This window comes from Dreissena polymorpha, chromosome 7 (assembly GCF_020536995.1).
Source record: "Dreissena polymorpha isolate Duluth1 chromosome 7, UMN_Dpol_1.0, whole genome shotgun sequence".
Taxonomy (NCBI): Eukaryota; Metazoa; Mollusca; class Bivalvia; order Myida; family Dreissenidae; genus Dreissena; species Dreissena polymorpha.
The window spans coordinates 89,863,512-89,935,600 of record NC_068361.1 but is presented as its reverse complement, the minus strand read 5'-3'; the positions used below and the strand labels follow the sequence as shown (position 1 = coordinate 89,935,600).

The window sequence follows — 72,089 nt, the reverse complement described above, 5'->3', positions numbered from 1 at the left end:
AGTGACACAATGTTCATCTTTTTTTATTGCTGTATTATTATTGTGATTGTTTAGCTCAGTGCGGGAGTGTCTAAGATAACTTTTTGTCCGTCAACTGTTCAATGGTAGTGGGTTTAATATTTGGTGTGTATTACTGTAAAGAAGTCCTATAAAAAGTTTAAGTTAAAAACCAGAATGTCCACAGCTTGTATATATGAGACATGCATTAGTGGTCCTTCGGTCGCGTGTAATATTGTGAATGTAATCCCATACAGATTTCCTTGAGTGGTCCCCTACTTAGTTTGTTTAAATCATTCCCCTGAGGTCTAATTTGCCCTGTCTGGGGCATGGGAGGGACACATGATAAATATCATAGTGTAGCGTAGGGACTTAAAGAAATGAAAACACACAGAATGCAGCTTTAATTTTTCATGTGACATCAGCTTGTGGTCCTCTAAAATGATTGTTCAAATCATGCCACTGGGTTCAAAATATCCCCATGCTAGTGATCTAGTGCTATCTTTACCCTCGTGTTCTGTTGTAGCTGGGAGTAAACAACACTCAGGATTCAACCCGAGTCGGAGTGTATCTGTTTGCCGCCAATGTGAAAGCAACTTTCACACCTCGAGATCGGCTGAGTGCAAGTGAGATGATTGCCGCACTTAATAAAACATCTCTCCGTGACTCTCGAGTAGACACAGGTATATCTAGCAACCAACACAAACGCAAGGGACATACTGTTTACTTTACATATACAATGGCCAATTGTGATTAATTGTGTCACAATTGCTTCGTAGACAAACCCGATCGAACCACAACACCACATCAAGTAAGGTGTGAAAATGACTGGTCGTTTAGCGGGTGTCAGTTTAGAGCAATTTCGCTTATTGGTACTGATTTAATCGTTCGTTATAGCGGATTAGCGGTTTGGTCGGATTAGGGAGTGTAACGACCACTGAAATATAGAAGAAAAAATTGGGACTGAAAAATGGTGGTCGTCTTAGCGAGTGGGTCGTAATACCGAGGTTGTCGTAAAAGTTTTTACTGTAATATTCAGTTGAAGTATTTCGTAAAGACGTTTGTGCATGCTTAATTGCACCATTATTACGTGAGCCGAAGCTTATCAACAGCATGATTATCCTTGCCATCATCAAACCCATCATAATCATCTACTTATCTTTTGTCACAAACTTGTATCCACAATGAACTATTATATTCCATTTATTTTGCTTATCGATAACTTACCATACAGTATGAACATATAAATTGATGCTTTATATGGTATAATTATAAATTTCAGGTCTTGGAACGGATATAAGCAAGGCGTTGAACGATGTGCGCGCTGACATTATCGCGACAGGAACTTCCGGTATCCGCATATCCCGAGCTGCTATAATTATGCTTAGCGACGGTATAAATACACTTTGTTTACTAAACATTATGTAAAATATAAAACTGGTTCATATAAAATTATTTATTTCACTCACAATCGAAAAAAACGTTTTTTTTTCTTTGGTGTTGTATCATAACTGGGAAGAAGGCAATTAAGAAGTTTTCGTTGATTAGTTTGTTGTCTCTCTTAGGGATTCATATAATGGTATACTCGCAATTCATTTGCACACCAAAAACAAAAACAGACAAACATTTGTATTGAGCGTTAATTTTTGTCTGAACATTTTATATTGGGTGTCACAGAATAACAAACTATGATACAAACAGTGCTCATTTAAGAAAATATATGTTTACTGTATTGTTGATACGTGACTTGAGAATTATATTAGGTGTGTCACTTAAACATGATATAACAGTACATAAATCAGACAATTTATGTTTAATTTATGTTTTAAACCTACCTTTAACCTATATTTTACTACGCTACACTCAAGTACAGGAAAACGTTCCCATGTATTTCTTGGGTATTCAACAACGGTCAATTTGCTTAAAGAACTGGTTGTGTATTAAGTGGAATAAATTTGACACCACCTGCATACAAGAAACACAATGAGTGATTTTTATTTAATTAAATGCGTTCAGAAATGTTTCTAATATCTCAATAAAGTTTTCGCGTAACTTTTCAGTATTTTCCGGCTGGTCCTGCTGAAATGGATTATGTTTGCTTCCTTGTTTTTGTTTTAAAACAACATTGATTTTCAGAGATGTATTTATATGTATTATAATTACGCATCATATTAGTAACTCAAGCTCGCATTTTAGATACAGTACTATCAATCGAAAATAGTTGTTTTATAAAAAATCAGGCATGATTATACAGTTTAAACTGTAAAATTCCAGGCAAATTCACACAAGGCGGCAGCCCAGTGCCGATGGCAGAGCTATTGAAGAAACAGTTTGGAGTCCTGTTGTTCTCCATCGCATTCGGCTCTCACGATGACACTTCTGGCCTCCGAGTGATGGAAGAGATGTCAAGCAAAGTCGAGGGCGAACAGTTTTACTTTTCAATGAAAAGCAAGAATGGCATGACCGCAGGCGGATAATAGATTATATTACCTTAGCCCGCACAAAATGAACAAACAATGTGCAGTATAGACTGGAAATATAGTAGATTCTGCAGAAAGCTTTATGACAATTGCTTATTGCTATTTCACAATTGCAAAACTCGTACCTTTTCTTACCAATTATCAGTAACAATAAGCATAAAGGTGGTAAACACATTGTAGCCATTAACTAAAACAATTCAATTTGCATATATTAATTTCCTATTAGCATTTATCAAGTGGTAAATATCATTTAGCAATTATCATACTTAGAAAAACGTTGATTTCTGTTGATTTAGCAGCACTCATTCCACAACTTTTAAAAGGCATAATACGTAGACCAAAAGTCATATAACACAACATTTACAATAATAAAAAAATTAACCCCCGCGAATTTCAATATAAGTATACTTGATCTAAATTTGTGTAAACTTCAGCAGGTCACTTGCCTAAATAAGCCATTCAATCAGAAACAAATAATAAAATCCACACACACAATGTATAATCAGACCAGAGGCAATGCTGTCTTGTAGGTATAGTTCAAGGTCTTCACCAAATGAAGAAAACAAAATCGGCGACATTACTTCACCTGGTTTCGGTTCAACAGCATTACTAAAATATCTGAATAAGATGAATATGATTCAACACGGAGATTACATTTGCATACTTATCAATCACTATTAACAATTTGCCTTGTATACCTTGCTTAAACATTTTTAATCATAATGAATTGCGGTATATACTATCTTTTGATAGAATTTTAACATTTTAACATATCGGCGTTTATAAGATACAATTATTTATTTTCATTGACATAATTTCAAAGAACTGACATCTGTATAAAAAAGCATCAAGAGTTTGAATATCCTTTACGAAATCCGAAATGCGCATCCGAAATAATAGTATACTTTTTTTTCTTCAAAAAGGGCTTATTTAAAATCTTGGTCAATTATTTTGAAAACAATGTACTCGAGTAATCCCTTAAGATGCATTTACATAATAAACAGTAATTTATTCATGCAAAGGGATTTTAACCCCATTCTGTCCACTTATCCGGAAAGAAGCCCGATACGATGATACCGTTAAATAAGTCACACAATTTGGGTGAGAAAATATCACTAAATTCAATAATATATTTATTCAAAATAGAATCACGTCCAGATGATTTATTTATTTTTGCACATTGCACAATTTTTCAGGTTAAAATAGTTTTTAAAACGAAAATATACTGCTACAAAAATCAGACAGATTAGGTTTACAAAAAACTTTGTAAATTCTTCTAAAATAGTTTATGTTTAATGACGCTATTTTCTATTTAAAAAAAAGCACCAAAAGTCCCTTGGTTTGTTCGTCCGTAATAACACCGGCATTGAATCGAAGTGATGTGCGAGAATGCTTTTATATGCACTAAATTGGATACCGACAGGGTATGTAAGGGTTGTTACAAGCATGGCATTTCACCTTGAACAGTTAGTTCGCCAATGCAAGCCAAGCATTGCTTTATTTAAATGACTGAAAACTCGAGAATATTTCCTGGAAGTTAGTTGATTTAAACTAATAAACCACATCCATCCTCGTATTGATTAAGCCCTTACCATTTGACAGTATATATCGAGAGCAACATGCGCAGAGTTGGTAAGGATTTGTATTACGAATTGCAAAACATATATTTTAATGTGTAGAAAAACTATGCCCTGGCAATAAATGCAAGAGCGTAAACAGTGTTTCAAATGAGTGTCATATGCATGTTTTATAAAGCTTAAAGTCGAGCCACGTGCAGTGTCACAACCTATAAACATCGTTAAGTTAGTATACTTATTCACATTTCCTGCTTCTCAAGTGTTGCTGTTTTATGATAAAATCTAAATACTCATAATTGGGAACTCTGCGGCCTTTAAAAGAACACACTCGTGCATGAATATGTCAAGTTTAAAAATTGGTACTTTCCGAAATACTTGCTACCAAAGTCGGTTTAAACGCTATAAGTGGGTCGATCTATATTGGCCATTTCGCAAACGACCAAGCGAGTATTCGAATTAGTATCGTGATAAACTGAATTCAATGCTTCCATGTACTACTTTAATTGATCGTTAAAGAATTTTCGAAGAAGTTTGCGTACAAATGGGCATTTCTACGTGTTTGTAATCGTGTGCGAGACATTTGCGGAATACGCAGTCCCTCACAGTTTGTTTGAAATATATAGTTTACGTTCTTCATTTGTTCTTTTTTCAAATTTTAATGAATATTAGTTTTCGTATTATTAGAAGTGGTAGTAGTAGTAGTAGTGGTAGTGGTAGTTAGACTAGTAATGGGAATAGTAAAGTGGGTTTTATATTTTTATATTCGTTGTTATTGTTGCTTTTTGTCTGTTCTGTTGTTTGTAGGTTTATGTTGGCGGTACATGTTAATGGTGCTTATAATTATAGAAACAGAAGCTTTGGTAGTAAATTGTCTTTCTACTGAACTATTTTACTAAAAAGTTACATAGTACAATACTATACAGAACAGAAAGATCTTCTCCTGAAGAACGACTTGCTAAAACATATAATGATAAATCATCGCAACATAGGCAACACTAAAGTGAGGTTTGATGAGCAACTTGATGATTACATATTTATTAAATAACCTATGAAGACACGTCTGAACATTAAGTGGTATGACGACCTCGTCAAGAGCTTTAAGAACCTGCCTTCAGATTTATTGAAAATAAAGAGTGTTTTGAGAGTTTGCACTTGATACTGTGAGCCGCTAAGCAGTGTTCTTCTGATTATTGGTCAATATCGTTGGTCTTGCTTTCAGCGGTCACTAATAATCGCTTAAATTGCGAAGCCGCTATGGGAATAGTTGCGTATGTGGAAAACTACTTTACAGAAAAAATTCATGGATATCGGAAAGCAATAGTTATTCACATCAAAAATAGTTTTTTTCGCGTAAAACAAAGTAATTGCTTTTTATGAAAATTGTTTATGATAAGCATTGTACTAAAAATATTTCCATTCACTATTTCAATATTATATAATATAATCATTACATTTTAACAATATGCAAAACTATAAAACAATATATGGTATTATATGTTATAATATCCTCCATATCATCATTATCATCGTCATCATCAACATCATCATCACCATCCTACTTATTAATAATATCATCGTCGTGTAAATCGTTATCACCATCACCATTATAATCATTACCGTTATCATCATCACCGATATCATAATCCCCATCACCATCATCATCATTGTCATCGTCGTCGTCGTCGTCATCATCATCATCATCATCATCATCATCATCATCATCATCATCATCATCATCATCATCATCATCATCATCATCATCATCATCAGCAGCAGCAGCAGCAGCAGCAGCAGCAGCATCAGCATCAGCATCAGCATCATCATCGTGACAATTTAAGATCTGTGTTGAGAAAATAAAGCGCGACCCAGATAACATTTTTAAGGATATTTGTTTAAAGGGATAAAGTAGACAGCCTGCTCAATCGTGAGAGTTTTCTAGGTATCATGCTTTTTTTAAACAAATAAGTATTTTTTTCCGTCAAGTGCAATCGCGCGTTTGAACGGTTAGGAAACTGTCGGATCAGTGTGGGGACCTCATATTACAAACATGTATAAACAGCCTCGTATTAAGCAAACGGATATAACTGACAAAACAATGGAAGTTAACACAGAACACGTTTCACCCTTTTCTGATATATTTCGCCTAAATCAATCCAGCCGTTGTATGCGTATATTTAAATATGAGATTGAATGGATTTGCGAATATTCGAATAAAAATATAGGTATTCGATGCTTTCCCTATTTTTTTAATCATATACATTTAAGTTGGATGTGACTAAATATCAATTTTTATATAAAAAAATGACGTTCAAACGATTGGTACGATACTAGCTGAATTAATTATATGATTGTGTTTTGAAATTCAATATAAAATGTTTTCAAATAAATATTTATCTTAATTACTTTATTTGGATAGGAAATTGCATCGGGACCATGGCGTTTTGGCGCATACCAACCCAATGACAAATACTCGCAACAATTGAAATAGTGATCGTTTAAACTTGTTCGTTACATTATGTGAATAATTTTTAAGTATGCCTTATGAGATTTATTTCAAACATATTGCCATAAAACGGCTAGATACTGTATTAGGAAAATTTCAATGCACTTAAAAAGAGCAAAAACAAAAAAAGAGCCTAATGAAAACAAAGAATCTAAACAAAACGCGTCAGCCGGATCCTGCACACGTAATTTAATAGTATCGTTAATGTCGGAAATCTATTGAAACAAGTAGGGTTTGTATTTAAACGTTGTTATTTTATAAAACAATATAATATTATGCACCTTTTTAAATACAATTATTAAAAATGGTATCATCTATTATTAAACTGTCAATGCAAGTATGTTGTTAGGCCAGCACGATGTATTAAAAATTATATTAACAATGCTAACTACATTTTACGCAGCAAATACTGACTATATTTTGTTTTGGTATGGCATTTACTATGCGTTAAATTTATTGCGCAATGTACACATGCGTCAATCCGGTGTTATTTTGAATGTGTTTTGTTTTTCCTTGTGAAGCTGTTTCGAAATGCTTATATATCATGACTTCGACAAAGTGTTAGGCCGAAGTCCTAAAATAAATGTAAAGAGAAAATTAATCAATTAAAAACACACAATATAAACTGTGTTATAACACTGCTTCTTTCAATAGGCACTTTTTGTTAAAGAGTTGGTCATTATTTGATTACTTTTTGTAATTGAACAATTAGCTGATTGCATAGAAACAGCTGGACATATATTATCTTTTCGGGAGTTTTATAAGATAGATGATATTTATAACAACACGCCCGTGTTTTGTTTTGTTTAAAGTGGCTAAGAAAAAAAGAAATGTTCTAACACTTTTAACACGTTTAAGCCAATACATATGGAACTCCTCGTCTGTCTCCTGTTGACTATTGATATATCGGATGTTTCATTGAAATGATCTGGGTTTAAATCATATGATATGTGTTTATAATAGTATGATGTGTGCTTTCCATAGTATGCTGTGTGTGTGTGTGATGATATGCTGTGTGTTTGCCATAGTCTGCTGTGTGTCTGTCATGGTATGTTGTGTGTTTGTGGTGGTACGCTGTGTTTTTGTGAAGGTATGCTGTGAGTTTCATTGAAATGATGTGGGTTTAAATAATATAATATGCGCTTATAATAGTATGCTGTATGCTTTCCATAGTATGGTGTGTGTATGTGATGGTATGCTGTGTGTTTGTGCTGGTATGCTGTGTGTTTGTCATGGTATGCTGTGTTTTGTTATGGTATGCTAGGATTTTGTCATGGTATGCTGTGTACTTGTCATGGTATGCTGTGTGTTTATCATGGTATGCTGTGTGTTTGTTGTACTATCCTGCGGGTTTATCTAAAATGATGTCCTTTTCATTCGCTGTGATGTAAGTTGGAGTTATTTTCATTCGGAACACTCTGTTCTTGTCAAAGATCTAATGATTACGTCATACGTATGTCCGTCGGTCCGTATGACCGTCAGTATTTCCGTCCGTCCGTGCGTCTGTCTGTTTGTCCGCATGTCTGTCTGTTTTTATGTCTGTCTATCCGTTTGTGTGTCTGTCCGTCCGTCCGTCTGTCTACATTTGTTTGTAAACACTATAGAAGCCACATTTATTGTCCGATCTTCATGAAACTTGGTCAGAAGCTTCGTCCCAATGAAATCTCGGTCGAGTTAAAAACTGAGTCGTGCCGGGTCAAAAACTAGGTCACTAGGTCAAAAAAAGGAAAAAAAAACTTGTAAACACTGTAGAAGTCACATTTCATGCCCAATCTTCATGTTACTTTGTCAAAATGTTTGTCATTATGATATGTTGGTTGAGTTCAAAAGTGGTTCCGGTCCGTTGAAAAACATGGCCGCCAGTGGGCGGGCAGTTTTCCTTATTTGGCTATAGAGAAACCTTATAAACACTCTAGAAGTCACAATTTTTGCCCAATCATCATGAAAGTTGGTCAAAACATTGGTTTTATTGATTTCTCGGACGAGTTCGAAAATGGTTCAGATCGTTGAAAAAACATGGCCGTCAGTGGGCGGGGCGTTTTTCTCTATATGTATATAATGAAAACATGTGAAAACTCTAGAAGTCACATTTTTGGCCCAATTTTCATGAAAAAAATATTACTCTATATTCATAAAAAGACGTTGAGTCTTCTAGTCTTGTCCGCTAAAATAGAAATCGCGAAGGCGGGTTCTTAGCTTTAGGATGAATGTTTCTATTTTTACTGCGTTCGGATATTACCATATTTCGTGTAACCCAGAGGATTGAAGTATAAAAGCGCACCTGTAAGACTCAGTTTGTACGAGAATTGTTAACATTTATGTTACTTAACTGTTCATTTAAAATGGTATTTAAAAAACCGAGTAAATCTTTAAAAAGTATTTAATCCTTCTGATGTATCCTTCAATATACAATGGAAATCTTTTAGCGGACAAGACTAGAAGACTCAACGTCTTTTTATGAATATAGAGAAATATTTTTTTTATTTCTTTAAACATAATAATAAAATAAACAAGTTGGATAATCCGAAATGCAGAATATATTGGCCAATTTACGTTTATCAACCCACATATTAAACATTGAAATCGGTCGTCATGTAATTGTGCCAAGACAAGTTAAAACATGTACCCTTTAAAATCATAATGAAATTGAAGATGAGTTTCATTTTCTTCTTACGTGCCGCATATATATCAATACTCGGAAATAATAGTTTACAGCATATTTCAATACACATTCGAGTATGTTAAAATATTTATAAAATATTACAAAGCGAAAATAAAACAAACTAAAACAATGGCAACATAAAGCCTCCGCGTTAGAGATGCGTTAATGTATTCAGCTTAAAGTTATCAATTCGGTCACTTATATAGTACCCCAATTGTTCACATACCTAAGTGTTGTAAAATGTTCACGTATGTGCTTTTTGTTGTTAGTGTTGTTGCTTTGTTTTTCATATGTTTAAGGTATTGTACAATTGTTGCTAAAGTAATTTTGTCGCATTTGTTGTCTAAATCGTACGATATTATTAATTTCCTACAAGAATATACATCCATATAGATCATCGATATTTTTCGCATAGATGGTCAACGTTGTGATATGATTAAATAAAACTGACAAGTGTATATAGGCGGGGATATTACTTGTTTACCTTATATATTGCTCTCTAAATAAAATAATAGTATTTACTATGCACTAACGAACCGTATCCATACTATATTTTCGTTTTCGTATACGTGGTCAACAAACGGACAATACTAAAACAATACTTCACTACAATTAAGTGTAACATAGATGGATAGTAATAAAAAGTTAGTATAATCGATTCAGTAAATAGTTTCGTAATCACCACTTAGCCGATAAATAACTATAACTAATCATGTATATCATGTATTTATAATTCATAATTTATATATATATATATATATATATATATATATATATATATATATATATATATATATATATATATATATATATATATATATATTAAATTGCTATCCGTATAATCTGTAACAAAAATCCACGTTTACAGTCATGCGATGTGCACATTAATTTGTTACAAAAACACTTATTTTTCACACGCTATAGATAATTTTATGTGTCAATATATTGTAGTTTTCTTTCAGGGCTCTCTGTAAAATAAAGCTATAGCTTTATACAGTTTATATATCAGATAAAAATAAGTGTGTTATCTTTTTTTGGAAAATAATTTATAAACAATAAAAGCTATATGCATAGATTTACGCTTATACACCAATTGAACCCGACTTCATTTAAAAACAAAGTACATTCAATAGGCATATCATGCGAAATAAAGTCTGTACTTGTAGGAAGATAAATTCCATATAATATATAGAATTTATATAATAATCATACAAATACCGGCTTTACTGGTTCAATTCCGGTATAGGTGGTGTGAAGCCTAAATGCGGTGTTCTGACTGGTCGTTCATATTCGCGGATATGAATTTGGAGTTTCTGAAATTTAAATGCCAATGAAAAACGCTTTAAAATTCATTCGATCGTAACATCACACATGAGCGACGTGTATTTTTGTCACTGAACGATTTTTATATAAATTTTTTAAAGGAAAATACATTTTTAAAAGCCGTTATCTGTTCATATCCGCAATTTTCAGTCATATCCGCGGATATGAGTCATATGCGCATTTTAGTCGGACCCACGGAAACCAGTGTTTGCAAATTGGAGTTCAGTCTTTTCGCGAAGTAAAGGTCACATAACCCCAAACCGGAACTCCTGATTTTAGGGTTACATGCAGTCAGTTTGATACTTAGCACACATTGTTGAGTGCATGCTGCCTAGGATTTGTAAAAAACATTGCAAATGGCTAGTTTTGGTATCAACTTGAAGGTATGTTTGTAAGCAATAAGAAAATAAGCCATTTTTGTGCTCTACTTTTTGTGTTGATGGTTCCAGGCTTTGAAAGTAGGTCATACTATTTGAGCCCAAAATGGTTGTCTGCACAGCTGTCAAAACCGGTTTGCCTATTCTAAGGTAAACATTTTGTGTTAGCACACATGAATTTAATGACATGCATTTTTTCAAAAGATTATGCATTTATCTTTCCAATGATGTATGATGATATAGTGGGTATGCGCTTGATCATGGTAAAAATTGATATCGAACCTCAACTATTTTATATGTTATATAGAAATTAGAAGGAAATTAATTGCGCATGCGTAACCTAAAACAATTTAGAAGAGTAGATATATCGTTTGAACATGGAAATAGACAAACATGATTTGATTTATATGTAAGTGAATCTGTGTATAATCAGATTCATATGCATATTTTGCTTTATTATGTTTGTCACGCTGTTCATTTAACTGGAATAGCATTGAACTAACGATGTGAAATGCAAGATATTGAAAGGTTAACAAATTAAATATATTAATTTAACTCAGTTTAATACATCATTAACACAAGGAGAACAATCAAGTGTGTTTATTTATATTGAGTCCATTTACTGAAAATCAATACATTGAAAAACTGCTGCTATTGATCACAATAAATACTGTTTACTTTGCACCCTCAGTATGTTAAATGTGAAGTTTAACAGGTTTATATAAAGAAATATTGTAATGAAGTTCAAGAAAATGTTTATTTTAAGGTTTGTCATTGCGTATGCGCCCCATTCGCATAGTCAAAATCAGGCGACCGAATTTTCCTCTCCTCTGACTTTGCCTCAATCACACCCGTGATAGTAGTGTATTACTTAAGACTATTTCGACACTTAGGAACATTTCTATAGAAATGGCTTTGGAAAGATTTTTGGACTATTCTTTTTACATTTTTGTTTGAACATATTATTTTGCACACTTCATATCTCCAACATTATTTAAAGGTACTATACAGAAAACTACCTTATATATATTCGTGTTTCCATATATATCATCATAAAACCTACTTAATTTACTTCTTTGAGAGTCATTCAGTATATTTTGTTACAATGAACTTTGCAAGGGTTGTTCAAAATGGACTGCTGATATTTTTTCCCTCATACCCTGTGATGGAGAAATGCCTCGAGCACTGGAAGGTACAGCAGTAACTGCCAGTTATCTGCCTTGACAGTTGTTTTATGTCCCTAGAAGGTAGTCGGTTGTGTTATCTCCTTTGAAAGTAGTCAGTTTTGTTTTCTCCATTCAAGGTGTTCAATTGTTTTATTTCCCTTGAAAGAAATCAGTTGTATTATCTCCCTTGAAAGTTGTAAGTTGTGTTATCTCCTTTGAAGGTAGTTAGTTGTGTTATCTCCCTTGAAAGTCATCAGTTATGTTAACCTCCTTGAAAGTAGTCTTTTAAATCTCCCTTGAAAGTAGTCAGTTATGTTACCTCCCTTGAAGGTTATAAGTCAGTTGTGTTAACTCCCTTTAAAGTAGTCAGATGTGTTATTTCCCTTGAATGTAGTCAATTGCATTATCTCCCTTGAAAATAGTCGTATTATCTCCATTGAAGGTAGTCTGTCGTATTATCTCTAATAGAAGAAGTCATTTTTGGAATTTTCAGGTGACTCATTTTTCAATAATTGTGCGTTACATATTTTTATGTAACCTGTCTGACCTGGTATTATTACCTGTTTTAACATATAACATTCAAACTCAATTACATCCAAAATGTTTAATGATTATATAACAGTACCATTGTTTATTTGGTGAAAGCAGATAGGTTAACTTGCATGAACTTGGAATAATAAGTCAGTTTCTGTATCTCTTTTTAGGATGTGAACATTTGGTCACGGATAGAACAGTACAAGCAGATATTTGTGGAATCCAAGTCAAAAGGAGCATTAAGCAATTTAAGTGACATATCTTTTTACTTAAAAATAATCTATCATCCTTCTGTGTTCCTTGACAACTTCTGGTTTTCTTATATGATGTTTTATTTAACTATTCAAATAAACCTCAAATTTTGTATGTTTTTTATCAGCTAATATGTTATTTGTTATATGCTCATATTGAAAGAGAGATTTATGACAAAATGCATATATACGAGTATATATATGTTATATATGTATAAATATAAACTGTCTTTCTTAAAATCTGTGGTAAACATTGAAATACTTTGTCTAGAAATTCAGGCTTTAGATTTTCTTAAATTAAATACTTGGAGATAATGTGTATAAAATCAAAATGTGACACATATTTCTGCGTGCTTTCACAGCTGATGAATGATTTCTTCAGCAAGATCAATGACCCATCTCTCAATGGGGCCATCTTTATAGCCGTCTGCCGGGGAAAGGTAAGGTTTGACAGAGCTTTACTGGACCAAGGATTGCCTGTTACATGAATGACACCATTCACCATTGTGACCTCTAACAGACATTGTTTGTCTTAGAAGGGCTGGATAATGCTGTTATTGCAATTGCCTAAATTCACGTGTTTTCTTATTTTATGTCTTACAATGAAGTCATACAGGATTCACCAGGGATGTTTGTCCATACTTTTGTTTGTTGTACATGTCTGTTGTCTACGTTTATCCTATGGATGTAAACTTGTTCATGTTTTATCTTAACAATTGTTGAAACTGTGACCCTTTTTTCAACTCTTAACGGCAAACAATCATCATTCTGTAGCATTTGCCTCCATTTAAAAAATGAGGGTTTTCTTTGAGTGAAAAATTAGTGTTTTCTCTGAGTTCTCATTTAATGAGTAATGAAGCAAATAGAGAAGCATTAGGACTGTAACGCTTGAAGTATGCCCCTTTGTTTTTTCACAGTATAATTTGTAGTATGAAGCTTGTGTCACAACTTCTCTTAAACTTATTTCTGGATCTGGCTCAAACTTTACAGTTGAATATCCTTAATTTGTAGTAAAACGCAAAGAATAAATTTTGCAGAAATATGGCCCTCCATGTTAAAGTAAATTTTGCAGTGAATGGGGGAGTTGCTTAAGAATGTTGCTGCAGTACTGAGACTTGGTTGCTTTACACCTCATCCAATGTGAATTTGGACAACTGCATGTGGTCATTCATCGCAGAATAGATGTGATTTTTAATTGCAAATGTTTTTTATTGGGGGTATATTGTTGTTGGCCTGTCTGCCTGTCATTGTATGTGTGTGTCTGTCTGTCCCTAAACATTAACCTTGGTCATAACTTTGCAATATTGAAGATAGCAACTTGATATTTGGCTTGCACGTGTATCTCATGGAGCTGCACATTTTGAGTGGTGAAAGGTCAAGGTCATCCTTCATATCTAAAATAGCTGCCTTGCTGCTTCAATGTGGCGCAGTAGGAGGCATTGCGTTTCACAAACACAGCTCTTGTTAATAGAAATTGCATCAGGGGAAATTAGTTACGTTTGTTTATTGCAGTTGGCCAATTAATGCAGATGGTTGCTACCACAGATGAGACTGTAATAAACTGCAACATAAATGTTGATAAAAAATGACAATTTAGATAACACATTTTTTAGAATTTAATAGACCTGCATAATATGTAATATACTTTGAATTATACTTATATATATTACTTAATTACCAAAATAACTAATACATTTATTATAAAACAATGTGTAAATATAATAATAATAGTAGAGCCCCTAATAATAATAATAATAATAACAATAATAATAATTCATGTTATCCGCAATCAACAAAAACTCCCTCGGCATCACACTTTTTTCCTCTTATAGGGCTGCTTTCCCCAGTCAAAAAACCCTTGAAACAACACAAGCTAATTTAAAATCTCCATTTCTATTAAAAATATAGTTTCTATTATTAAGATCAATTCATCATTAAGTTAATTAATGTTCATTAATGAAATATTGAATGATTTTTACAAATTATTTAACGAAACTAAAATGTTCAAAATTTCCCCCTGTGGAAATACTGTTTTGATATAATAGGCCACTTGGAAAATGACAATTATAGTTACATTCTATTATGATACTTACATAAATATAAACAAAACTTTACGCACTTACTCAAACAATATTTGTTAAAATATTTAAACAACAGGAATGAACATGCAATTATTAACAATTTTATAATACAATATTCATAAACAAAAATCAATCTTATTCTCTAAAACAAAACCATTATAATAGACAATCATTCCGTGTTAGTACAATCCTTTCAAATCTCTTTCAATTAATAACATTAGTTTTTTGTGTTTGCAAATAATGTGAGCATATTTAAATTTAATGATTTGTAATAGATTCATACAGGAAATATTGAATATTTCTTTTTCCAGCATATACAAAGGTGTAAAACTGTTTATAATGATCAGTGTTTATATCAATATTGGTCACAGTGTCTTTAACTTTGCTTTAAACACTATAATGTCTTTTATCCTCCACATTCCCACAATGAGTGTGCCTGTGCGCTTACTGTAGTAGACAGATGATGGGCAAGTCACACCATCCTCACCATCCTTGGCTGCGACCACCTCTGCCAGTGTCTGTCTCCCATCTTTGTCCACCTGGATGATTGTGTGGGAATTCTCTCCACATACCAGAACCTGTTTAGAGTCTGTTACATGGATACCAGGTGGATGATAGTTTTTAAAGTAGAGGACATGTCCCCAGTCCAGTGCAGGATCAGTGAGTGTGGAGATCACTTGGCCATCCCTGAACAATGTCAACAGCTGCTTACTGGCTGCATTGGCCACATATATCCTGGCTCCATCTGGACTCACTGCACAGTTGGTAACTGTGGTATGTGAGGCTCGATAAACTGTGATGTGAAAGACAGTGATGAGATGTTGTTTATGTATGGAAATAATGGTCATGATGTAACTATATAGTAAGTCTAATGTTCTTGTTATGTAATAAAGTATAACTTTCATGTAGTATTTAGTACTTACACAGAACATTTGATTAAATTAATGAACACGAATAATTAAACATACAAGAACTTTGTTGACATTGAAGTACAGTAATTGTCAAGTATAAAGACCAATTGTATTGTGAATGTGATACATTTTATTTGGATACACTGGTTAAGTGGTTAACATCAATATATAATTGTTAAATTATTATGATAATTTTTAGCTTGGCTGTTTTTGGAGAAAACCCGAGGTATTGTCATAGCCAGCTCGTCGTGTCGTGTCCATCGTCGTGTCGTCTGCCTTCTGCGTCGTGCTAAAACCTTAACATTTTGTCATGGTTTTGAACATTGGCTTTAAAATCAAAGTGCTTAAACCTACAAATTTGAAACTTCATATGTAGCTGCACCTTGATGAGTTCTACATGCCACACCCATTTATGGGTCACTAGGTCAAAGGTCCAGGTCACTGTGACCTCTTAAAAAAAATAATCTGACAAGCTTTCATCTATTCAAAACTGCACCCGCAGCCGAGCGTGGCTCTTATTTTTATTTATATGCATACAAAGCAACATTTTGTAATTCGTTTAAACATGTTTAGCTCATTATTTACATATCATACATTTGTTTGATAAGATTTCTGGTATATGAAAGTTGTTACTTATTGATTTCAATGACAGTAAAATCATGGGTCTTAACAGCTTGGAATTATGATAGTCATAATTAGTACCTGTAAATTTACTTGATGTATCCTCATACATCTTGCTCCCCAACCTTCCATCCAAAGAATAATGACACAGAGCTGTGCCTTCTGTAATGTACAGGTTACCCTGGTGATGGGCAATACCGAAGCAGCCATGATCGAGCATCAGTGTCCTGTCCATTATCAACTTACCATTTGTCACTCTAATGAAATAGACCCTACTGCTGTTATAAACGGTAACAGCCACCAGATTGGAATCAATACTGCACATAGCCAGTGGTCCTGTAGGCTACTTAAAGTGATTCACCACCTTGTAGGGGTCATTCAGCAGCTTCACTTTTAAGTTGTTTAAGTCTGTGATGATGAGTTCTTTAGTAACTGTCTCACATATACCTGATAAACAGCATTCATACAAATCATTTTCCTTTTTCACATCATACTTCTTACTACTCTTCACTTTGATGACTTGCTTTGGATCACGTGTCACTGATGGTTAGTTCACATCACTTGGATGATAAAGGTTGCTGAGTATTTGTCCCAACACAGAGAGGGTGGACAGGGTTTGTTTGATGGTTGTATCAGGATTAAAGGATAGTGTCATCTCATTCTTTGTTGTCATGGCTCGTAAAAATGCTTTTGTCTTGAGGGACTGGTCACAGCATTTTCTGTACTTAATAAATTTCAGTGATTTACTTTTTTCTTTTCTTCTCAGCCAATCTTCTTTTACGCATGTTATACTCTTGATAGACTGATTGCAGTTTTCGATATCAGTCTGGATAGATGTCCTCACGTTGGCCAGCAATGTGTTCAATGCCTGCTTAGTATTCATCTCTAGTTGATCCAAAGAATCATTAATTGTCTTACGTAAAGCTTTGATTTCTTCCAGAATTTTCTTGTAAGATTTCTCAATAGAAATCATATTTTCCTCTAAGTCATCTTTTTTTGCATCAACTGACGGTGTTGTGTATCTAAAGTTTCTGACAACTGCTTGAAGCCTATTTTTTGATTGCGGTCTTCAGCTTGTCAGCTAAGTACAACATGACTGCATTTCCTGCAAAACAAACCCACTTATCATCATGTATGAAGTTTTCCAAGCATTTTTAATATTTCTAGAGGTACAATTTATAACAGAAGAATGTGAATTAAACATCCAAATAAATATTTTAACACGTCATTGGGACCAGAAGGGCACACAGTACTTCATACTTTATTGCTAACTAACTATAATACACAGGTTAATTACTGGATTTGGTAGATATATGATTTTAAGGTTTTATACCTGTCTATAATTAACTTTGTGCTAAATTGCCTTATGTGATACATTTCCGTTACCTCGAATCATTTTATTAATATGTGCCTAAAACTAGGATATTCATTTAGTAAAAATGAAAACAAGATATTTGTATAAATATTCAACCATAGAGGTAAAGCGTACGCTTTTTCGCAAAGAAGTCCATAGCAGTAGGAAATATGTGAAGAAAGAAAAAGAAAATCAAAATGTCAGATATCAGGTCTAAAACCTTAAATCACACGTGGTCTTAAAGATGTGTTATGCCCATCTTCAAAGAAGCAAGGATATATTGCTTTTCACCTGTCTATAGGTCTGTATATAGGTCGGATGGTCAGTAGACCATTGGTTTCTGCGTTATATCTAGTGAAAGCTTTGACCTATTATCATGGTTACTTGGTTGGAAAGGTAGTCGTCAGGTCAAAAGTAATGGTCACATACTTTAATTTGATGTAATTTGTTTCCACACAATATCTACAGAACGCTTTGACATATGACCATCTAAATTGCTTTGCTGGTTACTTGCAATTATGCCTATGATTTTGAGGCTAATCGGTAAAAAATCAAGGTCACATGTATCTTTGAAATTGCTCATCTAGGTATTAATTGGTATGCTGGCTTGTCAGATGAAGGATAGTACGCAGAGTTATTTTAAACCAAGAGATCAAAGGTCAAGGTTTGTTATTTCAAACCAAGAGATCAAAGGTCAAGGTCACAGGGAGGACTTTTGCTGCATATATGTTCTCAAAAATAATTCTTGTTTCCTGAGTGATACTTCGAAAAAAAATCAGTAATGTGTCAAAACTAAAATATTTTCTTTATGCTTGTATGATTTGTATGCCCCCGGTAGGGTGGCATATAGCAGTTGAACTGTCCGTCCGTCAGTCCGTCCGTCCGTATATCTGTCCGCCCGTCCATTCGTCTGTCATTCTTTCTGTCTGCCTCTCTGTCCGTCCGTCCGCCCGTCCGTCCGTCCGCCCGTCCCACCGTCCGTCTGTTCCTCCTTCAGTCCGCGGGTCCTTATTTCCGTATGTAAGTGCGCATGTCCGTCCGTCCGTATATCCGTATATCCGACAAACAGACAGACGGTAAAAATGACAGACGGATTTACGGACGCAGGGAGAAACGGACGGACATGCAAACGGAAAAATAGATACACTGACAGTCGGAAATAAGGAAACACGGACGGACACTCGGAACAAATTGGCATACGGTCATACGGACCGACGGACACACAAGTAGATAGACAGAAATCACAAGCATTGTGCACTAAATATTTGTATTCATTAAACACTTGATGTAAGTGTGCATCGCCTCAAACATGATAATTACAGCCAGTCTGCCACTGACATTCCACTTTTACACCGAAAAAAAGTTATCTCAAGCAATTTATGACAAAACCCTTCACGGGAGATTTGCCTAAAATACGCGCATATTCAACGACTATGTATGATGGGTGTTGATCCGTATAACTGTGTGCTTTAATCTTTGAACAAGTCAAGTTTGTCTACATTAAATTAAACGCATGGTATTATTGTATAATAAAACATGCCGGTGCGATAATTGAAACCCGGTGCATTTAACTGGCAATACTGATAACAACTAAATAGCCGGTAAGTTTAGAAATGTATCAGCAACTGAATAAATGTGTGTGCTCCGTCGAGATTAAATCAAACATATTAAACGATGTTTTTTTATTGAGATTGTTATATTATGTTTAGTAATAGTAAACCAAGTTTACAATTATGTAGTTTGATACATCAAACTCTAACCACTGTTCATTAAAATGATCGATAAATCTTTATTCACGCTGTAATGGTATGAATCGACAGAGAAGTACGGCGTACCAGTAATGGGAACTGAGTTTTCTTTCATGTTTGTATAACTTAATTTCAGGTTTATTTTGCTTGAATGTCACCATTATGTCTATTAAACTACCAATAGCAGTTCAACCGTCTTGTCTGTAATTCCAAAATTAGGGCATTATCGATAAGTATTTGTTTTTGTTTTTTGTTGCTTAATTCTTGGTAAACTCGGCACGACCGAACTACTTTCTTTGCTGTACAACTTCATGGTAAACGCATAATTACAACACCAAAATGCAGATAAGTCAATAGGATGAAGTAAGCGATTCGTTAAGATGACCGCAACCACGATGTCGATCCGCGCATCCATTTATTAGAAATATACACAAATTAAACGACACACCAATCTTATGAGAAACTACACCGAGGAAAAAAGCAAAACCCATCATTAAAAAACAACTACAGATGTCCACTTATCCTAATACTATCCAATTGAGGATACACGTGTGACGCACGTGCTTGTAAAACTAAGTTATCATAACAAATATATTCAAACCGCTTATACACTTAAGAAGCTTCCTGTAGGACTTAATATCCATGAAACTTGTCAACATGACTATCTTGACAAAATATACGGAATTTAAATTCTGGGTCATGATTCGGTTTTCACATAAAATAATTTCGTCATTTTGAAGGCCTTTCAACAGCTCTAGATGCAACCATGTTTGCCGAATTAGAGTGTTTGCCTTGACATAATTTAGGGTTCCCAAAGTTGACCACATTACAATAGTTGTAAAAGAATTGTACCTTCACAAGAGGCCAAATGAATTGCTTGATATTTATGTATTTTGGTCAGTCAGAATGTTTATTTTCTTTTGTCTAGGCTAGGTTAACTAGTCTGTGAAAACGTAGCTCACCTGGAAACATCATTGAAAACCTGTGGTACCACTCCTCAAGCTAGATAGAACATACAGGCTTATATGTTACAGGCTTCTAAGTTGGATAAAGGAACCTCTGCGTCCATAATCATTTTGCCACAGAAGAGTAATATATTTATTATCCTTAAAGAAACTTGGTCAAATTATTTGCCCAGACACAATATAGGCTTTGTTTTCATATGGAGCAGTTAATGTCCAAAAACTAGTTCATCATTGACTATGTTTATTGCCACTCTTAAAGTGGCCTTTTCACAGATTTTGGCTTATTTTGAAGTTTGTCATTAAATGCTTTATATTGATAAATATAAACATTGGATCTTAAAAGCGCCAGTAAAAAATCAAGAATAAAGTTAAAAAAAGGAAAAAAAAGTAGCCGGTACCAGGGCTCGAACCAGTGACCCCCGGAGTCCTTGAGTTAGTCTGAAGTTAAAACGCATTAGCCCTCTCGGCTATTCCGGCGGGTATATGAGATCAAGAATGTTATACCTTATATTAGCAATCTTCGTAGTTTCGTAAATTTAAACGACAACAACAGAACTCTCCAAATTATTCAAACGTTTCGCGTTGCAACGCTTTATAATTTTTAGGTTTCAAAAATCGTCAAAAGATACATATAATGGATATATTGGACTATGTTAAATGTTCAGTAATACTGTTTCCTCACAAATATCATAACTTAAACGAAAGTTTGCGAATCTGAAACAACTTTTTCAATTGTGTCAATTTACCAAACCGTGAAATGATCCCTTTAAAGCTACATTGATTATTAAATCTTGATAAAGCATCATTGGAATGTTGTTCTTGATGAATAATCGGACATTGATCAATGTCAGGCCTGCATGACCCTCTTGTTTCTTGATATTATAATTATTAATGTTTACAAAACATGACATTTCACAAATCTGTTAACATATCTCTTAAACGAACAGCTTAAATAAAATGAAGCTATAAATATTTCAGCAAATGTTTCATTTATTAAACAGTCACCAACTCGGATAGTGTGTAATTGTCTTGCTCTCCAACGCTTAGCGAAGGCGCTTATGGTTTCCGGAATAGTAAAGCACTCTATAAACAGGATACAACGGAGCGCTTGGGAGTAGAGTCTGATTGAAAAATGCGGAATATACATGCATGCGTTATATTATGCTGCGTGGTAAGTATCTATATAGTTAATAAATGGTGATTCTTAACAACGTGAATTCATCTTTATCGCTTTTAGTTTGGTGTTAAATAATAATGGGATTGCTTAACGATGATCCTAGCTATCAAGTTTGTACAATGCATACAGAATATGTCGAATTGGGTCGAGGCGAAAATGTCTACTGGTACAAGTCACAACTATCAGACATTTGCGCCATTTAACGGCGTTCGAATGTAATTAACTATTTTTAGCATGTTAAACAGATTTAAGATAAGTGTTTAATACTGCGCTTTTGGATTTCACGACCGTCTTAAAAAACACACACAAATATTGAAATACGTTCTTTTTTCAGAACACTCTTTGATCGTACATGTTCGACCGTTAATATTTTAAGGAGCATATACCAGTTAATGATTATTGTTTACACATACGTGTTTTGATCTACCGTATTTTAACTCTAAATAATGTTGTCTTAGCCTACATAGCACAGTATGCGATATTTTGTCTTAAATATACTACGGTTAATATGAAGCAAATTGAACTACCTTAAGGATGTAACGGGTTTCGAAAATACCCGCATTTGCGGTTCCATTCAAATGTACACGAGTTCGTTAACGCTTACAAATTTCGGGTCAAGTCGGCTAAAACATTAAAATTGCTGTTTATTAAATTAATATTTACAATCTCTCATAACTGTCGTGTTGCTTTAGCGCAGTATATCCAAAGTATCAATTCGAGCATAAGTGAGATGTTTTTTTCCTATAATAAACACAATACTACGCTTTGCTTAATATCAAGTTCAGAAGCGAAAACACAAATGACATGACTGGGTTGGGGAAATACAGCATGATACCTATATGACTACGCAATAATTGATACACGACAAGTAATGTATGTATTCATATCGATGTTTAAAAAAAACAAACTTATTTCAGTAAATAAATTAAACTTATTATATGTTAATGTTTACAAAATAAAAAAGGATAACACTCGGTTAAAGCAAACAAAATGACAGGTGTATTGGCACGCTTTGAATATATTTCTTCAATATTACTATTCAATGTTTTTATTTAGGTAATTGGTAACACTTTTGGTCTTACTGTTGATGTAATTTTGGCATATATTAATGGACATGTCAGACCTATGTGTTTGCTTTAGACTAGTACTATGTTAATACAACATATATGTACCATTGTGAACTTATACTTATTTATAATTACACTCTATGTGTAGATCCTTATGTCAAATCTGGCGTAGTTGTGGACGTTGATTTTATTTAACAGCCTTGGTAAAATATTAATGGTTAAAATAAATTTGTTGTAGTAAGTTTCAATTAATACTCTGAAATTATCAAATATTTATTAGTTTTAGCAAGTTAATTTCCTTTTTCCATGCAAACGCATGTTTTTACATTTTGAATTCTGCAGAAAATATATACAAGATTTTGAAGTGAGGCAAAAACAGAAGATAAAACGCATCTCGTTTTTGCTGTAATTTTTTTTCTGCTTGAAATCGTTTAGTTACTATCTTAACGCTTAAGGTGATTTTAGAATGAAAGTCTACATACGTACTTGGCAATTCAGAGCATACCTTGCCCAAAACCTAAATTGTGAATCGCTTGAAATGTAATTGCTTTCTGGATGCAATAGTAAATGTATCACATTTGTTCATAATTTCGTTAATTCCTTTGGGAATAAATAAAACATGTACGGGTTTTACAGATACTGAACACCATATTTTCGTTATTATGTAATTAAATACGTATACCTACAAACTGTAAAAATTGATCTAAAAATTACAATAACCATAAAATGCATTAAAAGTGCAACCAAGGATCAACAGAAACAAATCTTAAGCATAACCACTCAACTTCGAATGCTTTTAAATTAGAAGGCAGATTCAACGCTACGTCGTTAATATACCTTTTTCAAAATACAGACAGACAGACAGAGAGACAGAGAGGCACACAGAGAGAAAGAGAGGCATAATGGCATACATATGTACATACATCCAAACGGTACGTACGTACGTACAGGCGGGCGGACGGGCGGGAGGTCGGGAGGTCGGGCGGGCGGACGGGCGGAAGGGAGGGCGGGCAGACGGGCGGGCGGGCGGGCGGGCTGTCGAACGGGTGGATGGACAGACAGACAGACAGACGGACGGACAGACAGACAGACAGACGGACGGACGGACGGACGGACGGACGGACGGACGGACGGACAGACAGACAGATAGACAGACAGACAGACAGACACACAGACAGACAGACACACAGACAGACAGTGTTTTCAGACTAACTCAAAAGAACACCGGCTGCATACTAACATAAACATATTATTAGCGAGGCTGTTTTTGGAGAAAACCCGAGGTATTGTCATAGCCGTCGTGTCGTGTCGTCCGCCGGCGTCGTGCTTAAACCTTAACATTGGCTCTAAAATCAAAGTGCTTTCACCTACAACCTTGAAACTTCATATGTAGATGCACTTTGATGAGTTCTACACGCCACACCTATTTTTGGGTCACTTCGTCAAAGGTCAAGGTCACTGTGACCTCTAAAAAACTATTCTGACAAGCTTTCGCAGCCGACCGTTGCACCCGTTATGCGGTGCTCTTGTTTTCTGTCACGTTAATTGGTATAACAATATAAACTTACATAACATTAATGAATAATGTAAGATAAAATATAAATAAACATAATCAATGTTAGAGCACTTAAGTTCTGTCAAGGCGGTCCTGAAGTTTATTAAAGGGTTTATATAAAATATGCGGCTTATAATTGTTTTCTTAAATCACGTTGATTAATAATGATCATTCGGGAGGGAAAGATGATCTTTCGCTTGTATTTATTTGACTTTCATCACCCGACCCAATATTGCTACCCGGTGCATCCATTTACTGAGGAAATATTTATCGGTATTCGCCCTAAAGTAAATAAAAGTCCTCTTTATAATACGAGTCTAATATTCAGTAACGGAAAAATTAACAAATACAAACTTTTAAAATAATAAGTCATTGATAACCTAACCTGAGAACATAATGACATCAAAACAGGAAACAACATAATTATCCATTTTCAAATAGATGCCTAAGTGATTTTTTTTTTTTAAATGAAACACGGGTTGTCCGAATTACAAAATTGTGGTCCATAAACCAAACAATATAAACCAAAACGTTCTAACAAACGAGTTCCGCTTTTGAATAAGATTTATATCTTGTTTAGTTTTGTTCCATGTTAAGACATATTTTTCATCTTGTCAATGCGAAAACATTTATATTTAGTGTAATATCATGTTACATGACGTTGGGAAAATATATGGATTGGGAAAATATATTACTATTGACAACTAGTATTTTCATTTTAAGTATTTTAATCGGTTTCACGCCTAACTAGGCAGTATATAAACATGGATCACCCACAGATGTTTTAGATTCCAAGTTAAGAGGAAAATACTGGTTTTAAGCAAAGGTATCTGAATATTTTTTAAAGTGAAAAGTACGAATATTGCACTTTAAAGGTGATTGGTGTAGTTGATTATTAATATTGTTGTAACTGTGTGTAATTTATGCGGCGAAGGCCATCACAATTGACTATTTATGGACTATTTATAAATAAAACCACCACATAGTGTATGTTAATTAACTTTCCCGTGAACACGCAGAGTTTTAAGAGAATTTGAGCAACCCGCAATATTTGCATATATATCAAGTGTCAAATCGATTGTAGTTTTTTAACAGACACGTTTTTAAAGAGTTGTCAGTTGATCAATTGAGTGTTAACAATTTGCATGCCATGAACAGCCTAGCAAAAATACCGGCCATTTGGTCATTTAGCTCTACCTTGACATGTCGGTATTGGAATGTTACCTCTTTTTCAAATGACGATTTATATCCATCTTGTCTATAATCAGGTTCTGCTTTGCCAGAACACGCAGTCAGCCATTGACGACGTATTTAGACGATTAGATAAAGCGACTGCAGAAGCAACAATGCAGCGAAAAAACACTGGTGAGAAAGCATTTATCAATTAAAACACATTGCATTCACTAACAGCATTTGTGTATGTGGTCTGATCGGAAAGATTGATGAGAAAGCACGTTTCCATCGGACCTCGGACGATTGAATTATAGGCGAAAACAAACAAAAAAGGAACATTATTTAAATGCCATAATTCGTTTCATTTGTTTGTAACCTAGCTAAAGATAAAGTACACACAATAAGTTATAATATATTGGAAGATGTTATGAAAATATATCTACGCTTTTACTGATTGTGTTGCTGATACATAAAAGTTGAAATGGATGAAACAGTATATTATTTGATTATTTTATTCTTACTGTTGGGAGATTATTTGATAATAATAATATGTAACTTTTAATATTTCATTAACAGATACTTATACAAAAACAACAAAAAAAAAACGTTATTAAGCTGTTCGAAGGAAGACACAAACTTAAAAATTAAACTAACTACCAATATCGTATCGTTTTGCGTATGCCGCGCTTACTGAGTTTGTAGAGCGATTGAAAGCATAGCCGAAGAGCACTGGTCCGATCTCTGTCCTAGTGACTTAATCGGAAATGGCATTCTCCCCCAACATCTTATTCAAGTTCGGAAGTGTTCAGTGACAGACATAGATATATATTTGTATTGGTCAACAATATTACCCAGTTAAACCATGAGTTTTCTACCTGACCGATGTGATATGATTGAATTACTATTGAAAGCGGCGAAATTCCAAGTAACCATCACATAAACAAAAAAAACGCGGCACTGGCGCAGTAGCATTGCACTGTAATTAACACTTAATGTATTGTTATTTACTGATCTTTACGATACGCTACTGCACACTACTATATTCTAGTTTGTAGTTTTTTTTCAAAGCTTATTGGCTAGTTTTGCTCTTCGTATCTCATTTATTTAACAAACATTTATTTCCTTTTAATTTATTCAGGTAAAATGACAAGACAACAAGCTTACACTAGAAGTGAGTATATTTTAAGAACATTTTTGTTAAGATGTGTTATTGTTCAGACATATAGCTTTTAAGTTCCAGTCAGTGTGTAAGCGTTTTGTCATACCAACTTTCAGATAAACTAAGCTACTTTAAAGTCTGATCAAAATAGTTCATTGTACCGTTTGTACAATAATGATTAATTTATATTTGCGTTTGGAGTTAGTTATGATAAACATGGCAAAGTAATACCAAAAAAACATATTTGTGTATCTCTATTTACCTAAATCTCTCTTTAACTCATCTATGGCGTAAATGGTCCTTGCCGGCAAAAAGGTTGATTACATTTTAATCCTAAAATGATTGTGTGAAGATATAAGTTAAAGAAAAACAACACGTATTATTTAAAGATAGACTATGCGGTACAAGTATCAATATATTTGTCAGGTTGGTACAAGTACAAAATGAAAGGTTACAGAAAAACGCTCGTTAAAATACAGCACGGCATGATCCTGGAGAGGGACACGTATGATCGAGTTTTCAGGTTAGTTTTATATTATAATATAACAAATTAACACTTGTAAAAGCAGACATTTGTAGATAACGTACTTTTACGAACATATTTAAATTTCTTATATCAGTAAACGTTAATCTAATGTAATTTTTTTTATAATACAGAATCCTTTTAAACATAGTGTCCACGCAAAGGCCTGCTACCGCACTTAAACCAAGTTTGAATTGAATCTTTAAAACCTGTCGCAACAAATTCAGGAAGCTTCATAGACATGTAAATAAGTTCATATAAACAACATAAATTTTCAGTTGCTTTAGAATGTGAGTAATACTTATAGTTAATATAGTGCAGAAACGTTCAGGTACACAAATTGGGTCTAAAATAAATTCGAATGTGGATTATAACAAGTTGTATGTCAACATTTTTATTCATTTTTGCAATTTTCTGTTTTAAATCAAATTCGAATTGAATACATGCTTTGGTTTCTCTTTCAGCAAAAGCAATAATTCTGAAGAGACATTTAATTCAAGTCTCGCACAAAGCTTTGATAGGAAGAAATATAAACGCGGCGATGATTACCATTACCGTAATATTTCGGATTCTGTCTTCCGAAGAAAAAGATATGCTGCGACGGAAGATAAACGCTGGCCTAATGACATTATAAATTACCTGATAGACAAAGAGTTTAGTAAGATAATTAGTTTAGATTGACCCTGTATTTTTCTTCAGTCCCTTAAAAAATAAGTACTGTGAAAATACTTCCATAGCGTTCATAAGCTTGTTTCCATTATCTGTTCCTTCTGAATAAAGCATTTTTTCAAAAGCTATTTGGCAACTTGAATGCTTTTTGGCATACTATAGTATAGTATGTTACGACTGAGCGTTGGATGTATTACTTTTTTTACCGTAAATACCTTGCATAAGTAAAATTATCATAAAGCCAAGTTATACATCAAATGTATATGGTATTTTATTTTTGAGAGTTGAATAATTTATCACATTCAGATGACACAGAGCGCGAAATCATTTCAAAAGCAATAACGATTTGGAAGAGATTTACATGCTTGAAGTTCAGGGAGCGAAAGAATGAGTACCATTACATTGAGTTCGTTCCATTTTCTGAGTGAGACTTTGTTTCTTCATCGTTCATACATAAAACTTATCGTGTCTTTTACAAATTTGTTTTGATTGCATGGCAAAAATGTTTTGATTAAGCAAGTATCATCGCTTTTTATATGAATACAATATTAACGACTTTCATCTTTTTCCAAAAATGTATTATTGTTATTCCAAATTATTTGACAATTTCTTTCTTCTTTGATTGTTTATTGAAATGCTTGCATAACTATAGATTCGGAACAAAACAAATGACCGAACAAAGAGCAATACATCCATAGATTGCATTTGTTTACAGATATTACAATTTACTGCGTGGTGTCTTAAATAATTCATATATTATTTCACAGGTGCGCATCCAGCAGTGTTGGACGCGCGAAAGGTCGGCAATTGATAACCCTGAACAGGACCACCTGTATGAAAGTAAGCTCATAGCTATAAATATTACCGTACATCAATAGGTATTAAAACATATTAAGTGATTTTTCAATTAAGTATGGATTTTTATTATACAACAAATGAATTAATTGTTTGAATTGTTTGAGTTTTTATGTCAGGCCATAGGCAGTAACGTTTTCATGTATAAAGAACGTGTTACAATATTTAATTTTAAAGTTATACGGTTTTCAACACTATTTATTTTAGCAGTGCCATATGTATAAATGGGGGGAATCACGTGGTCAGAATTGAGAAAACATGGCCGCCGATGCCTCGCTTAGATTGAAAAATTGAGTGTTCAAACAGGTACATCTTCCTTATTACTTACTTGTTTTTAATCGGATAACGCCTATCATAGGGCCAGCCGGAAGCGGTTTCATAGAGTATCAACCGTTTTCCTCTGGATGGTCGGAGTGTGGAGATTACTCATGGAATATTTTGCGATTTCATGAACCGTCAATTGCTGTTGTACACGGACTAACAATAATATCACTGTTTTCACAATAATTAGCACTGTTTAAGTACCAGTTGTTTATGCGGACGCATTGTAACTGGCAAAAAATGGATACATCGATTTCTAATGGCGTTATTTTCAAGGTAAAATTGAGTTTCGATTGGTTTTGACGATTGCTGTTGAACACGCACATGGCTGTTCTACACGGACAACTTCTAGAACAACTGTTGTTGAGCACGCACATGTCAAGGAATACCGTTTTCTCCACCGAATAAGTCTAAAACAACGTCGCATTGGCATGTTCTGGTATATGTAGCGATACATATCTAATGTATCCAGCAAAACACATATTTTAGTTGAAAATTGCAATGTTTCTTTTAGTGGAATATTATAATGACACAGGTTTTGTTTTTTTGATAAACTGCAGAACAAAACGAAACACACAAAACAATTTTCATGTATGCTAAGCATATAATCAACGCATATAATTATGAAATAGATTTTACTTGATTCTCTAAGTACTAACACTCTTCCAATAAAATAGTTCAGTATTAAAATTATCAACATATTTTTAACTGTTTTCACAGAGTCAGAAGCTCAGGAATAGTACAATACTGCTCGCATAGGCACCAGAAACAGTATTGAAAGGGCCTTCGGGGTTTGGAAGAGAACTTTTCATGTCCTTCATGGTGAGGTATGTAAGGAAATTGTTTATATTATTAATGATAAAATTTATTAAAGATTATAAAAAATGTATTTAATCAACACAGATGGTTAATAGAAATTGACATCATCATATATTTCTAGGCATATCAAGTCTAAGAGTTGGAAAAAAAGTTATTAATAACTTAACATTATTTGTGCATGCCAAAGACACACTTCAGTTCTTAAATTCAACTTACTTATAGACGGAAAAATATGCTGAATATTCTAAATATGAATAAATGCAACTCATTTTGACATCTTGAACAAGTCAATGTAACAGCATTATACACAGCTGTCTCGTATTACTGTGAAGTACTGATATATTACTGAATGCCAGCTAAAACAATTTAAACATTTTTAGATGTGTTTTTGTGTATTTGTTAAAGCTCATAAGAAATACATAAGATATTAGTTAATTGTTACACTCGGGACAAAAAGAAGTTGTTACCATTTACTCTGCATCAAACATTGGGGACAAATTTGACAACATTTTTAACAATGACTTCTGATGAAACATTATTTGTCAATGTTATTCCTCCAACTTTTTATAACAGATTAGAATGAAGCATGCCCATGTTACGCACCATCATTGCCTGTGCTGTTATTCGGTTGATGTGGGGGAACCAGCAGCTGATTCGGAACCTTTAGAAGAGGTTGCCAAGGGAGATATGTTTAAGGCTGTATCGGATGGGAGAAGATTTAGAGATACCATTGTCGCAAATTACTTTACTTAGGAAATTAACAGATTAAATATAAATGTTTTCATTATATTTGTGCTTGTATATCTCTGAGTCATACACTGATAGTTTGGTTCCGTGTTTGTTTATGTGGGTTTTCCAGCATTGGAACAACCATTCAACAAGTGAACAAAATATATTATTTCAATGCCTATATAATATTTTTGAAACAATGTTTAGATAATAACCTCATTTGTACTCACTCATTTTTGTATTTGTGTTATGAGAATATCAGTCAGTACTATGATTATTATGCCCCCCTTCGAAGAAGAGGGGGTATATTGCTTTGCTCATGTCGGTCTGTCGGTCTGTCGGTCGGTCGGTCCGTCCACCAGGTGGTTGTCAGACGATAACTCAAGAACGCTTAGGCTTAGGATCATGAAACTTCATAGGTACATTGATCATGACTCACAGATGACCCCTATTGATTTTGAGGTCACTAGGTCAAAGGTCAAGGTCACTGTGACCCGAAATAGTAAAATGGTTTCCGGATGATAATTCAAGAACGCTTATGCCTAGGATCATGAAACTTCATAGGTAGATTGATCATGACTAGCAGATGACCCCTATTGATTTTCAGGTCACTAGGTCAAAGGTCAAGGTCACGGTGACCCGAAATAGTAAAATGGTTTCCGGATGATAATTCAAGAACCCTTATGCCTAGGGTCATGAAACTTGATAGGTAGAATGATCATGACTAGCAGATGACCCCTATTGATTTTCAGGTCACTAGGTCAAAGGTCAAGGTCACGGTGACCCGAAATAGTAAAATGGTTTCCGGATGATAATTCAAGAACGCTTATGCCTAGGATCATGAAACTTGATAGGTACATTGATCATGACTGGCAGATGACCCCTATTGATTTTCAGGTCACTAGGTCAAAGGTCAAGGTCACAGTGACCCGAAATAGTAAAATGTTTTCCTGATGATAACTCAGGAAAGCTTATGGCTAGGATCATGAAACATCATAGGAACATTGATCATGACTGGCAGATGACCCCTATTGATTTTCAGGTCACTAGGTCAAAGGTCAAGGTCACAGTGACAAAAAACATATTTACAAAATGGCTGTCACTACAACTTAGAGCCCATATGGGGGGCATGCATGTTTTACAAACAGCCCTTGTTTCGTAAAACTTGTCTTGTTTGTCTGCAAAGCTGTTCTGTTTTGCATAGTACAACATCTGCATTTCGCTCAGTGACCTGTATATTTTTGAATATTTTTGTATTTATTGGTTAACTCTATTCACTACTTAAAAAAAATGATGAGCATTTTTCTGAATGATTTTGATTATTGATAGCCATCAGCTAAGTTATTACGGTTATTGTTAAACAATGATACAATTCTATTGGTTCAGTATGTCCGTGTCATTGTTAGTAAATAATTTCAATTTAAAGAATATGACCTGGTCATTTTATAGTTTAAAGTTGAATTGTTAGCTGATATAAATAAAACTAGTTCCAAGAATCGTTATATACATACACATATACATACATAGTTTGAGACTCTTTCTTGTTATATTGTTGCAACTTGGGTGTTCGTCTGTATCTGCTGATGCACATCGTGCCTGCCTCTCTGATGAACATACATTATATAACTCTGTTATAGATCTATTATGTTAAGATTATTTTATTTGTTTCATTGAGTCAACTTTGTTAAAGCAAGAGATATTTTGAAGTTTATATTTATTTTATACATGCTGTATAGTATAGATATAATATTGGAAACTGATTCTTACACTGTTAAAATCGTCAATAATCGAAGTTAAGTCTAAACATAATAAAATATAACCACTTTGGCCCCCGCCAGAGGGGTGGATATGCACACGGAATGAGCCCATTGTGTTCATTCAGTATGTAATCACACCTCTGGCGGGGGCTAAAGTGTCATATTGCCAAATCTTGACAATTGTATAAACAGTCAAACCGATACATTTTTCTGATTGTTACCACAATAACAGCTCGATCAGATAATGGCTTCAGACTGTATGGCAGACTTGTTTAACAACGGTAATTTCAAACATTACCTTTTAACCATTTGTTTCGTAGATAAAATAATTGTAACCCACTCTTGATTTTCCAAACGATGGCAGCTTCCAAGTCCATATTAAACCATCTTGCTATTTTGACTATAAATGCCGTGTCCAAAACACATTTGATACGTATTATACGTAATTCTATATATGATATGGCTAATTTTCAGTATTTATTTTTTATTTATAAGCTGTTTTAGCAAAGGACTACATAAAAAAATTACCTGCGGGCACGCTGGCCTAAACTATATATTGTCACTGTAATGAAGTTATAGGATCAAAGCTTATTGATGATTGTTGTTGAAAACTAGTTACCTTGTGAATTGAAATGTGTCTGAGTTGGTGTCTGTAGCTATAGGATTGTATGCCCGCTTCGAGGTCATATGTACAGTCTGTCCTTTATCCGGCTCATGTAAAACGAGTACTGAAAAGAGACCAATTTAACACTATCATTTCAATAAAAATATTCTTGATTATTCTAACCTGGGACGAAAAATGCTACTAATTTACATCATCACATTTGTTAAGTATATTCACTCGAAAAACTATACTTTTTACAAAAATACTTGATGAATTGATCTCTGAAAGCATAAAACACAGTATACAATATGTAGGAAATAAAATGCATTTACCAAGTTGTTTAAATACATGCCCAATCCCAAATCATATTCATCCTTTATGTTCTGGTCACAAACTGTATAGTAATCGGGTAAACTGTTATCCTGTCTTTATATGTACTTGTCCCTTTAGCATGAAAAAATGTTTTGAAAACAATTGAACATGCACTTAAATGACAATATCATGAAGGGATTTCTTCAAGCAAAAAACAGGAATCCAAAACAAATATTAATAAAACTGTCTGGAAGAAAAGCAATATTTTCAAATACTCGCAAGCCATAACAAAAGGCAAGCAATAAAATTCCTATTGAAAATTTTATTTTGATGATCCATATAGCCAATGTCGTATACGAATTAACATGTTCAGTGCCTTTACATAAGATATGTATCGCTACATGCACTAGAACATGCCAATGCGACGTTGTTTAAGACTTATTCGGCGGAGAAAACGGTATTCCTTGACATGTGCGTGCTCAACAACAGTTGTTCTAGAAGTTGTACGTGTATAACAGCCGTGTGCGTGTTCAACAGCAATCGTCAAAACCAATGTTAACTCAACTTTACCTTGAAAATAACGTCATTAGCAATCGATGTATCCATTTTTTGCCAGTTACAATGGGTCCGCATGAACAACTGGTACTTAAACAGTGCTAATTAGTGTGAAAACAGTTATATTATTGTTAGTCCGTGTACAACAGCACTTGACGGTTCAGGAAATCGCTAAATATTCCATGAGTAATCTCCACACTCAGACCAACCAGAGGGAAACGGTTGATACTCGATGACACCGCGTCCGGTTGACCCTATATAGGCGTCATCCGATTAAAAACAAGTAAGTAATAAGGAAGATGTACCTGTTTGAACACTCAATTTTTCAATCTAAGCGAGGCATCGGCGGCCATGTTTTCTCAATTCTGACCACGTGATTCCCCCATTGATGTATTGTACTTTTCACTATTAATAGGTCACTTGTATATTTGTTAAGATTTAGTAATCGTGACTTCAGAAAAATGTGTTCTCATTTAAAATTGTTTTACACTTTAATCAGTAAATATTTCTTAAACCTTAAAATTCCATCATTAATGGATAAACCTAAACGTTTAATGTTGCATTTCAGATTTCTATCATCCTTCACGAACTGGGTCACGCCATTGGCCTCTACCACGAACACTCTCGGCCGGACCGAGATGAGTATGTGATTGTGCATGAACATAATATACAAAAAAATAGGTCGCAAGAATTCGACAAGATTCCTCCCGGCCAGTATGTCAATTATAGCAAGCCGTATGACTACCTAAGCATCATGCATTACGGCAAAAGAGTAAGTAATTGATTGTAAAGAATGTGTAAAATACAAATACTGCTACACTTAAAGACCGAAAAATACACACTGAAGAGGCTGTAGCTAAAAGCTCCAACTGCATTTTGATTAAAGTGTTTCACTTAGTTTCAAACGTAAAATAATCATTTAAGATGATGTCAATATACCGGTATAAATCAAATATACATTTTCATTTGTTCACACCATTACGTGAATAAATGAAACACATGTCGTTCGTTAAAGTGGTTTACATATGAAATTGATATATTTCTACATTAGTAATTGTTCTAAGACTGGTGAATACGCCTTTGAATAAAAACTCATATCGTAATGGAGCGATAAACAATTATTATTCAAGATGTTATAGGGTACAAATTAAATATTTGGAACTGTACATTTATAGTAAGCAACACTATTTCTTTCCGATACATGACACAATACTACGTCCAGTTTTAAAATGATTAAATATGTCCACCAATGTCAATTTATCGATTATATTTAACTAAATTTTGAGTCCGTAAAGGGAACAATGCTAATGCGTTATTTCAGTTTTTTGCCGAACACTCCGACGGTCTTACGCTGGAGACTAAAGATGCGTCATATGCCGATTTAATTGGAGATGCGAAGATTCTAAGTTTTTATGATGTTATGATCGTCAACGCCATGTACAACTGCTCCGGTTGGATATTCTAATACTTGAATTTCGTGTTTAAGGAATCTTTATAGGCAGTTGTGTATCAGATAGGCAGAACTTATTTTGCAAATCTCCAAGTGAAGAATTCTTTTTAAATTAAAATATAAAACATGCATCCATAAATTGTTATATAATATAGCAGATACTGACGTCAAAAAACTTAACCGAGACAGAAATTATTGTTCGCAATTGAATAGAAGAACACATACTAAAGGTTAACTGCACATACCGTTTTAGCCAAATTATATTGCTATTTTTATCGGTAAATGCATTGTATAGAACAAATAGTCTAATGTATGCATGAAAATAACGTGGAATATTTGATTTGTGTATGTCGATTGTTATTTGTAGGTAACTGTCAACATAAAATCTGTCCAGAAAGAGGGTTTCTTACAGACTCGTGTGTATGTTTCTGTCCGAGTCCTAAAAATGAAACATGGATTACATGTCCAGGCGGTAAGTAACATTCGTTTTCATTAATCATATACGCCGAAAACAAACATTAATATATTGCGTATGGTTTATACATATAAACTAACTTAAACATGGCTTTCGAACATATACATCACATCTTGCATAATATCCACATTTCTATGTCTTTTGACCAATTGTTTTATAAATGCATGAAATAATATTCATCTTGTAACAATTTATTATCGAAATGTTGAATACTTGTCCTACCATGGAAGGACTGTTGGTTAGACGGGCCAATATTAAAATTGTTAAAGGCCCGTAAAAGGTGACGATCCGTAATTATTAACGAATTTGTAATATTGTTTGCATATTTCATTTATAAAGGTTATCAATAACTATATATTTATATATATATATTATTTTGACAATGCCATAAAACATGAGCAATACGACTTGTCTTGAGCTCAAAATACAATGACCTTCAAGTCAATTGTGTTTACAAACAATCAGTTTATTTACATCGCTGTTTTCTCAATCATGCCGAGCGATTCCGAGCCGGTTTTCCCGTAACCAATTTTAATTGGTCGGCACAAGACATTTTATCACGTGAAAAGTTGCAATTACAATCAAGGCAAAAGTTAAATCAAGAAAATGAAACATATATTAAAATAAGTATGCATGATGCAATTCCATGTAAAACTAAATATTGTACAACACAAAAATATCTTACCGAATTCATGTTGTCTTTCTTTGTTTACGAGGATATTGTGTTGTTTTACTACGCCATAAATGTATGCGTTCTTTACGAAAGGAACATCGGAAACAGCACAAATGTACGGAAATTGCAAAGTTGTAAACATTTGTTCAAATTATGAAACGGGTATATCTATCATAATTCTTGACAACGTTGCACCTAAGCTGTGTTATTATCATTTTTTATGCAAGAGTTACTGAAATACGGTAAAAATTAGACCAGTTTATATGCATAGTGGATGTGTCACCTTTTACGAGCCTTAAACAGAAGCAAACATTATTTTGGTAGTGTATTATCCGTAACAAGTTAGATGTAGCAAATACAACGCTAAAACAAATATAAAAATGCTGGCCAGTTATTTATCTGACGGAAGCTAATTGATTGTTGTCGTTTCGCATGTAATAATAAGTATATAAACTTATATTCGCACAGGTATTCATCATTCGTTTTAACACAAATCTGTTCGCTGAAAGTGTGTTGTCAAATTAAGTTAAACTATAAAAATGAGTAGCGTCAACATAGTATTAAGCAAGCTCGGTTGTGTATTTTAATAACTTAATATAGCCGTTTACATTTATAATACGCAAATCAATTCCGTATTTAGTGATTAGATGAAATGCACATTTTTATTAATGTTCATTTCAAGGAAAAAGCGCACCACAAATGTGTATCTTGCTTCTTAATCTTAAAAAAGCATAACTATATTTACAACGTTTTCATGCAACTGATTTTAATTAAAGTAGTATGTAATAAAAAAGACTAGTTCCTTCAAAGTTTTAAAATAATTGTCACGTAATCAAAAATGCTTGCGTTAATTTAAAGAAGGAACTCAACTCATCGTAATAACTTAATAATTAAATATATATCAACACATTGTAAACAGTGATGTGACTTATAATAAATGTACAGAAAATAGTACTTTATTACCACATGAGTTCTAAACGTATACGAAACAGACCAACTTAAACACGTATGAGAAGCTATTTGGTTAATACATGTAGCTGAAAAATCGAATACAGGTTCAAAGCCACTCGTGTCATGTGTTTACTTTAATATTTTGGTATAAAGTTAATATTCTCGTTAACTAGCAATCATTTGTGTACTAAAACATCTGGGGACGTTCAAAGAATGCAATAGGTTCCGTCTGTCCGTCCGTCTCAATAAGTTCCGTCTGTCCGTCCGTCTGTGCGTTAATTGTGACCATTCCATATATTGTACTCACTCAAAATAAAACTTTGATCATGTGCTAATTTTACTAGAACGAAGTGCACCATATATCGGAAGTCCGTCTTACCGTTTAAAGGTCAAAGGCGCATAGCATCCTCCATTTCGTTGCCGCTTGGTATGCCATATAGTTTTAAAGGTTTCATAAAAATCGCCCGAACTTTAAAGGATAATTTATAAGATGTGCAGAAGACATGACCCAGTCATACTATAAATTCTCACTTGCAGGATTAAATGTTAAAGCCGTTGAGACAATATCCTTTAGGAATCTGCCCTTCAAGGTCTCATTTAAAGAACATTATTTTAGCCTCAACTTGCGTATTCCAATTTCCTTTTTGCCGCATATTATTTATACCCATTGTCAATTTTAGATAAACATTGACACATAGTTTTTTTTGTTTGACACCATGTTCAGAAGGTAAAAGTGTTGACATCAATTCAAGATGAATGTCACATTTTAAGTGTGGGTCCATTGTTTTAATCCGGTATTTATCCTACATAGTGTAGGGAAACTAGCTTAATGTATTCATACATTGAATCAACTTGCATACAACATAATGCGGTCTTGCCTCTTGCAGGCCAAGGTCATTGCACAACTTTTTTCTGATGCTGCATTGATTTTCTCAATTGAAAACAGTGAGAAGTATTTTTGATTTTAATAGAAGTCATATTAATATTTAGTATGCATACATAATACGTAAACGTAAACGATAAATATGTATTAGAGTTATAGCACTTCAAAACAACATAATCCGCTGTAAAACATTATTCCTCATAATTTCGTTCATCACACATATTGGTTGTAGTCTCTGAATGAAACCAAATAATGTTCTTTGTTATGCCTTCTTCGATATATATTCGTGACGTACAATATAACATGTACTTGCATATAACCACCAAGAAAGAGATTGAAATGCAAATATGAATATGCCTTGAGTCGGGTTCGAACACATATAATAGCATCACATATTAATTATGGTTACCATACATGTTATCCACTGGGGAATATGGTGTATAATATCTGATTCCAATGGAAACATCCTTGAAATCCATCTGATCGATTTAAGCCAATCATTATTCGACCAAATCATTAAAATGTTTATTTTCGACGGTGTCGGTTGCCGCGCGTTGATGAAGTTCTTCATCAATTAAAATTAACTCTCTCCACTACCTCATTCCCTGACCTCTTATTTTCAATTTGCTGGTATGGGTTAAATTTATTAATTATAACAGGCATTGTAATTTGTTTTTATTTGTATAACGTTGCTTTCAAACATTTCCACTATTGTATTTGATTATGTATGTATGAAATCTTTGTTTCGGACAGTGTTGTGGCGGCTCAGATATGTCAGTCATTCAAGTCACATATGGTTATTCTGTTTACTGTAAAATCTGCATTGTTAAATGCATATTTTACGAAATTTGTAATGAATGTTGATTTTTATTTTCCATTATATTTAACCATACATGATATTTTAGGCAGTTTTTTCTTACATACAAGACACTGCATAAAACGCAATGGTCTGAAGTTTTTTAAAAAGTTTGTTAAAATCTGAACAGTTTATTTTAATGACATAATTGATAAACAGTAATTCAACGTTACTGTCACTCATATCATCATTGGCTTCAAGTATAATGAAAACAATGTTTTTTGTAACATTTGTTTTATGTGAATTTGTATTTAGAAATGCAGTCAGGAGGTATGAATTACAATTAAAATAACATAATTTGTTAAACAATTCTCGACATAAACAATTATCTTAATGATATTTATAAATTACAGAGAGTTGTCAAACCCCGGTTATTGACACCATTGTATACACCGTCTATAATGAAGACTTAACCGATACATATGTGGAAGAAGAACTTTCCGGAATCGAGTTCCCGAACGGTTCTGTTCTTAGAGTAGAAGATAATAGGTGTTCATCTAATGTAGACAGATTTAGAAACTACACCTGTAAGGATGGTCGATGGCTTTCAAGTTTAAATGAGTGCAAAAAGGGTACGTTATGTTTAATTTACGTTTGAACATTTCATTTTACCATTAAATGTAAATTTTCATCATAAGAACATTCGTTGAAAATATGAATGCTGACCATTCAGCACGCGTTTAGACTGAGAAGATTACGTAAATATTGGCTTAAGGCATAAATAAACTCGAGAACAAAATAAGGATTAATGCGTGTGTTTGTTTTGTTTCCTTTATAACATAATGATGATATTCTGTTGCAAACCTTCGTTAATGTCGTTTCATACATATCTTAGTGCATGTGTTATTTAGAAATACATAGACATTTTATATGTTGGTAGTTATTATATATTGGCACATATTTTAACGTCTAATTATTAAGGATATGTTTAGAATACTTAGTAACAACGGATATAAATGTTCTACGTTGCATACAAAAAGTTCGAAGAGACACCGGTGGATTACGTGTCTGATTTGCAATACAAAAACAATACCTTACTATTACTTTTGGACCGTCGGTTTTCAAATGACAACATACCACGACTATATTACGGGTGTCATGATGGTTCCTGGAATGTTAATTGATTGATTTATTGATAAGTTAATATAAAAAACAATTACAAAAATAAAGTAACACTATGCCGATCGGTTTCATTTTTACATTTTCGCAACACAATACGCTGTATTTTTGTAGTTAAAAGACTAATGTGTTGTGATATTAACATTTAATGTTACAAACAGTTTATATTACTTACATATATGTGCAAATTCATCGGATCCTGGTTTAACCTAACCTATCCATATTACTGGATGAATCTTGCTCAAATTCACACATTTGAATGACCTTAATTGGTACATAAACATAACAAAAGAAAGAAAATTTGGCTGAGATGATATGTTGAAGAATTATGGTTACATGTGCGAATGGATATGAGGGGACAAATTGCCAGCAAGGTCTGTAGGGAGACATCCATGGCATGTTTGATGGTAACTGCAAGTCCGTAATCTTCAGTGTGAATCTGACTCGTCATTATGATTGCATCAGGCGTGCAAACTGTATTAAAGGGAACAACGTTAAATATTAATCCAAAGGATTTATTTTCAGAGGTATGCCGATTACCATTCGAGCTTGAACCCAATCTTACATTATTTGACCTCAGAGAAGGGACATATATTTCTGACACCACTCAGGGTGACATCAAGAATGGTTCCAGTCTAGAGTTTCATTGTAAATCAGTCGGGGAAACCTATTATGAACCTAACCGACGAGTGTTCGAATGTGACACAGGCTCGTGGGTTGTAAAGTTAAAGCAAGGTGAAGAATAGGGCTTTGAAAACAACGGGTCCTTCCCTAAATGTCGACCAGGTATTAGTATCATATACATCTTAAATAAATATTTTATGTAGTCGTACCCTTAACACAATAAAACAGACCATCAGGTAGTCGTTCCCTAAGCGAATGGACCGGTCTCCATATCAATTCTAAATCAACGTGGTTGCATAAATGAGTTGGCAAAATATTTGCAGTTCCGAGCGATACGTGATTTATTTGTTATATACTTATAGCCCACTATAAAGCTGTAAAGTAAACTTCTACAACATATGTAACGTGTTTATGTGCAGTAAAATGCCCCGTTAATTTCTACACGTTGCTCAGCCATTGCGTTTGAGATTTCCAGTGCGATTGTCCAAAAAACAAGACCGGTTGACCGTGTGAACAGCGTAAGAATCGAACACAATCTAAGAACAAAGTTTTGTTTGAGTTGGACCTACCCCCTCGGGACCTAATAGCACAAACATGAATACAAATAGACATAATTTAATTTACGTTTCGTTATAAAATTAACATACGTGTTTACATGATACAACATATTGCAGCGGTGTGTAGCGGTGGCTGTTTTAACGGTGGAAGCTGTATAGCATCGGACATGTGTACATGTGCGAATGGATATGAGGGGACAAACTGTCAGCAAGGTTTGTAATGATACATTCATAGCAGGTTTGATGGTAACTGCTAGTCCGAAATTTGACTCTGTGCGTGAATCTGACCCATCTGTATGTTTGCATTTTGAGTGCAAACAAATCTTAAAGGAACAACGTTAAAAGTCATCCGAAGGCTTCATTTTAATTTAATTGTGTAAGCCTAAACAGTTTGTTGAATGATAACAGACAACTTAATTTCAACACTGATGCACGTTTTTAGTAATTTGTATGTGCATAACTACATGCAAAGGATGTCAATATAGAAGCAATTTAAATTTGCAGTACTGTTGTATTGAAAGTACAATAATATATAATTTTCAATACCGTATTAAGAACGATGTAATTTAAGTATTAAGAACGATGTAATGTAATTACATATTGCGTGATATTGTAGCTGTGTGCAGTGGTAGCTTTTTGCACGGAGGGCGTGTATCGCACCGGGCACGTGTATATTTTCGGAATATCTATATCGTTGCTTTCTTAAATTTAGCACAAGATTGCTATCCTTGATCTATTACCTCGTTTAGATAACTCATAACAACTCGCCCGTTTTTAATTTAAATTTAAAGTTGGTTTGAACTGATAATGTGTGCATTATAACTAAATACATGCCCTATGAACATTACCAACGATATACGTGTGCATCAAGAGAAAGCACTTACTTTGATTTGCTTTCAGAGACAGGAAGCTGTACTTTGAAGGCAGGACAAAATGTGGACTACTTGCACATGGCGATCAACAACAAGTTATCTGAGGGGGAAACGGTTTTTATTTTCTATACCAATATATACTGAAGTCAAAACGCTATAAAATACATATGTAACAGCAGGCAAACTTATGCATTATTGAAACGCATTTTACTACCTCGCTATCGGTATTTACTTGTGTCCAATCACTAACTGAATCATCTCTACTTTCGTAGATTGTGATTAAATGAAGTCGACCCAATATAATACTTCTATTAGTATAGTACAAACAAAAACTGTCTGACTTTTGTTTCATATCTCATTCGTTCTGTGTGTTTGCCTTTGATAACCTATACAGATTAAGTGAATGACATCATAAGTATTTACAGACATATTTATCATATGTGCAGTCTAAAATATAATTTTGTGAAGGATACAAAATAAAAGCTATTGGTCATCTGGAGGGTAACCCCTGTGCCAAACGCAAATCAAACCGGAACGGTATTTTTTTCGGCGAAGCTGTTTGAGATGAGTTTTGACCAATATGTACACGTATATGCAACGAAAACATTGAACGCCATTTGTTTCAGTAAATTGCATTTATGTAAAACTTTATACATTTGAGTATGAATCTAATTTTAACTTTTCATCGTCGCTTTTAATTGTGTTCGCTTTGTGTGATTTATTACATAATGACTTCTTAAATAGTTAGTATTCATTCTATAATTTTAAATCGCTTTCTTTCAAGTGCAGTGCCGCCAGAAGTGTTGTTTGTCGTCGACATATTTATATTTATACAGACTTGTCTAGCAGAGTTGTCGTTACATACTCTCAATTCATATTGCGATTGGATTAATAACTAGACTCTTGACAAACCGGAACAGATGTACTTAATGTACATTAACGTCAATTGTACGGACTTAAAACATTAAAAACATTAATTCTTAAAATAATGATATGATAATTATGGGCAAATCTTGTTACCTCGCATTTTAATTTCCGGAACTATAATCTTTTCCTTATTCGCCTATTTAAGTTTAATATAAACTAAACATAATTTATGGTTAACAAAGATACATTGTGGAACATGAAAACACGCTTACATTCGTGTAGTTTTGTTAAAGCAAATCTAATAACAAAAAATAAAATACTGAAGTAAATACCTAAATTAAAAAAGACACAAGATTCATCAAAGTGTTTTTCGATACCGAAGTTATTGATTTCGCCATGCGAGTTCTTATATTGCAACAACACAATTTCATATTCATTATTTTGTGATAAAAAGGCGTCACTTAAATGCCGTCGTCTCTTTATTTTGCAGGTGGCAAATGGTACAAAACTTCGTGTAAGGTGTCCGAATATTGATTACGACTACTCGGTCTATTATGATAAGGACACAACGGACGGTGAAAACGTAGCACAAAACTTCATTGTGTGCGTTGATGGCGCATTCACAGAACATACGTTGGCATGTGAAAAAGTTAAGTGCGATAATATTGGCAACATGTGCATGATTGTGAGACATACACCACTAGAAAATGACTATTGATAAAGAAGCACATTTTCTACGATTTTTTATTAATATCTGCCCACTTGGCGAAATGTTTAACATTTTTCAGAGGGAATCATATAAGTATCGTTTCCTTGCGACTGTAAAATGCCTTGTTGTCCGTATTTGTCTCTACATTTCACAATAAAGCATAGAATAAAAAGATGTTAAAAAACTCAAATTATTATAAAATTGAATGACAACGGTCGGAACAATGTTTTAGCGGTTACCTTAATAATTCGGATATGATGCTATCTTGTATACGAGATACTCGTGTACGTGCAATCAGACATCCGATAGATTACAGTGCATGGGGACGGAGGTAGCATGCACGCTAAGTATGTACATAAGTTTAATTCTGTTTTCGTTTTTTTAACCAATAATAAATCTACCAAACCGAATTGCAACCCATCTCTATACAGATTTCTAAAAAATAATATCAACTCAAACAAGTTTAACTAGAGGTTGTATTATAAATAGGTGCTGAGACTGAAAATACACTTTGCTTAAATATACCCCCCATAACACACATACCTACTATTTTCGTATTTAGTAAAAAAAATCTTGATTTCTATTTAGTTGGCTGCAAGATACCAGCACATATGCAACAAGGAATGACTCTATATGATCCGCGCGAACGACGAACAATCTCCGCAGCTAACCGCTATGAAATGCAGCACAATCAATCTCTGATATTTTCTTGTGAACCATCTGACGTGTTTTACTTCGAGCCAAACCGAAGAATGTTCGAATGTGTCAAAGGGTCATGGGTTGCTAAAAAACGCTCTCACGTGGATACGTGGGATTTTGGAAACAACGGGTCTTTCCCCGAATGCCGAAGAGGTAATTGGCAGGCATATATTCGAAATGACCCATTTAAAAATAATTTAAATTGATATACCATATATCTAACGACTACGTTAATATTCGTTAACATTTATTATGTTGATGGACTGTTTTTTTCGTTCTGTATAAGGCTCACGCATTCCTAAAAAACCGCACACTTGTCCATAATGCCAATGATTTCAACTAATAATATAAGTTAATATAATGTAGGTATATGATATAAATAAGTAAATTAAATAAAACATTCGCACGCAATGCTATTTTATGATTATTCTGCAATTGTGTGTCCAGCAGATTATTGCAAGTTTGGTGGTCACTGCATCTAAGATCATGTATGCGAATGTCCGGAACAAACGAGCGGGAAACAGTGTGAAACACGTAAGATCCGTAGCCTTATGTTATCAAAGAGCATTACGACCTATTTAGCTATGTCTTACTTGTTTTAAACAAAAATAAGCATTGATTACCAGAGTGTCCCTTAAATACGGAACATGTGAACATAAAAGGAAAGAAATAAAACAGAACTACTGTAATCAACAATTTGTAAATGTTGGTGCCTAAACCTTATTCATATTTACAAAGCGTATGGTATGTTACAATGCTCTGCGATGTCGTTATACTTTGCATTGCCTATTGGGTATAATTGTGTGAAAATTAAATCAAAATAAAACTTTCACAATCATCGTTTCAGAAAAATAAGACGTAAACCAATCGCAAATAACGCATTAAAATGGAAAATATTCCTCCCCAAGTATACATAAATTTGTACATGAAAATAAACTTGACAGATTTTTGAAAGGGGTGAAAATCTATGTTCATTTGCACTCCTGTCTATTATTAAATTCACACATTTATCGGACTGATGACTTATACACATTTATTATTAATATGTCATGTAGTATCTAAGTACAAGTCTTTCTTTCAGCCCTGTGCAATCCTGACTGTCAGAACGGAGGAACGTGTGTATCACCTGACAGATGTCAGTGCCCTGAGGGATTTGATGGAAGACGATGTGAAAACGGTAATTTAACGAAAACACCTAAAGACACATTTTAATCATCTATTCGTCTATAAATCCGTCTGTCTTTCTGTCTGTTTTCCCTCTCTGTTCACAAAAACAATCTTTTAGCGGTTACCTTAATAATTCGGATATGATGTTTGCTTTATTTTAAAGACACAAAGCCACCTCTTGAAGCGTCAACCAGTGCTAACAAGTGTACAGCAATAGCTAACGGACAGATAACAGATCGTGGTAAATCTTTCACGTGCAACACATACTACAAACCTGCGTTTACAAATGGAATGGATGTTATCTTGTATACGAGATACTCGTGTACGTGCAATCAGACATCCGGTAAATTACAGTGCAAGGGGACGGAGGTAGCATGCACGCCAAGTATGTACATAAGTTTAATTCTGTTTTCGTTTTCTTAACCAATAATAAATCTACCAAACCGAATTGCAACCCATCTCTATACAGATTTCTAAAAAATAATATCAACTCAAACAAGTTTAACTAGCGGTTGTATTATAAATAGGTGCTGAGACTGAAAATACACTTTGCTTAAATATACCCCCATAACACAAATACCTACTATTTTCGTATTTAGTAAAAAAAAATCTTGATTTCTATTTAGTTGGCTGCAAGATACCAGCACATATGCAACAAGGAATGACTCTATATGATCCGCGCGAACGACGAACAATCTCCGCAGCTAACCGCTATGAAATGCAGCACAATCAATCTCTGATATTTTCTTGTGAACCATCTGACGTGTTTTACTTCGAGCCAAACCGAAGAATGTTCGAATGTGTCAAAGGGTCATGGGTTGCTAAAAAACGCTCCCACGTGGATACGTGGGATTTTGGAAACAACGGGTCTTTCCCCGAATGCCGAAGAGGTAATTGGCAGGCATATATTCGAAATGACCCATTTAACAATAATTTTAATTGATATACCATATATCTAACTACTACGTTAATATTCGTTCACATTTATTATGTTGATGGACTGTTTTTTTCGTTCTGTATAAGGCTCACGCATTCCTAAAAAACCGCACACTTGTCCATAATGCCAATGATTTCAACTAATAATATAAGTTAATATAATGTAGGTATATGATATAAATAAGTAAATTAAATAAAACATTCGCACGCAATGCTATTTTATGATTTTTCTGCAGTTGTGTGTCCAGCAGATTATTGCAAGTTTGGTGGTCACTGCATCCAAGATCATGTATGCGAATGTCCGGAACAAACGAGCGGGAAACAGTGTGAAACACGTAAGATCCGTAGCCTTATGTTATCAAAGATCATTACGACATATTTAGCTATGTCTTACTTGTTTTAAACAAAAATAAGCATTGATTACCAGAGTGTCCCTTAAATACGGAACATGTGAACATAAAAGGAAAGAAATAAAACAGACCTACTGTAATCAACAATTTGTAAATGTTGGTGCCTAAACCTTATTCATATTTACAAAGCGTATGGTATGTTACAATGCTCTGCGATGTCGTTATACTATGCTGTGCCTATTGGGTATGATTGTGTGAAAATTAAATCAAAATAAAACTTTCACAATCATCGTTTCAGAAAAATAAGACGTAAACCAATCGCAAATAACGCATTAAAATGGAAAATATTCCTCCCCAAGTATACATAAATTTGTACATGAAAATAAACTTGACAGAATTTTGAAAGGGGTGAAAATCTATGTTCATTTGCACTCCTGTCTATTATTAAATTCACACATTTATCGGACTGATGACTTATACACATTTATTATTAATATGTCATGTAGTATCTTAGTGCAAATCTTTCTTTCAGCCCTGTGCAATCCTGACTGTCAGAACGGAGGAACGTGTGTATCACCTGACAGATGTCAGTGCCCTGAGGGATTTGATGGAAGACGATGTGAAAACGGTAATTTAACGCAAACACCTAAAGACACATTTTAATCATCTATTCGTCTATAAATCCGTCTGTCTTTCTGTCTGTTTTCCCTCTTTGTTCACAAAAACAATGTTTTAGCGGTTACCTTAATAATTCGGATATGATGTTTGTTTTATTTTAAAGACACAAAGCCACCTCTTGAAGCGTCAACCAGTGCTAACAAGTGTACAGCAATAGCTAACGGACAGATAACAGATCGTGGTAAATCTTTCACGTGCAACACAGACTACAAACCTGCGTTTACAAATGGAATGGATGTTATCTTGTATACGAGATACTCGTGTACGTGCAATCAGACATCCGGTAAATTACAGTGCAAGGGGACGGAGGTAGCATGCACGCCAAGTATGTACATAAGTTTAATTCTGTTTTCGTTTTCTTAACCAATAATAAATCTACCAAACCGAATTGCAACCCATCTCTATACAGATTTCTAAAAAATAATATCAACTCAAACAAGTTTAACTAGCGGTTGTATTATAAATAGGTGCTGGGACTGAAAATACACTTTGCTTAAATATACCCCCCATAACACACATACCTACTATTTTCGTATTTAGTAAAAAAAAAAATCTTGATTTCTATTTAGTTGGCTGCCAGATACCAGCACATGTGCAACAAGGAATGACTCTATATGATCCGCGCGAACGACGAACAATCTCCGCAGCTAACCGCTATGAAATGCAGCACAATCAATCTCTGATATTTTCTTGTGAACCATCTGACGTGTTTTACTTCGAGCCAAACCGAAGAATGTTCGAATGTGTCAAAGGGTCATGGGTTGCTAAAAAACGCTCCCACGTGGATACGTGGGATTTTGGAAACAACGGGTCTTTCCCCGAATGCCGAAGAGGTAATTGGCAGGCATATATTCGAAATGACCCATTTAAAAATAATTTTAATTGATATACCATATATCTAACGACTACGTTAATATTCGTTAACATTTATTATGTTGATGGACTGTTTTTTTCGTTCTGTATAAAAAACCGCACACTTGTCCATAATGCCAATGATTTCAACTAATAATATAAGTTAATATAATGTAGGTATATGATATAAATAAGTAAATTAAATAAAACATTCGCACGCAATGCTATTTTATGATTTTTCTGCAGTTGTGTGTCCAGCAGATTATTGCAAGTTTGGTGGTCACTGCATCCAAGATCATGTATGCGAATGTCCGGAACAAACGAGCGGGAAACAGTGTGAAACACGTAAGATCCGTAGCCTTATGTTATCAAAGATCATTACGACCTATTTAGCTATGTCTTACTTGTTTTAAACAAAAATAAGCATTGATTACCAGAGTGTCCCTTAAATACGGAACATGTGAACATAAAAGGAAAGAAATAAAACAGAACTACTGTAATCAACAATTTGTAAATGTTGGTGCCTAAACCTTATTCATATTTACAAAGCGTATGGTATGTTACAATGCTCTGCGATGTCGTTATACTATGCTGTGCCTATTGGGTATGATTGGGTGAAAATTAAATCAAAATAAAACTTTCACAATCATCGTTTCAGAAAAATAAGACGTAAACCAATCGCAAATAACGCATTAAAATGAAAAATATTCCTCCCCAAGTATACATAAATTTGTACATGAAAATAAACTTGACAGAATTTTGAAAGGGGTGAAAATCTATGTTCATTTGCACTCCTGTCTATTATTAAATTCACACATTTATCGGACTGATGACTTATACACATTTATTATTAATATGTCATGTAGTATCTAAGTACAAGTCTTTCTTTCAGCCCTGTGCAATCCTGACTGTCAGAACGGAGGAACGTGTGTATCACCTGACAGATGTCAGTGCCCTGAGGGATTTGATGGAAGACGATGTGAAAACGGTAATTTAACGAAAACACCTAAAGACACATTTTAATCATCTATTCGTCTATAAATCCGTCTGTCTTTCTGTCTGTTTTCCCTCTCTGTTTACAAAAATTTACCCTTCCATATCTTATCAAGCAATGACGATACTACGCAATAATAATAATAATAATAGCAATAAAATTAATAATAATAATAATAATAATAATAATAATAATAATAATACAAATAATAATAATTCAAACCATGGGATTTTCAGGTTAACGTGTTGAACTTATAATCCCCTTCTTACCATGGCGATATGTCAGAAAAGTTGTTTCTTTCAACATGTCGCCCTATATGGTATTCAATACATAATAACAAGGAATACTGCCTGACTCAAACAATGAACCCACAATTTAGATGTACGACTGACAAATGCTAACTTGTAAAGATACATTTTAGTTCATCAAATGTATGAAAAATAATTTCAGTAAATACCTTGCAAAACAATTCCTCTGCCTATTCTAAATTTCCGTACATTCTGTGGATACTTCCTTCCATTTACACTGGCGGCTGACGAGGTCAAAGCGTAGTCCGTTTCGCTACGACGTCGAGTATATGTTTTACTACGAAAACATTGTTTAAATACACATGACATCGAGAACGGATTAGTCGAAAATTGTGTTTAAAACATGTAAGATTATGATTTTGTAATAACACAACTCTGAATTTAAGCACAACGTCATTTCATAGGTCTGTTACATCAAATTATAATCCAAGATGTGTCTGGTTTATGCGGTTAAACATGAAATAGACCGCTGATTTATCAAACCGAAGTCAAGTTTCACTTTGAAAAAATGCAATTAAGGTTTACAACTGTGTTTAATTGACACAATTTTACAATTTCCATATTGATTTATGTATTGTTATGCCACTGGTGTGTTAAGAAATGTGTAGGGTGACCCAGTTATCAGAAATTAAGGCTACATATTATTATAAGGCATGATCATGTCTCTGACAGTATACGTATATGCCTCGCTACGACAACGCTTTCGCGTGCATGCGTTTCTCACAGAAGACGTATTGGTTATCTCTCAAAGGCAAAATAAAGAATTATTTTTTTTAATACAGAGTCATGGAGTGGCTGGATGTTTCCTTTGAGACAGAGGTAGTAACAACGGCACAACATGATCCGAAGCGCACAGTCGACATGGTAATGCACATTATTATTATATTATTACATTCACGACTAGGCCAAAGGAAACGATTAAAATCGAAAATCCATATATAAGATGACAGTTGAGAGTCGAGAACCTAATGTCGTCGGTCTCAATAAAAATGACGCATCTTCACCTTTTGACAATCCCTTATACGTTCATTTTGATAGAGACCGACGATAGGTTTTCAGCATACGGTACTCTTTATCAATTGACATTCGATTCTCGTTATCCCCAACTCGCTTATCTCGAAACTCTGCTTATGTCAAAGTAAATCCCATGTCCCAACTTCGATCATTATTTATCCCATACGGATTTTGATTTTTACATTGTATATATCAAAGCGATTTTCTTGAAAATCGGTTATCGTCAACTAATTTTGAGGTGAATTTCATGTTCGTATACATGATTGTACCTGTAAAATCCACACCTGTAACAGCCTTAAGGTGTGGAAAGTAGGACCCCAATGGCACAAATCCGCAATTGCATAATCAATATGTTGTAAAGGTGTGGCAGTGGGTTTCTGTCACAGGTTATTGTTAACTGCGTACATGACGGCCGGTAAATTTACCTCGTGTTACAATGCGGTTAAGGCCCAGTCTCACTATGATGCCGGCGGAGCCCCAGTGCGTGATCAGGCATCTACCGGGATGAACCGGGGCCCTACCGGGATGAACCGGTGCTCCACCGGGATGAACCGTGGACGACCGGGGACAACCGGGGCTCCACCGGGAAAGTATAAAAATGTTTAATACCTCCAGGATGAACCGGGAGTCACCGGGTAGGACCGGCAACGACCTACGTGGCACCTGGAACAACCGGGAATGTACCGGGAACAACCGGGACGGCACCTTAGCTCCACCGGGGCCGAAACACACCCCGGCAGAGCTACGGCAACGCCCCGGTGGAGCCCCGGTGAATGCCGGCAGAGTCTCTTTATAGCTACGTTACATAAGTAAACCGATGCTCTGACGGTACCGTCCCGGTTGTTCCCGGTGCAGTCCCGGTTGTTTCCAGTGCCAAGCCGGTTATTGCCGGTCCTTCCCGGTAACTCCTGGTTCATCCCGGAGGTATTAAACATTTGAATACTTTCCCGGTGGAGCCCCGGTTGTCCCCGGTTAATGTCAAAACGATATCATGTTGTTTGTTTTTTTAATATCGACTTGACATTTGCTGATTGAGCTAAATCCATATCCATATTATTTTTCTTTCAAATTTTCGGCAGAAACAATTATGGTGTTTTATTTTATGCTTTCCAGTGGTTTATAGAGAAATATCAGTGGATTAAAACTGATAATTTCACTGTTTCAAACAGTGAAAATTATCAGTGAAAATTATCGATAATTTTCATTGTTTACTGTGAAATGACGTTTTTTTGACGAAATGACGTCATTATCCCAACGCAATTCCTCAGTTAATTTTTTTAACAATGTATATAAACTGTGAAAAAAGCATAAAATAAAAAGGAAATTTGTTGGATTCGGTGGAATATCGATTTTAATTTACTCGTGATCATAGAAAAAATAGATTTTCTATGATCACGCGTGATTAAAAATCGATAATCCACCGAATCCAACAAATATCCTCTATGTAAACTGTTATTTACCATATTCGGAACATTACTAATAATAATTTGATGAATTCATTCACAAACCAAAAAGCATCATAACATCATTCTATTTTAGGTTGAATAAATGCTAAATAATGGATAAAGGCACGATTATACAACAAATTAACTCAAAAGGCTTAAACGGCGGTCTTCTCGGACGACATCTAGGATTTCTCAGTACCATTATCGAGGACACAATATACTAAAAGATTTCCTTAACGAAGTGAGATTAATTGTGTACTCCATGCTTACCCGATTTAAATAAAATTAAAATGTATTTCTTTTTAGCTTAACGAATGTATGTACATGATGTTCACACCTTGTGTATAATCTATTATGAAAAACAGGTGTATGTTAAATATGGCGTCTTATTTTCGTTGCCTTCAATTTTCTTGTGTATAGGTAAAATAATACAGTTACGGGATTGTTTGTAGATAATCTTCAATGTATCTTACTATATGTCATTCAGAAAAGATTGCTATTCTAGTTGGTATAGCATGAAATTCAGATCCAATGGATTGTGATAGAAATTGAACTGCAATAAGTTGCAATTGAAGTAAAACCTGCATATAATATAATCACCTTTATGTACACTGAGCGACTAAAAAGTTACTTTTATTAATTTAATATTAAAGCACGCATTTAACAAAGCAGCCATTTATATATATAGCGACTAAAAAGTTACTTTTATTAATTTAATATTAAAGCACGCATTTAACAAAGCAGCCATTTATATATATATATATATATATATATATATATATATATATATATATATATATATATATATATATATATATATATATATATATATATATATATATATTGTTCCTTTAGATTCGTATATAGATTAGGGATCATATTAGATGTACGCTAAAAATTATAAAACCACTGAGATTTGTTGTACAAATCATTTAATGGTAGGATCAAATACAAAATACTATACAACGCGTTATTTGGGATAAAAAATATCGGATATGAAACAACATGCCAGTACTGACTCAGGACTGATACAGTAGATACCGTCACAACACAAAACACGTGTTGTGTTAATCTTATCAGTACATGTTGTGGCTTTAATTGTAAATAAGTAATTTATTTTCTGTCTTGATCTTTCTATTAGCAAATATGCAACATCCAAATTCAAACGTAACGAAATCACGATTTTAAGTAATATTATGCGCATCTAACTGTTTATGTTATGTTTATAGGTGTCTATCGCAACCGTTGTTTATTTTTGGTGTTTCACTTCATATACACGTATATTTGTTAATGCAGCATCAACATACTTAAACAATATCCCGGAATGAGAAAAATAATACGTTTGAATATCAACCGTACTTTCGTTTGACAACTAATCATGCATGTACGATATGAATCTAATTTTAGTTATAGTGCAGATTCGTTCATACGACACAGAGACACAATTTTGTTTTACGGATCATTTTCATTTCCAGCAACGATATATATTCATACGACACACGAACACTATCTCCGATCCTAATAAGAAGACAGTTCCACTTGGCTTAGAGGACTGGGACAGTCATGTAAAATATCGTATGCTTAGTGTCTATTGCAATAATGCAAGATGGCAAATTAAGTTTCATGGTTTTATTTCAGTTACATATTGTGCAAGTCCCTTCAAGTTATGACCGATGATAAATTTGAGATCTTTATCAATTTCCTATTTGTGTGTCCCTTACATTAAAGATTGATGACACATTTGATTTCTTGATCCGTTACCTATGTTTTGTGTCCCTTTGTAGTTATGTCCCGTGACATACTTGATTTGTAAACCTGTTACCTATGTTTTGTGTCATTGATCCGTTCTGTATGTACAGTTATGCCTGATGTGTTACCTGTGTTGTGTGTTTCTTGCAGAATGTGATGACAAGAACAGTCTGATGAAGTGTCGTCTGATCGTCTCAGCTAGTCTCTGCTACTTCACCATGTACACCGAAATCTGCTGCAACAGCTGTCAAAGATTCTTCAATGGGGAATAGAGACAACATGTATTCTTGTGAAACCAAACCAACAGAAATATTGTGTATTCATACTTATGTGAAGTTATATTTTTAAACTTGTATTACATATTTTATGACTTTCTTGTTAATGACAATATGAAATCAGTTTGAGTGTGTTATCTATCGGTTGCATCCAAGCATCTCTTTCGGTTTGAAATGAGATGCAAGTTTTTATGTTTGTACTATGCACTAACAGTTACAGAAAACTTTGCGTAAAAATGGGAATTTGGTGCTCATTATTCGACCTATGTGCTGAAATGTATGCTAAGTTTCATACATTATGAAATAGCCTTTTATTAATTATTGTATTAAAAAAACAAAAAAAAGAAACGCTTGTGATGACCAATTTTTTAACAAGCCTGTTGCATAAACTTTATTAAGAAGGACAATTACATGTTTTGACAGAATTGTTTGATAAAGCTGATGGTGTAAATTGGCAGTATTTTGCATTGCACTGTTTATTGAAAGATTCTTATATTCTTCAAGGTCAGTATGCTTTTGTTATATCTAGCCACTGTTGGAACACTCCACACCTCATTTTGAGATTTTGCTGCGCTTGTTTTGTATAGTTCACAACGTACGTCGGAATCATTAATGATTGTTCACATACAATTTGAATTAAAGGTTACCTTTTAAATTTTCTTTTGGTATAAACACTATTGTTTAATATGTTATCACTATCTGTATGTGGTATTAAGAAATGGTGTATTTTTAAAACACTGACATCAAGTTACAAGTTTACTTTGTGCGTATGGTTGATTGCTTATTATCATAAATGTCAGTCGGTCTATTTATTCAATAATTAAGAATGTAAAACATATATTTAAACAACATAGTACAATGCAGTAGTATATTCCATTACGTTAGAAGACCACTGATATAGGGTTAATATATATTGTTTCATGTATTAAAAGTGTTTACTTAAATTGCCTGGTGCTAAAGGGAGAAATCTCCCAATTTACTAACATTCTTCAAAACAATTAAATGTATTTCTTAATGTGTTAATGACATTGATGAAACTATAGGATTCCCAAAAGAATCAAACCTTTGATGTAATAATTATGTTCAGCATTATGTTAAGATTATGTTTATGAGATAAAAATAATTGAAAATTTTAAGTTTATTGTCAAAGTGTTTTTTCTAACATGTTCAAATCATGAAACAAAGTTATGCTTTTGTGTTTCAATGTGTGCGTGTACTAATCTGTTTGTATGCATTTATTTGGTACTTATGGTATATGTTTGTATAAGTAAGAAAGTAAGCAAGTAAATAGTTTATGATAGTGACATGTGAATTTCATATAATACAATCAATAATATGTATATATATATATATATATATATATATATATATATATATATATATATATATATGTTTATATAAACAACTGGTAGTAAGATATGAGTTGCAGATTATTGGTCAGTTACCACATTTTAACTAACTTTTTTGACCTGTTAATTCTTTTCAGCTCAATTCAACAGTGTAAAATGCGCATAATATCACTTTATTAATCGATGTTAAAGCAATGCTATAGTGATTCATCAACACTTCCATCACAATATATGATAAGCTCTTTTCATTTAAAAGCATAGAAATAAAATATATTTAATCTTCTTAAATCAGGACAATTCCATCAGAACATATATTTTTGTTTACAATATTTCAACTACATCTTTGTAATGGTATGCAGATTGAATCTGTTTTGATCACTTATTTCAACACGTCAACACGCTTGTAACGAATAAGTTTTTTTGCATGCCTAAAATCAATTTAAAAGTACCTATTGTGATGACTCCAATAAAACATAAAACAATTTACATATGACAAGTTGTTTTTCATGTTCTGACAAATACTGAACAAATTTACACATGAAAGGTACGGAGATTTTTAAATAAAACTTGTTTGATTGATGTAGTTTTCCAAAGTGATAAATGTATGTTTTCAATCATGATATCGCACACGTTGAGGTTAATATGACAAATTTGTTATTGAAATCTTTTAATATCCACCCGTACATAAATTTTCCAAGCACAATTAAGTATGCGCTCTTCACATTCCGTTTGCGGAAAGAGAAGTTTAGAAACTATAGGTTTATTATTTTGTGACTTGAAGAACGCGCATTTCATAAAAAACCTTTCTAAGATTACTTTAACATTCAATCTCCAATGCACCAAAGTGTTTAATATACTTGTTTTATATCATAATCAACGTGTTTTTGACGATAAAACGATGCATCGATACGTTTTCCTCCACTACAATTTTACCTTTAACCTTTTAAAATTCATATGTGCTATATGAAGGTGTTTTAAACAATCGTTAACACGCGTGAAATATGAAGTATATTGAATAAGATCAATAGTTGATATATATTATTGTACATGCGGACTGTAGTTCGCGTTCTACATTCATTCGAAATCTGAGAACAAGATTCAAATAGCTTATCATGTGTGATACCCTAATGCGTTTACAAAACATTTCTTCATGTAAGATCGTCGTATGCATGTTTGGTTCAAATAATTTAACTATGATGTAAACGAGTTTGATCTTGCCAAATAGTTTGAAGGTGTCTACTGTCACACTCTGATAAAAACGTATTTATTTAAAATAGAGCTTTAAGTTGTATTTTATTTTCGAAATATATCATATTAATCTGTATAATGATATGATTAATATATAATTTATTAAACGAAATTTAAATGCTAGAGAGCTGATCTGTTTACAATTCAGACAATTCAGAGCGATTACACAGACTATTAACATTACATAATACGCGATACGCGTGATTTGTTCATACATTATATATAATATTAAAAAGAATTCGTTTTACTTTAAATCATTAGTAAATGTTTCACATAAAGTAGCATTAAAGGCAATTCAGGTTACATGCATATATTCTGAATCTGCTATCTCATCTGAATCTCTGAATCGTATTAAAAGTAACAAAGAAGACTTCAGAACAAATTTCGACTTACTTAAGATCATCGTTTTTATACATGCCATAAAGTAAAGAATTCGTCAAGTGTTGTGTTCCGGATAACATAGATTCCGATGTAAATTCACACTGGTCACTATTTATATTTCGAAAGCAGTAATCGATTACTAGTATGTTCAGGCAAAATACAGTTATTGATTCGACTTACGTTCCGTTTTTCCAAGCGTAAACGTGGATCAACAAGAATTGTTGGCAAAGCATGTTTGTTATCCCCAGAATGATATCAATTGCACACTCCCCACATTAAGACATAAGAAAGCAATAACAAAATCCATTAATGCAGTACCAAACTAAATCATGTCGTGGTACAACCCCTCCACACACTTTTTCATTGAATTACGACCGATAAATATCAAAATTGTTAACCGTCTTCATTTTCTCTTATTTACACACCATACCTGAATGATCGCAGGTTAAAAAAATCTCAAGATAATGTGCGGAAAAGAAAGATGAACTTTCCGACCTTCCAACGGACCTATCAACCGGATGACAGGTACATAGAGAATACTAGGTTAGCGTTGAATACAGAGAAGTTTATGTTGCGAGGCTTAGAATGCCGGAAGCGCGAGCCTTGGCGAGCGCTTTCGGTGTTCGAGCCGAGCAACATAAACTTCTCTGTATTCAACGCTAATCCTAGTATTCTATTTATCACATTTGATTTTTTCAACGTGACATTTAACATAAATAGATCTAATAACCTTAACAATAATTTTAATTCAGTCATAAAAGCGCTTAAAATCTAACAAATGTAACCATGCGTAGTGATATATATGTATATGTTCTGGTACGCGAAATAGTCTTTAAAAAATTCACACACAAACTGTTAAACAAGTAAAAACATCACCATATGCCTACATTCAATTTTACGCAGTATGCGAATTTTAACACATTACGACCGCGAAAAGAAGATTTTACTTTACTATAATTTATTTTATTTTCGAAAGAAAATGATCAAAATCCAATATGGCGGCCATTACTCCTGACAAAATGCTGTCGATGTCAACATACATGTACACCATCGACGACCTAGTTCTGGCTACCTAAACTTTAAATGTCGCTTTTTATGATTTTTGACTGGCGCGACTTTGTACAGGTCTGTCAATTCTAAATATACTGTACGCTGAAGTTTCTTTAGCTATCAAAGACCTTGACAATTTTGACGAGTAAACAGACAATTGCAGCGACTGACACTTTATTTGACAAAATATACAGGGCAATACGTTTTCCGACTTCGGACGACGAATTTCAGGACGCGCAGAACGTGTTTTTTATATAATGTTATGGGTATGTCGTGTGTGATCCGATGCATCAATGGCGCCCATGTTAAAATCATTTCCCCGAGAACAGGGAACGACACAAGTACAAACAAAAATCAAAACATGTAAGAACTAGTATCTTACCTTTAATTATCCTTTAAAATCCATCTAATAATCCATTTAACTCAATAATTGACGATTTTGCATCTAGGGTCTATAATAATTATTTTAGCATAGTTAAATAAAGACCCTTATGCCATTCTATCACTTTATTCAAATGAGTTTATGAACGCGATAAACTTTCTTCTTCGTCACACGCTACGTCATGTACTCTACATTACTGCTGTTCAAATGAACCGGAGCAGTTTATCTAATAATAGCCGTTGTTAAACTCGGTTGCTTTTGCAGATTTCTGCATACAAACATAATTATGTTTAAACTTGCACAATGTTTTATTTATCTATGGTAAATGCCCTTATTGTACGAAAAAATAATCTAATATATAAATACACAAAGAATGGAAAACATTCCAGTACACAACAGATAAATGAGTAGAAAATACCCGTGTACAAAATGGGACGTTCCCAATTCCAGTGTGGTGCTATTTTTACCATCTTATACTTTACACAGCTCTATGCCTAACGTGAATTAAATAGGAAAGCAAACATAGCAGATTATTCATGAACTGTGCGATATGTGTATGGCTTGTTGTACATTCTTAATATTTAAGTTAAATGTAAAAAGTATATGCTTTGGTTATAAACAATGCACATTACACGAAATAATGTCATATGACTAGATTTAAAGGTTGAAGGTCGTATAATTTTGAAGCTCAAGTTTTTTCGACTTTGTTTCTTATGAAAAATCATTCAGTGGTAAAGTAAATATAAATAAAAAATAACAAAACAAAAATCGTGTAATTTTATATTTTATTTCAACATTTCTTTTGGTGAATATGTCATATATATTTTTTTCTGCAAAATATGCACATTTTCTTTTAATGGTTGACCTTAAAATTCGATCAATGAACCAAACAATATCGACCTAATTTTAGCGCATATCGCATGACGTCATTTAAAAAGTAGTCCGTGCACGCGACAGGTATATTCCACAGTGTTGAATATAAGCAAGTATATTCCACAACGTGTTATACCGTCAATGTCGCGGTGAAAATGGGATAAAAAGCAATATGCATCCGTTTCTTTAAAGCGTGAATACGTATTTATTTCACGTACACATTTAACATCGGTCTGATGTACTTATTTTTATGTTTTATAACCTTGATAAATTGCCATCAATATTAAATGAAAGTAAGATACTGATTGTTATACTTAGCATTTAGTAAAAATAAAACTATTGATGGGCTTTGGAAGAAATGTCGGTGTCATATGTTGCCCAAAATGCCGTACAGTATTTAAAAGACTGTAACAGTAATATATAGTTATAACCTATTGCACAAACTGAAATAAATGTGTGTTTCTTCTCTCGGCGTGGCTGTTATATACCACTTTAGACATAGATTTGTTTGTTTGTTTTTCTTATTTCGGCGTGGCTGACATATGTATTGTTTTATCTAGAAATTCTTGCAATAGCTATGAAACGCACAAATTGAAAGACAATAATATTCAAATTTAATTTGATTGACTGCAAACCTACAGTAATTGCTCCAAGTCCATCGCTGTGGAATACAATTTTCATAACTGTTTACATAAGCGGTTAAATAATCAAAACTATTACAAGTAAGACACATATATGTGACAAGCACGTTAAAACTGAACAAAACTTATGGCTAATATTATTGCTTATAGTTGGTATACAATCTGTAAACGCGATGCTATAACTACTATTTCCACACAAACATTGCTGTCATCTTCCATAGTCAATCGTTCGCCTCTCTAACGTAAAGCGTTCTCTTATTGTTGAAAACATAATTAGGAATGATGCATGCAATATTTATGTTTGAATTGTGTTTTAGTTCCATTTAAAACTTTTTATTTCCACTTTTCTTTTCAATTTTCCAATAGATATCAAATAATCCATAACTAACATCATTTTCAAAACCTCTTAACAAAACACACTTTATTAATTCATATTTAGTTGAACATGTCTTTAAAACTTTCTTAACAAATCTTGAATACAATATCTGGATTACTAACGATTCGTAACGTACATAGTTAGGTTTAAATAGCATAGTTAGTTAACGCCAAAGTAAGAACGGCGTTGATAAATTCTATATTATTATACACGTGTTTTTAAATCAATCAATACACGAATAAACGATTACACATATGTGTTTTATTTTATTTACGTACGGATGACACAAATTACGCTGTTTGGCATTGTAAATGAATTTGTTACATATTTAAATGTCCGTGAATGAAGATTCATCGCAACCTATGATGTCAAATTTCATGGAGATATAGTTGTACCAACCAATCGGATTCACTCTGGCGCACATAGCTATCACAGGGCAGGGCAGTGCATTTGTTCTTGTGGTGTTCCCATCGTAATTTCCGTAAAAGATCTACATTGAGCACGACATATAGAAAAATTATTTGAAAATGATGCAACATGACAATGAATGAATAATGTTTATTGACGTGTATAATACGTATTACACTAAAAATTGTCATGGATGATTGGTATGAGTATGCAATGCAGCATTGAATGTACTGTCCGCCTTTAGACAGGAAGGTACGGGGTTTGATACCCTCTCTTCAAGCGTTATCAAGATCGTTTCCAAATATCTAGTAAACTAACTCAATTTTAACTCATTTCTAAATAATCAGTCTAACTATTTGAATTAAAAAAAAATCAACACCAAGATGAACATGAACCAAAAAATTAACAAGCCAGAACTAAAAACATTGAGACGTTATAGAAAGTATATAATAATAAGTTCAGAAAACATTATGTATAGATATATAAATAGTAAAATAGTAATAATAAAATGTTATTCTCCAAGTAAGCGTGTTAGGACGCGAGTATTGAACTGCAAATAGTAATAATCAATGCAATCAGTTAAGTTTTTGTTAAATCTTTGACTGAATGTTGCGCTTTGTATATAGACAATATCGTATCTTAAATGAAAGATTACACGTGCCGGAGGTTTCAAAAACATATATCCTGATAATTTAAATAGAGTATAATTGTTTTAACATTACATTTGTCCGGACGTGAACACGTTCATTTTCGTGTAAAAAAACATGGTACCTTAGGAACACCATTCGTGCCCGAGTACGTGATGAAGGTCTTACAATCTATGCTGTACATGAAGAAGAAATGCGTCACCCACTGGAGATTAAACTGCCGCAATAAAATTGGCCTTCCTTGCGTTGCAATGCCGCTGATTATTTTCGGAACTGTGAAGTTAACCTTTAAAAGCAAACTATTTTTTTCATGCGAATCAAATCTTAATGGCGTGGCTAAAGCCTACTTCCTTTGATCCACCCCTACCACCATCGCCCCCCCCCCCCCCCCTCACCCCCCCCCTAAAAAAACACGCAATAAACCATGCACTGGTACACCGCTGTGGTCCCTGTTCATCGACACTTATCCAAGGGAACCAATAAAAACTTCATGAAATCAAATAGATAGTTTACAGAGGATTAATATACTGAGCGAAATACAATAAGAAGTGCTTAGCTATTCATTTAACTAATTACATAAAACATATGTAGACGTATATTCACTTGGATCTTTTGAATAATTGTATTTAAATAATTGTTTTAAATACACGCCGACATTACGCACGTCGCATTAAGTCATTAAGTGTATACATATATCAACATTCACGCATTAAGTTTACGACCTGTATGTACTGATTCCTGTCGGCAACAGCTGGCGCCCATATCCCTGCTTCTCTTTCCTTTTTCGTGGAAAAAAGGCGCCCCTGCTCAGCCCCAAACATTTCTTTTACATTCGGATTTCACTGCGACGATACGGACAAAGTCGAGTCATCGTTCACCAAATATTCCTGAGGGGAACACACTCTCGCTGAATAAATGAAATAACTTTCAATAAAAATGATCTCATAGTATCACACATAAGATTTATTATAATTATACATATTAAAACAAGTGATAAAAATAAAATATTTATATATATCATATTTTTCTTGAAAGTCACTGGCTTTAATACCTATAAAGAGAAAACTCTTTTCTATCTCAGTTATTTATGAGAAAGGAAGTATACTTATCACAAGAGACATGTTATATTCTACTTCTATGTTCTTATCTTTTTGAATTGTGTTATTTACTGTCATATGTTAGTTTTCCTTGTCTGTATATGTGTGCAAGTTTATGCATGTGTTTTTTAATATGTGTGTGCATGTTTTAGGTTAAGAGAGTTGGTACTTTATAGAAATGTAAAACCACTCTTGTTTGTACATTTCTACTTTGTGTTATTGATGACTTCATAAGAGTGCATTAATAAATGAGAAAAAAATGAATAAATACATTAAAGATACAGTTGCACGATTTAAGGGTCTTAAATGGTTGTTACAAAAATGCAATTGAAAATAAGAATGAGTCGAAATAATCGACATGTTATCCTGCTTTTTTATTGAGGTTAATATGGATGTTTGACTACAGTTTGATTTTTTTATCCACGAATTGTAAATAGTATGACGCTGCCCAACTTGTCAACACTTCGGCCAAAGAGAGCTTCCAAAATCTGACACAAAACAAATAAAAAATTATATCAAATTGATTAAAAAATGTCGCTCCTTATTTTTACAAGAGACTGAATTGTTTTTACTTAATTAGTAATAGTATACGTAATTAGTCATTTAACAAAGCAACAGTTTGATTGACATAGTGTGCTAAGCATTAAGAAAGCTTTGACTTCACTGTTGACCGGCACAGCTATTTTAAAAACGGAAATGTTTTTCCGTTAACGGACATAATATAATTATATACTTAACCGATAATAAAGCTAGTGGACTGACCTAATGTGATGAGACTTTCAAACAGTTATGACTAAACTGGTTTACGGCACTACCATGGAGTATTTTGTGCAAGGTCTTTTACGACCTTTACCTTAGCATGATACCACACAAAACCTCTTAAATCTATATGCGCGTTTGCAAAATTAATGCGACAAATACGTATTTTGTGTTAACTCCGAATATTCATAATTCAAAACAATGCTCATCCATTCGATATCAACATATTTTTAAACGCCATGTATCAAGACAACATGCGTCTCAAAACGCCACGTATCATGGTTCGGTCGTGAGTATCGAATCGTTTGTTGTTATGGTAATCAGGAGAAAAGGAGATGAACAAACATTCATTTTCTTTCGGTTTCAGAGCGGTTAAAGCGGAGCTAGAGAAAATATTTGCTATTCCGAAAAGAATATCGATGAATGCTATGTTTATTAAGAGCCAAGTTTATGGAATAAAGACGCATCTACATCTTTCTGAAAACATGTGCAATTGGAAGGTTAATATATGCGTAGCTGGGCAATAAAACTCAATATTCGAAACATTGATATACCTTAAATTTCTAACAAACAGGTTATTATAATGACCCTTCAACATTTATTTGAAGGAAGGTTTAGGTTAGCGTATTTAAGCATTTCTTTGTTCGAAATGTCCACAGAAAATATTTAACATAACTATTCAATCTTTAAAATCTTGTTGTAACGTTTTTGTCCGTTTTGGTTGACATCATGGTTTAGCTATGATTATCCGGGCAGATCGAATATTTTGAATGTTCAATCATATGCTTTTGGACCATATTTAAAAAAAAATGACAATATATTTTCTCGCCATTCAAGCTATTGAATACTATTGGTATCTTCACCTTTTTCCGCTTGCAGACGGAGACTCGAACCCCATACACGAAGAGCAGAAGGCCAACCTTGCGCTTCTTTATCGCCTTCGCCTAAAACTCGTACTGAAACAAATATATACAGATATACAGAAAACGTGACATATTCAAATGCATTTTCCCACCATAAGACCGCATTTTACAGGTTGAATGCTTCTACTTTGTGCACCTTTTTTCGCCTGCTGACTGAGACTCGAACTTAATTCAAGAATGCACATTGAGAATAATTAAACTGATTAAGCATATGCTAGTCTAACTGTCAATGATAACTATGAATAATACGATTAATTATACCAGCAGACTAGATGAATGATCAACGAAAGAAAATGAAAATTTTAAAATTACATTTTGCGTTTTGAAATTATTTTTTTACCTGTAATATTTAATATAAATATCTTTCAAATTCGTTTAAAGATGTTTGCATATAATAAAAGTAGTTGCTTCTATACTTTTATACGATAAAAATATACAAACCTTTTTGTTTACAAACCAAGGAAGTTTACTACCGTTATATTATCCAAGCAACATACAGGTAGGTCAATTAAAACATAGTATTCTTTGCTAATGGTAACTAAAATAACCGTGTAATTACCGCTCAGTCTTGCGAATTATTTAATCAAATATTTTATGTCGTGTTTGATACACGATCGTTCTTGAGCAAGGCTGGTGAACCCCACCGATACTACGTTATCAATTATTTCAGTCCTAATGATATAGCCTTGATTTATTGGTACGTAAAACTGCAACAAGAACTACAACCTTTAAGAAAAGCATTAAATTGAAGTTGTTTTCAATAGTTTCTAACAAAGGAAGCTGTTTTTATCATAATCATAGATAGCTAACAAAATCACAAACATATTTGTACAAACGAGGAAAGTTGACTTCCGCTTATCATCCAGACAAAATAGACGAAATAAGCCAATAATTATGAGCTAATTTTATACGAAATGACAATGTAATTGCCGCTCGGTTTAACTTATGATTTCACCGGAAATAAAGCATGATGTGTTTGTTACACTATCTTTCTTGTGTATTGCTTGTAAATGGGCGACCTTAAAATATATTTTGTCATTCAAAATAACTGTCAAAAGGTTTTTTCTTAGATTGGGTAGAACGCACCATATAGTCAAGGATTATATTAAAATGTAAAGTCATCGACTTCGACGTCCTTTATTGTAGGACACAAACGAATCGTGAAAATAATGGAAAAGATACGCACATTCTTGGAAAGGCTAACAAGTTTTTGAATACTACTATTAAACGTACATTTATTACGTAAATGTGATGGAAATAAATATTTCATAAAAATGTTAAATAGTAGTCGAAATAAAAAGAAGACCAACGAAACGACTTTCTTTGTCATAGACATTTAATCAAACACATTTTGCAGAAGACACAACGACTACCGATTATACCAATGCATGCGAGGTAATGGAACATGAAATAGCATTATTATATTCGCTCAGGCTTGCGACTAATTTCAAGAAGATATCTGGCTTGCATGGAACATGATCACTCTTGAGTATAACTGGTCAATTGGGAATCTAAGTGATATTTGTTCCATCCAAAATTACAGTCCAATAACCATAGTCTGGATTAAGTGGAACGTGAATATACATCGCATAAACTATTTGCCCGAAGATGTTTCTAGGCGAAACACAGAGGTAACAACGTTACATTGCCAGGATTAAATATAGGAATAATAAAACTCAAAATACGATTATCATCACAGACGTAAGTATTTGATGCGATTGACAAATTGTCTTTGAAATAAATGACATATATGCAATACAAACGCATATTACAGGGCATACATACAATAACATGCATACATACAATACCGCCGACTTTTATAAATGGTTCCAAATAAAAGTCCATACAAACTGCGAAATACATTTAGGCGTGTTTGTTGGGAAATAAGTAGCTTATATTAAACCGAAATTCAATTCAGTTACGCAATGCACCAAAGCATATTCACGAGATTATGACAATTTCAATAATTATGTACAAAATAGAATTACTGCATTTTAAATAACAAATGATCATGCTAATCAAAGAATAATAAAAAAATCATTAAAACACAATAAAAGAAGTTATTTATTGAACATATTGTAATATTTTGAGATAATTTAAATATTACACTCAACGATTTCGTTCAAGTGTAATTGCTATAATCCCGAACGTCCCATTATATATTTTTAAAAAACCTTATTGTAAAGACAAAAACACACACAAAAACGCCGCAAAATACCACACATTCCCCTTTGACATAGCATGCATTCGAGAATGTCTCACACGCTGAGAAACTTTGTATACGTGCAACGTTGTTAAATCATTCCTCACACATTACTCGGGCTTGGGTTACACTCATTCTACTGGATTTTCGATGATAAAGCAGGTGCACGTTGACTCGAGAAGTCGCGCTTCCATATGCTGTGGGAAATGACACGTATGTCAATCCTGTTTTAAACATACAAGTAGCCTTAAAAAAAATCTTATGGGTTTAGCGAAAGAGGTAACGCTTCATGTAAAATATATAAGACTGCACACGCTTACATGAGACGACACTGAACGCGTATGCATTAAACCACGTTTTCATAGAGAGAGGTTCATTTGGTACTCTGCTAAACCTTTTTGTAGAACACGTTGCATTTGAACACGTCGGTAAGACCATCTAGCTCCAGATCTTTAGGTCTTGAGAGTCGTGGGACACGTACACTATTATGTAAACATAATGGTTATAAATAAATATTCTGTCAACATAATGGTTATACGTAAAATATTATCTCAAAATAATTGCTTTACGTGAAAAAATATGAAAACATACTTTACATACGTTAAATATTCTGTCAACATTATAATGATACGTACAATAATTTGTCAACATTTTGGTGATACATACAATATTGTTTCAACATAAACATGATACATAAAATATTCAATCAAAATAATGGCTATACGTACGCTATTCTGTCAGCATTATGTTGATGCGTTAAGGATTCTGTGAACACACTGGTGATACGTACAATATTCTCTCCAAATAATCGTTATATGTGAACTATTCTGTGAACATAATGGTTATACGTGAACTAATCTGTAAACATAATGGCTATACGTGAAATATTATGTGAACACAATGTAGATACGTAAAATTTTTGTGAACATTATGTTTATACGTGAACAATTATGTGAGCATAATGGTTATACGTGATATAATCTGCGAACACAATTGTGATACGTACAATATCATGTTTACATTATGGCAGTACGTACAATATGATGTCGACATAATTGGTAAACGTCAAATATTATGTCAACATACCGGATATACAATAAAGATAAGAAATGATCATGCGAAAGACGTTCTAATCGTATTATAACCTACGGAAGCCTATATGGTACACCCCAATAATATGGTCATGCCGGATAAATTTATATCGACTTACTGTGAAATGACATGGTATGTCGACATAGTTTTGTAGCTTTCCCCCACTTAATTTTACTCGCCATAACGATATTAAGTTAAAGTCTCGACGTAAATATTTCCGGCTTTTCCCAAAAAAATATTTGGTCGACATGATCTAAGTTGACAACTCAACATAATGTTTTAGGGCATGCTCTTGTGAAAATGACTTGCCATCATAGTTTTAGTCGACACAATGAGTTATTTTTTACACCATTACACCTTTTTCATGTCATACAGTCATAGAATGTTGACATCATCACAGCATCAGGGTGTACCATATAAGCTTCCATAATAACCTGTAAAAAATAAGTAAAATGATTCAAAATCAATAAAAAAAACATGATAAAAGATAAATCAATGTTATTATAAAAGGAAAAACACTAAGTCAACCATGGTATGAACTTCGTTTTACATATTTGCCTTTTTATAAGAAAAAATGTGTGGGCATTATTGTTAAAAGACAACAGATAAGATTTAACATATAGCTAAACGCTATGTTTAGTACCATATATTGTTGTGTTTAAGAAACAGAGCTTACATAAGAGACCTCTACACTGACACTGAAATAAAAAAGTGAGTTATTTGTTGTATTAACTCAAATTATATTACCGCATTTAATTTGATATGATTGCGATACTACACAGATCAAATGTGCCTGGCTCCAACAACATGCTTCTTTATGTTAATACATATAAGTACTTTCCGGTTTCCCTTGTGGTGTGTTGTACCGCCCATTATGACATTCTGGAAAAAATGTCTTTTATTTTTTATCTGTTTTATGACATTTTAAAATAAATGCCCATTTTCAATCAATCATTATCTCTGTTATTTCCTTCATTTCATACGAGTCCGTCCGGTCTATGACATTTTCCTCATCACTTCGGACAATACATAAATACCTATAAATACGATGATAAACGATGACTACGTTGGTGTCGCTTTACCTATACGGAAGTTTCGGAAACAAAAACTTTGTTTTTCGATATTTAAGAAAATTTATATTATAAGTCATATTATGCTACTTAACACAACACAGCATCAACCTTTGCTGTCATTAATGTTTCTTTACCATCTTATTTTCTACAAAATACGTTGCTTCCTTCAGACTAATGTAATTTTACATGTCTATGTGGATATCTATGTGGATTGCTTACATTAACATTCGCTCTTTCTCTGTACCAAAATATATATGAAATTGAAGTGATGCGACCAGACAAAGCCGGCTATAAGAGATTCCAACCGGTGGAGATTCATTACCTCATTATCTTGCCATTTGATCCCATACGTCATTAAGCAGTCCGCCCAATGCCCACCGACCTGACATCGAGTCTATACACGGACAGGCTAAACAAGGCATTGCAGTAACGCGAGTAAAACGTGGTAACGAGTTCGTCTTGCAGTGTAGTAAATCACAATCGTGTTTACTTTCTAGTATTGCAACTGTCAGACATTACGGACCAGTGTAAGGAGTCAACTGCTGCAACAGCTGAATAAGTGGAATCAGATGAATACATATTATTAAAGAGTAAAAAGTATCTCAGGTTAAAGCAACAAAAATGTCTGTAAACCCCAACATAAGAAAAATTCTTATACAAACACAGGTTGGACAATCAATCGATTTTGCATCACCGAAATATCTACACATACAAACCTTGAAAATGGTGCGATATCCATATTGCAGAAAATGGCCACACGGCCATAAAACACTCACCTCAATTCAAGAAGCATATATTGTTGAATACTTTATCTCTTAATGTATTTTTGGCCACAATAAACTCAGATTAAAACAAGAATATATATTGTCAAGATAAGCACTCAGATCAAGCTTGATTAAAACAGAGCCATATATTATATGTGGCCTCTAGAATGGTTTCAGGGTTATGTTGATATTTCATCCAGATACCTAGTTTTGAAATGCACCTTATTCAGATTCAAACTTGGATTAGATATTGGGAAGATCTATATTCTGACTTACTTTCATCAGATTCAGTCATTAGATTTGCTTCTATAGGAATTAGAAAGATTTTATAAGATTTGGTCTATTGGCCAAACGTTCGGACGCTCGTAACTCAGATTCGATCTCGGGCTATATATTATCTACAAAAACCTGCGAAATTTTTTTTTTGAGATTAAGTAAAAATGTGACTTCAAGAGTGGTGAAACGATAATTTAAGGTTTGTATGGTGACGGCGTGGCTCAGATTCGAACCCGGCCTAGATTCTGACCATATTTCATCAAGATTGTTTCATAAACGCGACATTAAAGGGAATGTAATATACCAGTCGTGGTATTTTAATCAATAAAAAATAATAATTGTAAAAAAAATACGGTATTTTACAACTTTTCGTTTCTTCGTCGTCGTGGTTGACAGTCCCTTTAAGAAGTTTTATTGTTTACATTGACATGATGGCCTTATTTTGCGCGAAGAATCCCTGGTGCATATTCGGGCTAGATATTGCAAACATAAAAAATCTCATTAAGTTTCATCAAAATTGAGATATTAATGTGGCATTAGAGTGGTGACACGGTTTTTCTAATATTCGACAGGGTAAACTGTGTTTTAGATATTTTGATCCAGCTTCACACTCAGACATGATATTGTAAAGATTAATATTCTCACAAGGATGTTTCAAGAAAAATAATGACACAAAAACGAAAAAGAAGGTAAAAGTCTATGACACGCGGCAAACTGACAACTTAAGACGCCGGATGCCGGACAAAGACTGACTACAATAGCTCACAATGGGCACGTTGTCCTCTTATGAGCTAAAACATAAGAGAAAAGAATCAAGAATGAGGGAACAATATTCCCCTTAAGATTATATTTCAAATTTTTGTATTAATATATCACATTTATTTTCCAAAAAATGGACTGCATACTGACGGACGGTTGATTTATGGGATTTTTGTTCTCAAGAGTACGTGAAATTCACATTACCATGTTACACACACATGTGTATTCCTTTAAGAGATATTATGATGATAAACACTCCGGTGAATCTTCGAGGAAACGCCATAAATTGTCGAACAACTTGCAATATTTATCCACAAGGAAAGATAGAAATGGATGTAGCACTGGTACTTTTTCTTAAAAGGATCGTAAGCAAAAGGAAACGTCAAAGATCTCGCAGAAAGATTTCGTTGCTTGTTTATTCTAAGAAGGAAATTTCAATGACGACTCTGAATGTTATAATGGCGATGATGCTGATCATGATTGAAATATACATGCAATTCTAGACATTCTATAACAATAATATTTAATTTTGTACTGATTTTTACTTAACTTTTAAAGTGATATTATGCGCATCTAACAGTATATGCTATGTTTATAGGTGTCTATCGCAACCGTTGTTTATTTTTGGTGGTTTCACTTCAAATACACTTATATTTGTCAATTCAGCATCAATATACTAAAACAATATCCCGTATAGAGGAAAATAATGCATTTGAATATCAACCGTACTTTCGTTTGACAACTGATCATATACATGCATGATGTGAATCTAAATTAAGTTTTAGTGCAGATTCGTTCATACGACAAACGGACACTAACTCCGATCTTAATAACAATACAGTTCCGCTCGGCTTAGAGTACTGTACAGTCATAAAAAACATCGAATACAATACATATTTTTTTTATAAACAACTGGTAGCAAGATGAGTTGCAGATAAATTGTAAGTTACCTCATTTTAAATAACTCTTTTGACCTGTTAATTCTTTTCAGTACAATTCAACAGTGAAAAATGCGCATGATATCAATTAAATGTTAAATTGTAATGCAAAATAGTTTTCTTGTGATAAACAGTACATTTGTGAATTTGGAATTGATATTTTATTCAGTGTTTGTCAAAAGTGAAAGAAACACTTCGGACACCTCATCATTCCATATTGCATTGAGCAGGCAGTAAATTAATTATTCCGGGGTTTGTTGATTTATTGCAATCTAAAATATCCGAAAACGGTTCAATCAGTAAATATCTTGTCAAACTAATCCATTTCCCTCCATTAAAATTGCGCCCGATTGCCTTATCCGATAAAGTAACGCGAGATGATCAAGTAATGGACCAGTGATCCTTTAATCGGTCTCTGTCAATCGCCTTGCTGTTCAATGGTAGCCAAATCAGACATGATTTTACATTTTGATAAATGATATTGCGGTCTATTATTTTGGTTTCGCACGACTAAGAAACACA

At 33.7% G+C, this 72,089-nt stretch overlaps 4 protein-coding genes and 1 long non-coding RNA gene across 6 annotated transcripts in view; all 5 read left to right on the top strand.

The window, feature by feature from the left end:
* LOC127838715 (complement C2-like) overlaps positions 1-2,686 on the top strand; it is a 9,564-nt gene extending 6,878 nt beyond the window's left edge. Inside the window, exons 9-11 of the mRNA XM_052366670.1 lie at positions 524-680; positions 1,280-1,390; positions 2,272-2,686. Of these exons, the coding sequence (XP_052222630.1) occupies positions 524-680; positions 1,280-1,390; positions 2,272-2,474 (471 nt within the window). The 3' untranslated portion in view covers positions 2,475-2,686. The remainder of the gene's footprint in view (positions 1-523; positions 681-1,279; positions 1,391-2,271) is intronic.
* Positions 2,687-21,566: 18,880 nt separating this feature from the next.
* LOC127839910 (uncharacterized) lies at positions 21,567-27,885 on the top strand. The gene is made up of 5 exons (XM_052368301.1): positions 21,567-21,721; positions 25,618-25,714; positions 26,661-26,693; positions 27,108-27,204; positions 27,669-27,885. Exons 1-5 carry the CDS (start codon positions 21,683-21,685, stop codon positions 27,883-27,885), a joined length of 483 nt encoding a protein of 160 aa, XP_052224261.1. The 5' UTR covers positions 21,567-21,682.
* Positions 27,886-30,877: 2,992 nt separating this feature from the next.
* On the top strand, positions 30,878-31,748 carry LOC127838921 (uncharacterized). Its single transcript, XR_008030036.1, has 3 exons — positions 30,878-31,225; positions 31,371-31,515; positions 31,661-31,748. It is a non-coding gene; the product is annotated as an uncharacterized LOC127838921 (long non-coding RNA).
* Positions 31,749-35,160: 3,412 nt separating this feature from the next.
* On the top strand, positions 35,161-42,571 carry LOC127837453 (uncharacterized). Its single transcript, XM_052364577.1, has 6 exons — positions 35,161-35,276; positions 35,643-35,747; positions 39,467-39,685; positions 40,758-41,018; positions 41,531-41,626; positions 42,314-42,571. Exons 1-4 carry the CDS (start codon positions 35,246-35,248, stop codon positions 40,976-40,978), a joined length of 576 nt encoding a protein of 191 aa, XP_052220537.1. The 5' UTR covers positions 35,161-35,245; the 3' UTR covers positions 40,979-41,018; positions 41,531-41,626; positions 42,314-42,571.
* A 1,757-nt stretch (positions 42,572-44,328) lies between these two features.
* LOC127838654 (von Willebrand factor D and EGF domain-containing protein-like) lies at positions 44,329-55,637 on the top strand. 2 transcript variants are annotated; one of them, XM_052366514.1, is made up of 13 exons: positions 44,332-44,713; positions 45,011-45,094; positions 45,642-45,737; positions 45,891-46,112; positions 46,354-46,617; positions 46,900-46,998; positions 47,546-47,641; positions 47,795-48,016; positions 48,261-48,524; positions 48,790-48,888; positions 49,436-49,531; positions 50,628-50,709; positions 54,204-55,637. In XM_052366514.1, exons 4-12 carry the CDS (start codon positions 46,019-46,021, stop codon positions 50,666-50,668), a joined length of 1,275 nt encoding a protein of 424 aa, XP_052222474.1. In that variant the 5' UTR covers positions 44,332-44,713; positions 45,011-45,094; positions 45,642-45,737; positions 45,891-46,018; the 3' UTR covers positions 50,669-50,709; positions 54,204-55,637. The 2 variants fall into 2 exon arrangements, with proteins under 2 accessions (XP_052222475.1, XP_052222474.1); XM_052366515.1 differs by lacking the exons at positions 45,011-45,094; positions 45,642-45,737; positions 45,891-46,112; positions 46,354-46,617 and having other exon boundaries at positions 44,329-44,713.
* The last annotated feature ends 16,452 nt before the right edge of the window (positions 55,638-72,089 follow it).

Bases quoted from the DNA above. Each gene is read 5' to 3' on its own strand.
- LOC127839910 (XM_052368301.1), top strand. From the start codon at position 21,683: ATGCGGAATATACATGCATGCGTTATATTATGCTGCGTG. The intron at 21,722-25,617 runs GTAAGTATCTAT...GTCTATAATCAG, and splicing joins GCGTTATATTATGCTGCGTG to GTTCTGCTTTGCCAGAACAC. The intron at 27,205-27,668 runs GTTAGTTTTATA...TTTCTCTTTCAG, and splicing joins ACGTATGATCGAGTTTTCAG to CAAAAGCAATAATTCTGAAG.
- LOC127838654 (XM_052366514.1), top strand. From the start codon at position 46,019: ATGGATGTTATCTTGTATACGAGATACTCGTGTACGTGCAATCAGACA. The intron at 46,113-46,353 runs GTATGTACATAA...ATTTCTATTTAG, and splicing joins GGAGGTAGCATGCACGCCAA to TTGGCTGCAAGATACCAGCA. The intron at 48,525-48,789 runs GTAATTGGCAGG...ATTTTTCTGCAG, and splicing joins TTTCCCCGAATGCCGAAGAG to TTGTGTGTCCAGCAGATTAT.
- LOC127837453 (XM_052364577.1), top strand. From the start codon at position 35,246: ATGATCGTCAACGCCATGTACAACTGCTCCG. The intron at 35,277-35,642 runs GTTGGATATTCT...TGTTATTTGTAG, and splicing joins CGCCATGTACAACTGCTCCG to GTAACTGTCAACATAAAATC. The intron at 39,686-40,757 runs GTACGTTATGTT...ATTTATTTTCAG, and splicing joins TTTAAATGAGTGCAAAAAGG to AGGTATGCCGATTACCATTC.